The sequence below is a fragment of the Triticum urartu genome, chromosome 5 (genome assembly GCF_003073215.2).
Source record: "Triticum urartu cultivar G1812 chromosome 5, Tu2.1, whole genome shotgun sequence".
In the NCBI taxonomy this organism is placed as follows: Eukaryota; Viridiplantae; Streptophyta; class Magnoliopsida; order Poales; family Poaceae; genus Triticum; species Triticum urartu.
In genome coordinates, this window is record NC_053026.1 from 597,486,368 (window position 1) to 597,557,907 (window position 71,540).

Here is a 71,540-nt window from a genome sequence, read left to right on the forward strand (position 1 = left end):
AATCATAGCCTCCATCATCCTTTCCTCACTGGGATAATGCTCTAATAATGATGATCATCACACTTCTTTTTACTTACAACTCAAGAATTACAACTCAATACTTAGAACAAAATATGACTATGTGAATGTCTCCGGCGGTGTACCGGGATACGCAATGAATCAAGAGTGACATGTACGAAAAAATTATGAACGGTGGCTTTGCCACAAATACGATGTCAACTACATGATCATGCAAAGCAATATGACAATGATGAAGCGTGTCATAGCAAACGGAACGGTGGAAAGTTGCATGGGATTATATCTCGGAATGGCTATGGAAATGCCATAATAGGAAGGTATAGTGGCTGTTTTGAAGAAGGTTTATGGTACCGGCGAAAGTTGCGCGGTACTAGGGAGGCTAGCAATTGTGGAATGGTGAGGGTGCGTATAATCCATGGACTCAGCATTAGTCATAAAGAACTCACATACTTATTGCAAAAAACTATTAGTTATCGAAACAAAGTACTACGCGCATGCTCCTAGGGGGACAGATTGGTAGGAAAAGACCATCGCTCGTCCCCGACCGCCACTCATAAGGAAGGCAATCAATAAATAAATCATGCTCCAACTTCATCACATAACGGTTCACCATACGTGCATGCTACGGGAATCACAAACTTCAGCACAAGTATTTCTCAAATTCACAACTACTCAACTAGCATGACTCTAATATCACCATCTCCATATCTCAAAACAATCATCAAGTATCAAACTTTTCTTATTATTCAATGCACTTATATGAAAGTTTTTATTACACCTAAAAGAAAATTGCCATGTTGTTCTAAAGGACTCTCAAAATAATATAAGTGAAGCATGAGAGATCAATTATTTCTATAAAATAGAACCACCATCGTGCTCTAAAAGATATAAGTGAAGCACTAGAGCAAAAAACTGTATAGCTCAAAAGATATAAGTGAAGCACATAGAGTATTCTAATAAATTTCAATTCATGTGTGTCTCTCTCAAAAGGTGTGTATAGAAAGGATGATTGTGGTAAACTAAAAAGCAAAGACTCAAATCATACAAGACGCTCCAAGCAAAACACATATCATGTGTCGAATAAAAATATAGCTCCAAGTAAAGTTACCGATGAACGAAGACAAAAGAGAAGATGCCTTCCGGGGCATCCCCAAGCTTAGGCTTTTTGGTGTCCTTGTATTTTACCTTGGGGTGCCGTGGGCATCCCCAAGCTTAGGCTCTTGACACTCCTTGTTCCATATTCCATCAAATCTTTACCCAAAACTTGAAAACTTCACAACACAAAACTTAACAAGAGAATCTCGTGAGCTCCGTTAGCGAAAGAAACCAAAACACCACTTCAAGGTACTGTAATGAACTCATTATTTATTTATATTGGTGTTAAACCTACTGTATTCCAACTTCTCTATGGTTTATAAACTCTTTTACTAGCCATAGATTCATTAAAATAAGCAAACAACACACGAAAAACAGAATCTGTCAAAAACAGAACAGTCTGTAGTAATCTGTAACTAACACAAACTTACGGAACCCCAAAAATTCTAAAATAAATTGCTAGACGTGAAGTATTTATCTATTAATCATCTAGCACTCTCCAATAAAAATGGCAGCAATTCTCGTGAGCGCTAAAGTTTCTGTTTTTTACAGCTAGATCAAAAAGACTTTCCCCAAGTCTTCCCAACGGTTCTACTTGGCACAAACATTAATTAAACACAAAAAACACAACCAAAACAGAGGCTACATAAATTTTTCATTACTAAACAGGAGCAAAAAGCAAGGAATAAAAATAAAATTGGGTTGCCTCCCAACAAGCGCTATCGTTTAACGCCCCTAGCTAGGCATAAAAGCAAAGATAGATCTAGATATTGCCATCTTTGGTAGGCAATCCATAAGTGGCTCTCATAATAGATTCATATGGTAATTTAACTTTGTTTCTAGGGAAGTGTCAAATGCCTTTCCTTAATGTAAACTGGAATTTAATATTCCCTTCCTTCATATCAATAATTGCACCAATCGTTCTAAGGAAAGGTCTACCAAGAATAATAGGACATGAAGGATTGCAATCTATACCAAGAACAATGAAATCTACGGGCACATAATTCCTATTTGAAACAATAAGAACATTATTAATCTTTCCCATAGGTTTTTAATAGTGGAATCCGCAAGGTGCAAGTTTAAAGAACAATCATCAAATTCACGAAAACCTAGCAAATCACACAAAGTTTTTGGAATCGTGGAAACACTAGCACCGAAATCACACAAAGCATGGCATTCATGATCTTTAATTTTAATTTTAATTGTAGGTTCCCACTCATCATAAAGTTTCCTAGGGATAGAAACTCCCAACTCAAGTTTTTCTTCATAAGATTGCATCAAAGCATCAACGATATGTTTAGTGAAAGCTTTATTTTGACTATAAGAATGAGGAGAATTTAGCACGGATTGCAACAGAGAAATACAATCTATCAAAGAGAAATTATCATAATTAAATTCCTTGAAATCCAAGATAGTGGGTTCGTTGCTATCTAAAGTTTTAACCTCTTCAATCCCACTTTTAACAATTTTTGCATCAAGATCTAAAAACTCCAAATTTTTGGGATGCCTTCTAACTAAAGTTGACTCATCTCCAGTCCCATCATTATCAAGATTCATATTGCAAAACAAAGATTTAATAGGGGACACATCAATAACTTTTAGATCTTCATCTTTATTATCTAACTCTTCTGGTTTAGCGGCCATATTATTAACTAAAGTGGCCTGCTTATCAGAAATTTGGGCAATTAATTTTTCAAGATGACCAAACTAAGATTTCAAACCATAAAATTCCTTAGACATATCATCGAGCTCTTTATTCATGAAACCGATAAAACCTTTTTGTTCTTTAAGCTCGTTTCTAAACAAATTATTATGCTCAAACTGCAAGGACATAAAACTTCTGATGTTGTTTTCGATTTCTTCAAACCTTCTAAGGTGAGGATCAACAACTTTTGGTAAAGCCATAAGGGCAACAAGCAACAAGAGGCAAGCGAAAAAGAGGCGGACGGAAAAGAGGGAGCGAATAAAACGGCAAGGGTGAAGTGGGGGAGAGGAAAACAAGAGGCAAATGGCAAATAATGTAATGCGAAGGATAAGAGTTGTGATGGGTACTTGGTATGTCTTGACTTGGCATAGATCTCTCCGGTAACGGCGCCAAAAATCCTTCTTGCTACCTCTTGAGCACTGCGTTGGTTTTCCCTTGAAGAGGAAAGGATGGTGCAGTAAAGCAGCGTAAGTATTTCCTTCAATTTTTTAGAACCAAGGTATCAATCCAATAGGAGATCACGCGTGAGTCACCTCGTACCTACACACACAAATAAGAACCTCGCAACCAACACGATAAAAGGGTTGCAAATCCCTTCACGTCCACTTGCAAGAGTGAGACCTGATAGAGATGATAATAATAAGATAAATATTTTTGGTATTTTTATGATATAGATTGAAAGTAAAAGATAGCAAAATAAAGTAGATTGGAAACTTGTATGATGGAAAATAGACCCGAGAGCCATAGGTTTCACTAGTGTCTTCTCTCAACATAGCATAAGTATTACAGTGGGTGAACAAATTACTATCGAGCAATTGATAGAAAAGTGAATAATTATGAGAATATCTAGGCATGATCATGTATATAGACATCACGTCCGAGACAAGTAGACCGAAATGATTCTGCATCTACTACTATTACTCCACACATCGACCGCTATCAGCATGCATCTAAAGTATTAAGTTCATAAAAACAGAGTAACGCCTTAAGCAAGATGACATGATGTAGAGGGATAAACTCATGCAATATGATGTAAACCCCATCTTTTTATCCACGATGGCAACAATACAATACGTGTCATTTCCCTTCCTTTCACTGGGATCGAGCACCGCAAGATTGAACCCAAAGCTAAGCACTTCTCCCATTGCAAGAAAGATCAATCTAGTAGGCCAAACCAAACTGATAATTCGAAGAGACTTGCAAAGATAAATCAATCATACATACAAGAATTCAGAGAAGATTCAAATATTGTCCATAGATAATCTGGATCATAAACCCACAATTCATCGGATCTCGACAAACACACCGCAAAAAGAAGAGTTACATCGAATAGATCTCCAAGAGAATCGAGGAGAACTTTGTATTGAGATCCAGAGAGAGAAAGAAAGAAGAAGCCATTTAGCTACTAGCTATGGACTCGAAGGTCTGAAGTAAACTACTCACACATCATCGGAGGGGCCATGGAGTTGATGTAGAGGCCCTCCGTGATCAATGCCCCCTCCGGCGAAGCTCCGGAAAAGGCCCCAAGATGGGATCTCTTGGGTACAGAAGGTTGTGGCGGTGGAATTATGTTTTCATGGTGCTCCTGGATGTTTGCGGGGTATATGGATATATATATATATAGGAGGAAGAAGTAGGTCGGTGGAGCAACGAGGGGCCCACGAGGGTGGAGGGCGAGCCCAGGGGGGTGGGCGCGCCCCCTACCTCGTGGCCTCCTCGATTGTTTCTTGAAGTCCACTCCAAGTCTCCTGGATCACGTTTGTTCCAAAAATAATGCTCCCGAAGGTTTCATTCTGTTTGGACTCCGTTTGATATTCCTTTTCGGCGAAACACTAAAATAGGCAAAAAAAACAGCAATTTAGGCTGGGCCTCCGGTTAATAGGTTAGTCCCAAAAATAATATAAAAGTGTAAAAATAAGCCCATTAACATCCAAAATAGATAATATAATAGCATGGAACAATCAAAAAATATAGATACGTTGGAGACGTATCATCGCGCGATCATGACGAATACTATCCCCAAGCCCTCACTGCGGAGCAGAGGGAAGAACTACATAGCCGCAATGTCCAGGCGCTCCAGACCCCCATCGTTGGGGAGACCTCCGAGGCTCGGGCCTTGGAGGCTGCGCGCTTAGCCACCTTGGCTGAGCGTATGCGTCTGGAGAACCTCCAGCGGTCACTCGACGAATGCGCCCGTCAGTAGATCCCTAGATCTAGTCGACGGCCACGACAACTGTTTTCGCCTGAACCTCAGGTATACCGTACTCCGATTCAAAATGTCACAGCAGCAGCCCGCACAGCAGAGTCGATTCAGCCATCACATTCGACCCAATCATCTCCACGGTCGATGGGCCGGACGGAGTGCTCCCCCGACATCGCTTCCTAATCCTAGATGGGGACAGAGGGTAGATGCGGTGGAGGCTGCACGACGGCGGCGGAGGTGGCACAACGGCGACGGAGGGGGCGGCACGGCTAGATTTGATTCAGGTTATAGTGAGTTTCAGTTTTGCGGCCCCACTCGTTAGCACGTAACGGTCAAAATGTGGACTCGGCCCTACGCGGCCCCACTCGTCAGAGTTAACGGTCAAGCCATTGACCCAACGGCAACGTCCGCTGTGACCAGTTCTAAGGGTTTCGGGCAAGGGAGTGGGGAAAAGTGAGCAAAAGTTAAGAGCGTGGGGATGAATGGGTAGAACTAACGAACCAGGGGCACAGAAATAAATATCCCTAAAAACTTTCATGAAGATCATTGAACAAAGTAAACTTGACCTTTTGTAATAGTTTTGAGATATGATGATAGTGATATGTGTGTCATGTTGATGAGTGATTATGGTTTACTAAGAATATTGTTGTTAAGGTTTGTGATCCCTATGCAAGCACGAAAGTCAATAGTTATGCAATGAAATTACATATCCTACTTGTGTTGCACTATTCGGTGTTAGTTATGCTTAATGCTCGCTTATGTGATTTTTCGTTTCTTGGTTGGTTGCTCCTCAATCTTTTGCTAGCCTTCACTTGTACTAAGTAGGAATACTACATGTGCATCCAAAACCCTTTAAACCAGTTTTTCTACATGAGTCCACCATACCTACCTATATGCGGTGTTTCCGTGTCGTTCTAAGCAAATTTGTATGTGCAATTTCTAATTTTCACAATAAATTTCCTTTTTGTGTGCTCGTACCGCTCATGAAGCGGCAAGGTGTGGCCAATATTTTCCATGCTAGGTCTGTTATTCTCAAGATGGTGTTTATTCACTTGTCATTGCACGAGAGTACGGCAAAGGTATTAGGGATGCCCAGTCCCGAAATGAAAAATGAATTTACTTTATGTTGTCAAATAATAAATTCCTTGGAAAGTGTTGGTATGGACGGTACCCGTGGATACGGCTAGCCATGGAATGTGAAGGCATGGTGGAAAAAGGAATAAACTTTATTTTTTGTTTGGGAACCGCCTATGATATATCTAGCATGGAAAGTGTTGGGAATTACTCGGTCATTTTCGTTGACGGGAAAAGTATGTCACCCAAAATGTGTATCTCTATTTTTCCGCTTTAAGCTCTCGCACCTCTACAAATCCCTACTTCCCTCCGTGAAGGGCCTTTCTATTTACTTTATGCAATTTTTATTTTTATTTGAGTCTCCATCTTCTCTTATAAAGAACCAACTAAGGGGCACTATGATCGTACTTGAGCATTGGTTGTAGCAAATATGCGAGTGTGTTTCATGAATGGATCAATGATTGAGCATGATGGGCTAGGGATAACTGGCTTTAGCATTGATATTTTGAAAGACTTGGTTGCTTGTTGATATGCTTGAGTATTGAAATCTTCATGTCAACACTAGACTATTGCTTTGAATCATATAAAAGTCCATATGTCCATGCTACAAAAGAAAATAATATGTGATGAACATGTTAGGCAGCATTCCACATCAAAAATTATGTTTTTATCATTTAATGCTATGGGAAATCTAGTGGGTTCACCACCTAGCATTATTAATGACACAAATTTGACTCTCGAGCCTGTTATGCAAAGATTAGATGCTATTGAAAAGAAGATGATTACTGAGGAACAAATTGAAAATTTGGATAAAAGAATGCATAATCTTGCTAATAAATTTGGGTCAAAAGCGGGAGAGGTTTTTAAGCTACTAAAGGAAAAGGAAACCATAATCAATGAAAGAATTGAAGAAAGCCCCTCTTGGATTGATAAGTTGGAAGAAAATTTTAGTAACTTAAGCACCGCTTTTTCTTCCATTAAAACTATTGAAAAAACTCCCGTAAAAATTTGCAAGTTTACTCAAGCCATTAAGAATAAGGGTGCTGCTTCTAATAACAACAAGGGAGATCTTAGAATGATTAGTGTTCACCCCAATTTTCTTGAAGTGATAAAAGATCCTACTTGCAAGAATGAATTTTTCGATCTCGTTCCTAGGAGTATTGTTACTGAAAATTTATATGCTAAATCTTTGAGGAATGTTGGTTGTGTGATTGAGGAATTGGGAACTAAAGATGACAACACTTGAATCTATACAATAAGCCTAGCTAGGGGCGTAAAACAATAGCGCTTGTTGGGAGGCAACCCAATGAATAAATTTTGTTTTTATCCTTTTCTTTCTGTTCTTGAGTGTTTGCACAATTATACTACTGTTATGATTGTGTTTTTTATGTTTTAATTAGTGTTTGTGCCAAGCAAAGCCTTTGGGATCATGTTGGATGAAAGTTGATTTGATCTTGTTGAAAAACGGAAACTGTGCGCGCCAGTCAGAAAATTATTAAAACATACAGAAGTGCGATAAAATCCTGATTTTTGTACACAAGATTGATATACAAATTCCCACATTTTCCTAGTTTTTCAGAATTTTTGGAGTTACAGAAGTGTTCGAAGTTTTCAGATTGCTACAAACTATTCTATTTTGGACATATTCTGTTTTCTTTGCGTTGTGTGCTTATTTTGATGAATCTATGGACTTTATCGGGGGTATAAGCCATAGCAAAGTTGGAATACAGTAGATATAATGCAAAAATAAAATATGAATGGGTTTGCAACAGTACTTAGAGTAGTGATTTGCTTTGTTATACTAACGGATCTCACGAAGGTTTTGTTGAGTTTTGTGTGACTAAAGTTTTCAGGTTTGGGGTGAGACCATGATGGGTGAAGGAATAAAGAGTAAGAAGAGCCTAAGCTTGGGGATGCCCCGAGTGGCATCCCCTCTTTCTTCTAACAACCATCGGTATTTTACTTGGAGCTATATTTTTATTCGTCACATATCATGAGTTTTGCTTGGACCGTCTTGTATTATATGAGTCTTTGCTTGTTTTACTTTTTAGTTTGTGTCATCTATCCTTGCTGGACACACCTATTTGAGAGAGACAAAGTTATGCTATGATTTGTTAGAATTGCTCTATATGCTTCACTTAAATTTTTTAAGCTATGGAATTGCTCTAGTGCTTCCCTTATATCTTTTTTAGCACGGTGTGCTTCAATATTTTTGAAGAAATGCTCTCATGCTTCACTTAGATTTATTTGAGAGTTAGTAAAAAATTTAAGAAATTCTCTCAGGCTTCACTTATATTATTTTGAGAGAAGAAAATTTTTATGCTCATGTTCTTCACTTAGATTTGTTTGAGCTTATCAAAAGCAACATATGAAATTAGTCCCAAAGTGATAGATATTCAAGAGGGATATGATAAAAACTTTCATGGAGATCATTGGACAAAATAAACTTGATTCTTTGTAACAGTTTTGAGATATGACGATAGTGATATGTGTGTCATGTTGAGGGATGTGTAAGAATATTGGTGTTAAGGTTTGTGATTCCCTATGCAAGCACGAAAGTCAATAGTTATGCAATGAAATTACATCCTACTTGTGTTGCATTATTCGGTGTTAGTTATACTTAATGCTCGCTTATGTGATTTTTCGTTTCTTGGTTGGTTGCTCCTCAATCTTTTGCTAGCATTCACTTGTACTAAGTAGGAATACTACATGTGCATCCAAAACCCTTTAAACCAGTTTTGCCACATGAGTCCACCATACCTACCTATATGTGGTGTTTCTGTGCTGTTCTATGCAAATTTGTGGTGTTTCCACCATACCTACCTATATGTGTTGGTATGGACGGTACCCGTGGATACGGCTAGCCGTGGAATGTGAAAGTATGGTAGAAAAAGGAATAAACTTTATTTTCTATTTGGGAACCTCCTATGATATACCTAGCATGGGAAGTGTTGGGAATCATTTTTGTTGACAGGAAAAGTATGCCACCCAAAATGTTTTGTCACTATTTTTCCGCTTTGAGCTCTCGCACCTCTACAAATACCTACTTCCCTCCGCGAAGGGCCTTTCTATTTACTTTATGCAATTTTTATTTTTATTTGAGTCTCCGTGTTCTCTTATAAAGCACCAACTAAGGGGCACTATGATCGTACTTGAGCATTGGGTGTAGCAAATATGCGAGTGTCTTTCATGAATGGATCGATGGTTGAGCATGATGGGTTAGGGATAACTTGCTTTAGCATCGATATTTTGAAAGACTTGGTTGCTTGTTGATATGCTTGAGTATTGAAATCTTCATGTCAAAACTAGACTATTGCTTTGAATCATATAAAAGTCCATATGTCCATGCTACAAAAGAAAAGACTATGTGATGAACATGTTAGGCAACATTCCACATAAAAAAATTCTGTTTTTATCATTTACCTACTTGAGGACGAGCAGGAATTAAGCTTGGGGATGCTGATACGTCTCCAACATATCTACAATTTTTGATTGTTCCATGTTGTTATATTATCATTCCTGTATGTTTTACAATCATTTTATGGCAACTTTATATCATTTTTTGGGGCTAACCTATTGACATAGTGCCCGGTGCCAGTTGCTGTTCTTTTGCTTGTTTTTTACTTTGCAAAAAATCAATACCAAACGGAGTCCAACCGCATATAAACTTTTTGGAGATTTTTTCTGGACCAGAAGACACAAGATGGGCCAAAGAAGTACCAGAGGGGTGCCCCGAGGGGGTACAACCCACCCGGGCACGCCCTGGTGGGTTGTGCCCACCTCAGTGGCCTCCCGCACCGCCTCTTCGCCCTATAAATACCCAAATATTCCAGAAACCCTAGGGGAGTCGACGAAACACAATTCCAGTCGCGCAAGTTCAAGAACCACGAGATCCAATCTAGACACCATCACAGAGCGGTTCATCATCCTCATTGGTGCCTCTCTGATGATGCGTGAGTAGTTCATTGTAGACCTACAGGTCTGTAGTTAGTACCTACATGGCTTCCTCTCTGTCTTTTGATTCTCAATACAATGTTCTTTTGGAGATCTATTTGATGTAACTCCTTTTGCAGTGTGTTTGTTGGGATCTGATGAACTCGGAGTTTATGATCATATCTATTTTATCCATGAAAGTTATTTGAGTTTTGATCTCTTATATGCATGATTACTTATAGGCTCGTATTTCTTCTTCGAATCTTTGGTTTAGTTAGGACAACTAGATTGATTTTTCTTGCCATGGGAAGAGGTGCTTTGTGATGGGTTCGATCGAGCGGTGTTCTTTCCCAGTGACAGAAGGGGTAGCAAGACACGTATTGATCGTTGCTATTAAGGATAACAAGATGTGGTCTATTCCTACATGAATAGATCTTGTCTACATCATGTCATCGTTCTTATTGCATTACTCCATTTATCCACGAACTTAATACACTAGATGCATGATGGATAGCAGTCGATGTGTGGAGTAATAGTAGTAGATGCAGTCATGAGACGGTCTACTAATCTTGGACGTGATGCCTATATAATGATCATTGCCTGGATATCGTCATAATTATTTAAAGTTTTATCAATTGCCCAACAGTAATTTGTTTACCCGTCGTATGCTATTTTCTCGAGGGAAGCCACCAGTGAAATCTACGGCCCCCGGGTCTATTCTTTATCATATTTGCTTTGAGATATATTTTTATTTGCTTTTGTTTTCAGATCTATAATTCTAAAACCCCGAAAATACCTTGCTGCACTTTTTATTTTTTATTTTTTTATCGAGAGGTTTATTTATCCAAAATCATAAAAACCAATCTATCTTTTACCCAAGAGGGATTGACAACCCCTCTTACGCGCTGGGTTGCAAGTATTTGTTCTTTGTGTGCAGGTACCATTTACGTAGTGTTGCTTGGTTCTCCTACTGGTTCGATAACCTTGGTTTCATCACTGGGGGAAATACCTACCGTAGCGTGCTACATCACCCCTTCCTCTTCGGGGAAAATCTGACGCGGACACGAGCCATCACTATGCTGCATCATCCTCTCCTCTTTGGGGAAATATCAATGCAGATACAAGCAATAAGGTCTTTGCAAAGTCTCCTCAAGGGGGACCATGTTCGTGGATTAACAAATGTGAGTTTTGCCAAAGACCGTGCTTGCAGTGCTTGTATTGAAGGAAAGCTTCATGAAACGGCTCACTGACCCACGACTATCTACTCGAAGAGGCCCTTGAAACTCCTTCACATGGATCTCTTTGGTCCTCCATCCTTTGATAGTCTTGGGGGAAGAAAATGTTGCTTGGTGATTGTAGATGATTACTCAAGATACACATGGGGTGTACTTCTTCAAGAGGAAGAGTGAAACTCAACAAACCGTCATCGACTTTGCTAATGAAGCTCAACGTCAACATGAAGCAAAGATGTTGATGATTAGAAGTGACAACGACACGAGTTCAAGAACTACACATTGGATGAGTTTCTTAGTGATGAGGGAATCAAGCACCAATATGCCGCACCCTATACCCTTCAAAAAAATGGTGTGGCAGAGAGGAAGAACTGAACATTGATGGATGCAACAAGGACCATGATGGCAGAATTCAAATCTCCGTACAACTTTTGGGCTGAAGCCATCAACACCGCATGTAATGCACCCAATCGGCTCTACCTCCGCAAAGGCTTGAACAAGACTCCATATGCTATACTTACGGGTAACAAGCCCAACCTCAAGTACTTCTGGGTGTTCGGTTGTAAGTGTTTCATTCTCAAGAAAGGTGTTCATTCTGGTGATTACCGTAGTTTGATGAGTTCATGTATTCACTATGTGTTAATGCTTTGTTTCAGTTCTCTATTAAAAGGATGCCTTAATATCCCTTAGTTTCCTTATGGACCCTGCTACCGCGGGAGGGTAGGACAAAAGATGTCATGCAAGTTCTTATCATAAGCACGTATGACTATATACGGAATACATGCCTACACGACATTGATGAATTGGAACTAGTTTTGTGTCGTCCTAGGTTATAATTGTTACATGATGAATGTTATCCAAAGTTATCATCGATCCAATGCCTACGAGCTTTTCACATATTGTTTCTTGCTAAGTTACTATTATTGCTACTACTGTCACAATCACTACAAAACTATTGCTGCTACCGTTACTGTTACCATTATTGTTATTGCTATCAAAATTACCATATTATTGTGCTACTGATCACTCTGCTGCAGATATTTAGTCTTCAGTTGTGGTTGAATTGACAACTCAACTGCTAATACTTGCAAATATTCTTTGGCTCCCTTGTGCCAGATCAATAAATTTGGGTTGAATACTCTACCCTCGAAAAGTGTTGCGATCTCATATACTTGTGGGTTATCAGACCCGAGCGACCCGACTTGAGATTCCATGACGGTTGGACAGAGGGCGCGTGATTGCTACAGTCGACACATGTCCATGACAGGTGGACCGTCCATTCACTCGTGGTCGTCATTGGGCGGCGTGATACATCTCCAACGTATCTATAATTTTGATTGTTTCATGATACTGTATTATCAATCTTGTATGCTTTATATGCCATTTTTATTGTTTTTATGGACTAACCTATTAACTCAGCGCCCAATGCCAGCTCCTGTTTTCTGCATGTTTTTGGTTTTCCAGAAAATCATACCAAACTAAGTCCAAACATGATGAAACTTTTTAATGTTTTTTCTAAACAAAAAGAGACCCTAGAAGCTTCAGGAGGAGGCCAGAAGACTCATGACGGAGCCATGATGAGTGAATTTTATGCATACTTTTTAGAGTATATCATAGTGCCAAAACCCCTCATATCATATCCATCTAGCACTTATTCGTGTCCCCCACGCATAGTTTTTGATATTTACTTGTTTTACCAAGTTCGTTGCACACTTTTTATTTTGGGATTTCTATTTATGTGCCTCATTGCTTAGTCCTCCTTGATTTTACCCAAGCACACTTCTTTTGCTCACTTTTCCCCTCCACCGCACCACCCACCCTTACCAATGCCCAAATGGTGGTTTGGTGTTGGTCAAGGAAGTTGACTGTTAGCCGGCGCTGTTACTGACGCGTGGGGCACACCATGCCAGGTGTCACTCTCACAATCGGTCGTGTGCGTGCTCGCATGCATGAGTGGTCACATCATGGTCACATCAGCGCTTTCACACACAGGGAGTACGCACCATGTGATTTCCCATGCGAGGAGTCGCGTCACCGGCGTGCCCAACATGCATCTATTAATGCATTTTATAGCCGTGTGGGGCCCACCGATGTTCACCCACTCCAGTCACAATCCCCTCCTCTCCCCTCGCCGCCCCACACACTACTAGGGAAAAGCCTATACACAGAATTTTACCAGTAGTGTTGTACAAAATCAAGCGCTGCTGCTACTTAGTAGCAGCGCACGTAAATAAACCGCGCTACTGCTATGACTTTAGCAGTAGCGCGTACTAGCAAAAAGCGCTGCTGCTACGTTTGAGCTGGGCGCACATGGCTAGCCCAACCTAGCAGTAGCGCGTATAATGGCCCAGCGCTATTGCTAATCTCCTTAGCTGCAGCGCGCTTACGTGTAAAGCGCTGCTGCTAACGAAAATAAAATAAAGTGAAAAACAAGTAGAAAAGTAAATGAAAATGAAAGAAATAGAAAAAGGAGAAAGGGAAAAAATAAAATGTAAAGAAAAAAGGGAAAAAGGAGAAAGGAATAGCAGTAGCGGGTTTCAGTAAACGCGCTATAGCTAACTTAGCTATAGCGCGTTTTCGGAAACGCGCTACCGTTAGGTTTCACTTAAACAGCGGTTTCCCCCCACCCCGCCCCCCGGCCACCAATTCTTCCCCAAATCGTCCCTCGCCCTCGCCGTCGTCTCCTCACCGCTGCCGCCCGAGGCCGCCCTCAGCCTCACCGCCGCCGCCCGAGGCCGCCCTCAGCCTCACCGCCGCCGCCCGAGGCCGCCCTCAACCTCACAGCCGCCGCCCAAGGCCGCCCTCAACCTCACAGCCGCCGCCCAAGGCCGCCCTCCACGTCACCGTCGGCGCCCTCCACCTCACCGCCGCCCGAGCCCGCCCAGGACCGCCCTTGCCCGTGCCCGAGCCCGCCCTCTCCGCCCCTACCTCCGTCACCGAGCACCTCCCCGCCATCGTCTATCCCCTCTCTGTAAGTCCCCCACCCCTCCCCCTCACTCATCTCTCTCTGTATTTTAGAGAAAAAATTAGATGTTAATTAGATGTTTTTCAGTTAGGGCACTAGAGTTTTGCTAGGTTAATTAGGTTAGTAGTGCTGCTAGTAGTATTGGTATAGTAGGTTAATTAGGTGATGTTAAATGAATAACCTAAATGAATGAAATTAGTAGTTGACTGAATTTTTTTTCCTTTCATCATTATAGAGCACTAAAGTTAACTGAATTTTGTTCTATTAGTAGTTAAATGAATTTTCTTCTACACTGTTTGCAGGGAATGATGCTTAGTGGCCTATGTTTTGCCGGAATGTTGATTCATTTCTTTTCCGGCAAATTTCAGGTTCTGGATTTGTCCACTTTTTAGCAAAGCTCATGCCAAAATTTTCCATGAATTTCGGCATGACTTGTGCTACAAACTAGGACATATCGAGTGCCCGTGATTTGCCGCACCAGGAAGGAGTCAACATTCCTGCAAAACAATAGGCCTTTTTATGTCATTATTCATTTTATTAGGTCTAGAATTAATTGACTAGATTTAATCATAGGAAACATGGCTAGCAACGATGAAGGACAGGGTTCTGGTGATTGCGACGACGCCTACCGGGTGGCAGACGATTTTTTTAGCCTTACCGATGATCAACCGATGTTATTGCTGGGCCCATCGATGGCATCGGGGACTGAGACCGACACGCAGACCGGTGCTAAGACTGAGACCGGCGCTCAGACTCAGACCGGCATCGAGACCGGCGCTGAGACTGAGACCGACGCTACCTCGGGGAGCGGAGCCGGTGTAGAACCGAAAGCAAAGAGGCAACGGGTTCCTAACAAACTCAGGACTACTAGAGTGGTGGTCAAGGAGGTGGACGACGGCAATTTTGAGCCAACGGTGCTCGAGGAAGCGCGTCGATGCTACGGCAATCAAATAGGCTGCATCGTACGGACAACCGCCACCATCAACGATGAGAAACTACAGAAGATAGAAAATATGAGGAGCTCCCTCCTAAAGAAGTTTCACCAGATATTCTTGTTCCCGGGCCGGAATGAGAAGGATTATAAAGATCCAGATGAGGACCCGGCAATGAAGAAGATAAACAAACACGCCATGACCAAGTTTAGCGACGCGTTGGCCGCCTGGAAAAATCGAGTGAAAGCAAGGATCATCGACAAGAAGGAACCCTACTCCGAGATTGTAAAGGATAATCCGACACTCACGAAAGAGCAGTTTCAAATATTCAAGGAGGCTTGCGAGGCCGAAGATGCGAAAGAGGGATACGAACTCATGTTCTCAAAGTGATAGCTCTTCTCGCGTATATCATTGTTTAGATGGATGACGATATATTTGCATATCATTCGAGACTTGTATCACTATTTTCGAGATGATGACGAGATACCACTTTGTGTTGGATGATGATTATGATGATGACATGATTTGATGAGACTAATTGTATGTATATGCTATGATTACATTTGTATGTGTATGATATGCTAAAGATTATTGTATAAAGCCTATTCAAATACAAAACAAATACAAAACAAATATGCAGGAAAAAAACTAATAAATAAACTAGTAGTAGCGAGGGGGGAAATTTAGCAGTAGCGCCGCATTGTCAGTAGCGCGTCCCAGCAAACAGCGCTGCAGATAATATCAGTAGCGCCCTTTCCCAAAGAGCGCTACAGCTATTCATGTATAGCAGTAGTGTGGGACAACCGACGCTACTGCTATACGTTAGTTGTAGCGCCTTATTAGTAGCGCCGGTGCCCGCGCTACTGAGAGGCCCAAAACCCTCGCTGCTGGTAGGCTTTTCCCTAGTAGTGACAACCCTCTCCACCATGCACCTCCACCAAACCGTAGTCGCCTCCCCTTCCGCAGCCGCAACAATGGCCAAACACGATGGCCTGGCGAGCTGGTTCCACCACAAGGAATCTGACCATTTGAGTTACGCTTAGTTCATGAAAATTTTGCCTCATGATTGTAAATCTATATTAATGGAACAAAAACTATTTTTTCCTCGCAAAAAAATGAATAGAGATGGTGATGATTAGACGCTGACCAAATTAAGGCTTCAAAGTGCACATGACAATTAACTTTCTCTTTCCTCCTCCACTTTAGCCTTAATTTCCTTCTCCTCCCGTCAGTGCCGCCGCCGGTCTGCACCATCTCTGATGGCCTCTAGGCCAAGGAGATGCGGAGGATCTCGACCCCCGCCGGCGGGAGGGACCCCCGTTCTTGTTCTTGTTAGATTCAATATCTTGGTTTGGGCTATGTGGCGGCGTTCCAATGGTGCATCTAGCATCTTCAGTGGACGTGTGCAGGTGTGTCTCCATCCCGCGGGATTCAGTCAGTGCCGGTCTTCGGCGGATCTGTTTGGATCTGGTCTTCGTTCATCTTCGTTTGGGTATTTACATGTTTGACCCTTCTGTTCAATAACTTTCTTCATTGGCAATGGTTGCTGCTCTGGTGCGTTGGTCCTATGGGGTCTTAGTACGACAACTTCCTAACGGTTTACTACAACAAGGTTTGCGTGGCTCCGCTGAGAGAGGGGCAATGACGGCGACACTCCTTCGGCTTGTTCGAGTGCTTGTAGTCGTCGCTAGGTGGTCCCCGGATCTGGTTGTAATTTGTGTTACCTTTTTAGTGTTTTTTGTATCGTCAAGATTGAAGATGAATAGTTTGGAACTTTCTTCCAAAAAAAAGTAGTATGAAAAGGGGGATAGATTAGAGAAATGAAATATAAATAATATGAATATACTTATTAACCATGTGATCTCTCAACTAAAGTAAATAATTTGATGAGATTAAACAATGCACAACTTGCTAGAAAAATAGAAATGTTTTCCCTTTTTCCTTCTAAAAATACAAATCTTAAATAAACACAAAACACAAATAAAATAATGCAAGTGCTTAGTAATGAGCCTTCACTGTTCTAATCTTCACACCGAGGAAACATAAGAAATACACTATGTGAGACGAAAGAACAATTCACAAAGATGGAGCACACATAAATGGTGGTTCACATTATTAACCAACTAACCTGCACACTCACGCATATATTTCACGCATTATTGAAGAGCAATGAACAATAAATCTCTGAACATAATTACCACCATGTTACAATCGTCAGGGAAATCCTCTTGATGCAGGGTTAAGCAACTAACATCATAAACCCATCCCCTTATCAGAAAGACATCAGCAACTGAGACTCGTGTCACAGAACAAATTACTCAAACAAGCAAGGAATAACAAAATAACAAAAACACAACTAAAGAAAGAAACTTATTATCACGTGAGTATAAGGACATAGTAAGATATCATCATTTGTGTATATGCATTTGATCGAGAGATGATACCTCTTGGACAACTAAAATGCATCTCGTCCTGCTGTAACCACATCAGAATTTTCCAAGTTTCTGACATATTGGAAGGTCCTAACTTATTATCTCATCCAATTACGCAAATATAGATTTGTATGTTTGGTAAAGAAGAAGACCGGAGAAGAAAATATATCACTAAAAATTCTAGATGTAGAAAAACAGAGTAGCTCGGCGTTCAGAAACCTATGTTAGAATCGCATCTTCCAACATATCATTATAGGCTCATGAATCATATGGTATGGTCCCATAATGGCGGCATAAATTATGCCCTTGGGGGTAATAATGTTTTCAATAATAAAATGTCATTTCTGGGCAACACATTTTTCCTAATTTTAGTTACATGATGTCATGTCAAGATGGATTGCACACTACACTGATTCAGTTCAGCAACTTAAGCTTGAAGTTTTCATACCAGAACCACTGCACCTGTCTATACACACGGGAGAAACATACCCCAATGGACTAAATAGCCAAAGGAAGGATACTGAAATAACTGAATTGCATAGACTTAGATCTGACCTCTCGGGCTAGGAAACAATGGCACGCATCTATGGCTGACCTAACTGCCACCCTCTGGCAGATTCAACCACCATGCAGTATCAGTCATGGCCAAAATTGAAACAGTGTCCGACTATAATTGTTGAACAACACAAAAGGAGATGTGTAGACATGGAAAATAAGATGTATCTCCGTGACGTGACTACCAGGTTAGAATTGTCCATCGTTGATAAGAGCATTAACAACAAAAATAGTCTGCATGTTCGATTATGGGAGTCATACTATCAACAGATATTTTTGCATTTGTGCAAAGTAATTTCTTCAGATGTCTTCTTTAGCAATGCATGACAATACAATCTATGCAAAATTAGTACATTGGAAAATAAGATGTATTAATGCATGATAATACAATCTTGCTAAGAAAAAAATGGAGGCACAGTACTTACCTTCAGTGGATGGTAGCATTGTCTTCTTCAAAGGGATTTTGACGCAATCTGCTAGAGTAAATCAAAACAGTAAAAGGTAAATTTGCTACTTTAAGTTATTTTTGTGATCTAGGGTTTACCTTGTAATACTCTTTGACTGGCAGTATCTCTTCTCGTCGCAGCAGATCATGGAGCAGTTGTCGAAAACCACACGACGCTTTCCTTCTCCTGGCTGATGCGTGTGGTGGTCAATTAAGTTGAAGGTGATGGTAGGACGAGGGAGCGAAGGCCACGAAAATCTATAGCCGAGGAGAAGAAGAGGACGGATCGGGTGATATTCTGTAGCCGGGGAGAAAATGAGGACGCATCTATGGTAGGACGGGGAGGGTATTAATTGTGAGAAAAAATGGTGGGTAAGGCAGACATGGGAGAGGAGGAGGCAAATTAAGGTGCCGATGCATTCTCTCCGTTAATGAAGAATTGGAGAAGGTGAAGAGGAAGAGGGGCAGTTGTGGAGAAGAAAGGACGCAGAGGAGGCGCTGCAAAAGCAAGCGATGCGATGCGGGAACCCTAATGGGTACAACATACGGGCTTCCAACATTGAAAGTCCGAGCAGCCCATACAGGCTTCCAAACATTGAAAGGCCGAGAAGCCGCTTCGTACAGCCCAACCACTAGTACAGAGGTGGAGACACGCAAAAAAAGTCAGGCATCGAGGGATGACGTGCGGGATGGCGCCAGGAAAAGAGAATGACGTGGCCTTGCGAGAGAGCAGAAATATAACTTAGTAAATGACATGGCACATTATTGAGGTGGACAGTGTGCATGATGAGAGAATAGGAAATAGTGAGGAGCAACTTCTTAAGAAGGATAGATTTGATTTTTTTTCTATACATTTCGTACATGTGGACACAATCTGTATTTAGCGCGGATGATGAATCTAGCTAGTGCTCTACGTACAGTTCTATATGGCGCTGAGCTGCCTGACGTTGATCGGGAAGATGAAGGGCGCGGATCCGTCGAAGGCGGTGGCGGTGAGCTTCTGCGCGGTGGCCTCCGTGGGGTGGTAGAAGTCCCAGAAGACGTGGTCCGACCTGTTGGCGCAGTAGCTGCTGAGCGGGGTGCAGGCGATCTTGGCGTTCATGTCCCCGAGGCCGCAGCACGCCGCCTTGGCCTCAACGAACCCGTACTCCGCCGGCTGGTTGATGTACCGGAGCAGCGCGGCGGAGGAGTCGAAGAGCGCGTAGTGCAGGTCCGTGTTCTTGGCGGCCATGCCGCTCAGCACGCCCTCGGCAGCTTTGTTGTACTGCACAGCCATGGCGTTTCCCACGGCGTTGCAGACCTTGGCGGAGCTCATCTCCCGCAGCGACGGGGTGCAGCCCACGGGGCCCGTGCCGAGGAACAGCACCTTGCGCGCGCCGAGGTTGTAGAGGCTCTGCAGCTGGCCGGAGAGGGACTGGATGAGCGCGGCGACGTACTGCTGCTGCTGGGAGGGTGTGGCGGCGTTGTTGGCCTTGGCGTAGTGGATGATGTCGTTGCTGCCGATGGTGATGGCGAAGATGGACCTGGCCAGGTGGGTCGCCGCCTTGGCCTGCCCGAGGCTGCGCGCCAGGGAGGAGTACACGCCGGAGTAGTACTCGATCTGCTTGTCCAAGGTGATGCACTGGTTCTTGTTCGTGGCGTTGGAGACTCCTGCGCCGCCGGAGGCGAAGCTGACGCCGTTCACGTAGTTGGCGTTGCTGCTGGAGGACAGTGCCAGGTACGGTGGCGAGGTCGCCAGCCCGAGCTTGTCGGCTGCATGCATCAACATCAAACTCACAATCAGCATACATCAACATCAAAAGTAGCTGCAGTCCTCCGGATTAGAACCGTGAGAACGTACACTACTACACGTACGTCGGTATGGTCCCTCGATAGGGAGATGTTGCATGGGAACAACTTTGACTTCACTCACCAATTGCTAGCTCGGGACAACTACGTTGCATTCTTTGGTTGGGTTGAAAGACATGGCCAAGATAACAACGTACGTCTACAAGAATGCATAATTTCTTATGGCCGCCAAATCTCTAGGTATATGTGCAGTGAAGTTGAAGTTCTCTATCAGTCAATGCCTTCTCCAACTGGCCAAGTCACAGTTGCTACAACTTGGATATATTCATATATAGTAAAAAATGCCTTCTCAAGTCAAATTGTGAGTGAGGAATATGGACCGCCTAAAATACTAAATTATCTTGCCCGTGAATGCAGCGTAGCTGCTGGGATTAGTGCAGATTTCTTCCTCTTCTTCTTCCTTTTTTTTTTGCATAAGCAGAAGAACTTGCGGATCGAACCTATATCATTTATGTAATCTATAAATCTGGTAACGGTTTTGTTAACAACCGTAGTAACTAACCTAGCTCGGGCCGTCGCAACAAGCAAAGAAAGAATGGATGGTAAAATGGGTATGCAACGCACCGAGGAAGTCTGCAGAGTTCTTGCCGTTGCTGAAGCGGCCGGTGGCCTTCCCGCCCGCGTAGTCCATGCCGTTGTGCGAGAAGTCCGCCTTGAGCAGCGTCAGCAGGTGGTTGTTATTCCCGACGTCCGCCAGCGAGTCCCCGAACACATACACCGCCGGCACGGACCCCGCCGTCGCCACCGCGGCCATGAGAACCATGATAACCAGGGAGCAACAAGCGACTACACTGGCAACCGCCATTGCTAGGTAGCTCAGACGAACAAACAAGTGTTACTCCGAGCAGCTAACGCGGTTTGTGTTTTGCACTCGTACTACTCCTTATCTTCTCACACTAGACAATGAGTTGAGTTCAGGAGGTTCGGCTGACGGCAATTTATATAGGCCGCACAGGATCGAGTGGAAGCAAGCGTTCAACCACGGGAGGGATAAAACATTCTTTTTTTCTGAAATGGAGGATAAAACATTCTGCTTCTACATGTGTGTACTGAAAAAGAGCGCGCGCGGCAGAGGAGTGCGTACGTTTGTTCCAGCGTGTGTATGTGCTCTGTGGTGTGGAGAAGACGGCAGGGCGATCACATAAACAAACGGCCAAAATGACGAACGATCGTATGGGACGGGTCTCCGTCCGGTTCCCTTTCCATGGTCTGGCGTGCCCGCGCCTCTCTCTGTCTCTCCCGGGTGTAAGTGTTCACATGTACTGTACTATGATAGCACTGTTTTTTGAAAGATGGATGGTTTTTGTTTATGATCCGCGTAAGCGGCGCGTCTCTCTCTCGGGTAAGTGTTCACATGAACGAAACGGATGAGGGGTGCCCTGAAATTCCGTAGGCGTCATCGACTGGTGCTAGCTCGGCGAGTGCCACATGTTCATAAGTGTTCACATGTATGATTTTCATTTCAAAGGCATATGATTTTTATTTATAATCAGCGTACGCGGCATGTCTTTCTCCGTCGAGGGTAAGTGTCCACATGAACGAAATGAAGAAGGACGAATTGCACAAAAGGACAAAAAAAAGAAGAGAAAGAAACAAAAGAGTGCCATGAGGCCGGTTTCCTAGGTGTCATCAAGTGGTGTCAACTCCCCGGGTGTCACCACTTCCTTGTGTGCTTTTTGGGGTCGCTGGGTCAGGTGCGTTTTCGTCGGTGTTTTTTTGTTCACTATGTCGCATGGTTTGCTCTTGCATGTCGTGTTTTTCTAGTGTGGGTGGCACTCTAGTAGGGGTTTCTGGTATCTCTCGTGGATTTCTATTTTGGGTATGGTTGTCATCACTAGAGTTTCTAATGGCTGATGGCTCTTAATCATTCCTTGAGGTGCGTCAACTGCTCCTACTGTATTTCTCTATTGCCGATAGAGCTAACATGGATAGGGTTTTTGTTGTCTGGCATGCTGACATCATATTTGTGAGGGGCATGTTGATTCGTGTGGTATCGTTCTTTTGGGCACAATGGAGCAGACTAAACTTTAAGATCACCCAACAAGCGAGAGCTGAGAACAGGGGTCTCCTTAAGAGAGTTTTGTTGAGAGTCACTGATGTTTCCTAGGTTCCATCTTGATCATCAACCCCATCCACCCCGGCTAGCGACTGCTAGTCGGGGCAGGGCGGGGGGGGGGGGGGGGGGGGGGGGGGGGGGGGGGGGGGGGGGGGCTGGAGAGGCCCTCGTGTAGCATGTATGTATTAGATGTGTTTTTAGATTGGGTCTTGCCTCCATGGCATTTGGCGCTATGCCGAGGAGTTCGCTGCCGCCGTGTTGGAGCATCGGCTAGTGGCTTGCAACGGTGGTGATTTTGTCTATACTGGCTAGTTGCCAGCTGCCAACAACTTCGAGAATAAGCTCGGTTGGTTCTCTAACCTGTAAGTGTTCCTTTTGTTTCTTCCTCTATTGGCATGGTTGCAATGGTGGTGAAGAAGCAACTGAAGGAAATATGCCCTAGAGGCAATAATAAAGTTATTATTTATTTCATTATATCATGATAAATGTTAATTATTCATGCTAGAATTGTATTAACCGGAAACATAATACATGTGTGAATACATAGACAAACAGAGTGTCACTAGTATGCATCTACTTGACTAGCTCGTTGATCAAAGATGGTTATGTTTCCTAGCCATAGACATGAGTTGTCATTTGATTAACGGGATCACATCATTAGGAGAATGATGTGATTGACTTGACCCATTTCATAAGCTTAGCACTTGATCGTTTAGTCTGTTGTTATTGCTTTCTTCATAACTTATACATGTTCCTATGACTATGAGATTATGCAACTCCCGTTTACCGGAGGAACACTTTGTGTGCTACCAAACGTCACAACATAACTGGGTGATTATAAAGGTGCTCTACAGCTGTCTCCGAAGGTACTTATTGGGTTGGCGTATTTCGAGATTAGGATTTATCACTCCAACTGTCGGAGATGTATCTCTGGGCCCTCTCGGTAATGCACATCACTTAAGCCTTGCAAGCATTGCAACTAATGAGTTAGTTGCAGGATGATGTATTACAGAACGAGTAAAGAGACTTGCCGGTAACGAGATTGAACTAGGTATTGAGATACCGACGATCGAATCTCGGGCAAGTAACATACCGATGACAAAGGGAACAACGTATGTTGTTATGCGGTCTGACCGATAAAGATCTTTGTAGAAAATGTAGGAGCCAATATGAGCATCCAGGTTCCGCTATTGGTTATTGACCAGAGACATGTCTCGGTCATGTCTACATTGTTCTCGAACCCGTAGGGTCCGCACGCTTAACGTTACGATGACAGTTTCATTATGAGTTTATATATTTTGATGTACCGAAGGTTGTTCGGAGTCCCGGATATGATCACGGACATGACAAGGAGTCTCGAAATGGTCGATACATGAAGATTGATATATTGGAAGCCTATGTTTAGACATCGGAAGTGTTCCGGGTGAAATCGACATTTTACCGGAGTACCGGGAGGTTACCGGAACCCCCCGGTAACCTAATGGGCCTTAATGGGCCTAGTGGAGGAAGTGGAGAGGAGGCCAAGGGGCAGCCGCGCGCCCCTTCCCCCCCAGTCCGAATTGGACAAGGAGGGGGTCGGCGCTCCCCCTTTCCCTTTCCCTCTCTCTCCTCCCCCCCCCAAGTCCTAGTCCAACATGGAAAGGGGGGGAGTCCTACTCCCAGGAGGAGTAGGACTCCTCTTGGCGCGCCCCTTGCCTGGCCGCACCTCCTCCCCCTTGCTCCTTTATATACAGGGGCAGGGGGCACCCCCGAGACAACAATTGTTCATTGATCTCTTAGTCGTGTGCGGTGCCCCCTCCACCATAGTCCTCGATAATATTGTAGTGGTGCTTAGGCGAAGCCCTGCGACAGTAGAACATCAAGATTGTCACCACGTCGTCGTGCTGACGGAACTCTTCCCCGACATTCTGCTGGATCGGAGTCCGGGGATCGTCATCGAGCTGAACGTGTGCTAGAACTCGGAGGTGCCGTAGTTTCGGTGCTTGATCGGTCGGGCCGTGAAGACGTACGACTACATCAACCACGTTGTGCTAACGCTTCCGCTTTCGGTCTACGAGGGTACGTAGACAACACTCTCCTCTCTCGTTGCTATGCATCACCATGATCTTGCGTGTGCGTAGGAAAATTTTGAAATTACTACGTTCCCCAACAGCAACAACGGGAAGATGAATATACAGGTTGGTCTGTGCTCATCACGGAAGGCTTTCATGGAGAAGCCACGACACATCCAGCCATAGACAATTGTCAGATGTCTTCGTCAAGCTTCTGTATCTGCTGGCCAAGTGGTGATCGTCCTTCCTCCTCCCGGCCATGGAGCCAAATGGGTGGCAGTGCATATTCTCCACCAAGTCTATGGTGAGGTGCCATGGAGGCTCAGCTGCACCAAGTGGTGTCATCTTCAGCGACGGCGATATTGTGCTCGTGCGTGAGATCCTAAGCCCTCGATTGTGGTTTCCGTCAGCATATTGGGGTGCTCTTTGCATAAGCCAGGGACCAATTTTCTATTTCTTTCAGGTCTTGATACAAGTTGGCTTGTCTTTATGTTTCCTATTAAATCAGCATCAGGGTCCTTCTTGACCCATCTATTGAATAAACTAAGCTATAAAGTATCCTTACAACCACAATTGCATGGATTATCATAGCATGTTTCGCGGAGGTATTCCCACGTATTTTGTCGGGCATGAGGATCTAACGTTAGGCATTCCCTATTACCATAACGGGCGTGCTGCAACCTAGCTAGGGTTCATAGAGAGATCGAAACTAGACAAAGATTAAAACCGTTAAAATGACGAGTAATTGTTATTGAATTCAAATAATATTCTTGTATAGTTGTTACATTCTCTAGTTTGTATCCAAGACCGAAGTTTTTTTGGAAAGGAGGATTACCCTTGGCCTCTGCATCAGAACGATGCACATCGGACCGAAGTTTGGGATCCCACATTTCTATCTTTGCCGGTTCCCCTTGTTTCCCACCCTTCGCGTGAGGTTCGTGTGTCTTTGGCGACGACATCCAGTGGCGGGATAAATGTCCATGTCTTTATCTCGCCATGGAGCCGTCATCGCGTTATGCTCCGGAAAGCTCGTGGTTCTCACATCTCACGTGTTTTATACTTTTGTTTCTTTTCATCACCGTTTGGCTACAAAAAGTGTCATTCAACGACCCGACTTCGTGAAAGGCGCCTCTCAAGACGCTATGTGGTCAACGACCTTATGTGTTCATCTCTTAGAGCTTGGGACTCCTGATGCACCTCAAAATCTACGAGGTTAGTCCACCTCGTGGATATGTAATTTGGTCATCAGGGAGCGCATAGAGAAATACCAAGATGTGAACTATCGTAGGTCGAGAGTTAACTCAAACAATAATCTTAATGTGATTTTAAGTTTATGAGTGATCTTTCTCTTATTGAACTTAGTGATCATTGTTAGTACACTTCAATTTCGGCTATTCATATGTGCATTTTACTTTCTTTATTACCTAATAAATTATTCATTCATTTATTTTAAGGACGGCAAGGCGGTTCCTAAAACAAGACAATATAAACAAAAAATGAAGTTGAAAAACAAGGCAAACATGGAGGAGAAATGGAGGGCCCAGTGTTCATTGGGCCGGACCGGGGGCCTCGCAGCCCGCTACCACCCAAAGAAAAAAGTAAGTGAAATACACGGCCGCCCCGCCTCAGCGTCACTCTCCCCGACTCTGGCAGCGAGCGACGCGCGGCAACGGAAAAATCCAGAGGCGCGAAACTCGAAACTTCTCCCGCCGCGCGCCCCTCGTTTTGTTTCGCACCCCCCGTCCTTCCATTCCATCTCCGAGATCTGCCGTTCCGATCCCCTCCCACCTCCGACTCCTCGTGAGAATCCTCCCCGGCGAAGCCAAGCGGAGCGGAGATCCCTAGGCCGGCGCCATGGACACGGAGCCCTTCGACGAGGCGGACCTCCTCGCCCTCCCGGCCTCCCCCGTCGCCTCCCCTCCCCGCCGCCTCAAGCGCCTCAAGAAATCCTTCCAGACCGCCGCTGCCGCCGTCTCCCCCCATAAATCTCCGCCGCCGCAGCCGCCGGCGGAGGAGGAAACCCTGGCCCCGCACCTCGGGTCTCCCCCACCTCCTCCGAACCACTCCCCACCGCCTTCAGAGGAGGAGGCCGTGGCCCCGCGCCTAGGATCTCCTCCTCCCCCGACGACGAACCCCTCTCCCCCGCCGCCTCCGCCGGCCCCAGACGCGGAGGCGGTGGCCCCGGCGCCGTCCTCGCCTCCCGTCCCCGTCTCCTCGCCGCTACCGCCGGCCGACACCGCCGAGGACGACGATGAGGAGGGGGATGACGGGCTCGACCCGCTCTTCTCGGAGTCCGCCGGGGGCGGGGGTTGGGACCCGCTGGGTCTGCCGACGGGAGAGGACGACGACGACGAGGAGGAGATGCTGGCGGGAGGAGGGCTCATCGAGGAGCTGCGGAGGGAGAAGGAGAAGTCCTCCGCCAAGAAGCGGCTCAACATGGACGAGGGTGAAGAGAGGGTCGAAATGGCTGTCGAGCCAGAGCGCGAGGTCGCTGTGACGGGGAAGAGGAGCAAGAGGAAGAAGAAGGATGCGGATGCGGAAGGGAAGGGGAAGAAGAAGAAGAAGGCGGAGGATGGGGAGGGGAAGAAGAGGAAGAAGGACAAGGTGCCCAAGGAGTCGGCCGCATCCAAGAAACGGGCCGAGAAGGTAACATTTCGATAATTTTGTTTCCTTTCCTTCAGTTTGCTTGATTGCATCTGTGGGCTGATGTGTGTCCTGTGGGCTGATGTGCGCAGGAGAGGAGGGCTCAGCTTGAATCGATCCATGCCGAGTCGCAGAGGCTGCTACGAGGTATATATCCTGACAGTGTGCATGGTTGGAAGCAGATGGTGTTAGATTTGTGCATATCTAACTGTTTCTTGTTGATTTTGTTCTCTGCAGAGACAAGAAAGGCGTCATTTAAGCCAATTGCAGAGCCAGTGTACAAACCCATCTCGTCAGTCCTGGAGAAGATCCGTCTTCGGAAGCTGGAGATTCAGAAAATGTCAGTTGTCTGATTGCTTTTCTGAGGTTATGCAAATATCACAATGACTATCCGCTGATGTTATTTTTCTCCACTACGGTTTGCAGGTCAAATACTCCTGTCGAAGAGGAAGAGGAAGAGGAAGAGGAAGAGGAAGAGGAAGAGGAAGAAGAAGAAGACGAAGGCGAAGAAGAAGATGCCTCTTCAGAGCCCGAAAGCGATCCCGCTGAAAAGCCAGCCATACCCGAGGTTAAGGAAGCGGGTTCAGATGACAAAAATTTGAAGAATGTGAGTCTTCATCCAGATAGCTTGATTTGAGCTCAGTATATTGTCTATAAAACTAAAAGGCTGTGAATCGTTGTAGGATGATGCTGACAAGGAGGTTGGAGCAAATGCTGGTGACCTGAGTGACCACACCAGTCTCCCTGAGGATGAGGTGATCACTGCTTTCACTCGGCTAGTATGCTGTTTGGTGTTTGCACTGTACTGATGCTGTGTCTTGTTTGCAGGATGCTGTGATTAGCGACAAGGATCTTAATAAATGTGGTAACAAATCTCCAAACAAGGTCAGCGCCCCTTCCCTAATTCTGTAATCATCTGCAGCTGCTGTTGTACCCATAAGAGCATGCCTCGATATTGTGTTATTTGCGTTGAAGTTTCTATCTCAACTTGAGTGTCACAATGTCAATGAAAGCATTGGTTTGATTATACATATCGATGCAAAACATGCTTTGTGCTTTACTGTTGTTGAATCAATGGTTGCTGGATTATCAAATGGTTGGTACTATCTACTATGGTTAGTCAGTTATTGGTTGCCCAGGATTATCATAGATTCAAAATTATCTCACAGCGAAGTAAGAAAAGAATATTATGTAAACTCAATGGTTGACAATTCTCATAAAGTAGAAAACGATTACTAGACATATAATGCATCTATGATTTGAAAGTTTAAGAGCTTAATTATATTTTTGTTTAATGATTTGCTTGTTGGATTATTGGTTCTACCAGGAACTTGTTGACAATTCTCAAGATAAACATGAAGACAATACCCAACCAAGCGATGACTCCATTGATGCTGTAGATGAAGAAGTCCATCTGCCTCCCTCTTCAAGCCCTACCAAGAATACAGATGATAGGTAAGCATATCACACCCTCCTCAGTCGATGATACTAACACCTGTTAGCATTTACAAATGTACTTATCTTGTGTAAAGAAAATTCACCCCCTTGCCCCTTTAAAAACTTATTTATGCACATGCAATTTATTAATTATTATGTATGGTCTGCATAAGATTATAAAAGCTTGTTTTGGTTGTAGCACCGCATATTATCTCTTCCTGTAGCCTTGACATGTGAATCGCTAAATAACAGAACCATGTAAACTTCAATGATTATATTTTGTCAATTAAAACCTGTTTGACATCCTTCTTCTATCCATCATCTGTTAGCAATGGCCTGGTGCATTTGCATGGAATTTGCCTGATTTTTCATATGTATATTGATGCACTATACTACTGGCTATTAAACATTTTGTTGAATTATCTGTCTGGCTCAGTTCTTCAGAAGATGAAGAAGAGGAAGAAGATAATGACAAGGAGAACATATATCCAGGCATTCAGAAAAATGATGTAAATACCCATCAACAACCTCGACGAACTCTTGCAAGTGATTCATGTCCAGATGCTGCTGTCCTGAAAGACTTTCTAGACGTTGAAGCTGAGGAAGAGGACGACAGTGATGATGACATGTCGAGGTTTAAGGACAACGAAGAAGATGATGGCAATGATGAAAATGAAGTACTTACTGCTCTGATTGCTGCTGGATTTGAAGAAGAAGAAGTAGATCATGAGAAACGTAATGCACTCCACCAAAAGTGGCTTCAGGATCAAGATGCTGCTGAAACAAATAATTTCATTCAAAGATTAAAATATGGTCATCAGGAGCAGAAAGTGTTGATGGAGGAAGACGAAGATGATATCGAAGACTGTGAGGATGAATCAGAAAATGAAAGGTCACATGACTTGACTCCAACTATTGTGCGGCAGAATTCTGAGAAGGCAAAACAAATGATTGCCAAAATGTTCACAGATGAGAATGACACTTATGAACACTCTGATGATGAGGAAATAGAGGAGCATTTGGCCCGTCAACGTATTTCAAAGCGAGAAGTAAGCGCTGACACTTTTTGAATACCGAGTGTCTTCAGTTATGCTTGATATTTCATTTTTAAAGTGCTACAGTTCCTCCCTTGCTGTGCTAGTACAGAACTTTTATCCACCCTATGTGCTTTAGCAAAATAATTTGAGTGTCTTAATTCTTTGTTAGGTTCATAGTACTTCGTTCATATCTCCATTGGAAGATGACAGTTCAAGGGAAATGTTTAGCCTTATAAAGAAGCTCAATATTGCTCCTCAACCCCCCAAGAGGAGGGGCAAGCAAGCCACATGTAAGGATTCCCAAAATTTCAATACATGTCTATGATTGAGAACATGGCTGGTCATCTACTAATTACTATTTTTTGTTGATGTTTTCAGCAAATCTTGAAATGCTTATGGTCGGAAGTAACAGCAACTCATCATCAAAGGTAAATGCTTACTGACACTTGTTTCTGTTTGCTGTCGTACTTCTCACCTGGATGTTGATAAGCTGAAAGTTTGTGACATGAATTGACTTCATATGGCAAATCATCGCCTATGTTGCTCCAAATTGAAAATTCACCTAGTAAAACCTGGACTTAAACATGCACTATCCCTCTCATTGTTTTGTTAGAGAACGTTTTGTGGTTCTCTTCCATTGCAACTTGCAAGGCATTGCTGAGATTTTCTTTTTTTGACGGGAGATTTTCTCATAAACTGGTTTCCCCCCTCATGTTTGTCTCTTGACAGTATTGTATATTCTTTGCAGTCTTCTTTTCTCGGCCGAACAACGAGTGGTCCAATCTCATCTTCTCATAGATCAACTTACAAAGGCTACATTTTCGGTCGCGATGACAGCAACAGCAACAGCAAGAGCTGCTTTGCAGCCTCTGAGAGTAACTCGGATGTGGTAAGCTCGATGAAAACTTGCCTCTGATCTTGTCATAATTCCAATGCGCTCAGAGGCAGAGTCGCACATTCCCTGTATTCAGAAACATTCTCATGTGGCCCCTCATTCCATTATACAGCAGGACCAGGTGAACCCCAGCCAAGCCAAGAAAGCGAAGTTCAGCAGTTCACAGACAAAGCCAGCCGCATCAGGCACAAGCTCCGAGGGTGGCTCGACTTCAGGCGCCTCTCTGTTCGAGCTCCTGCGCAGGTCAACTTCCGCCGCCGAGAAGCAAGAGCACAAGCGCCCCGAAAGCTTCGGCATCATCACGGAGAGTCAAGCTGTGCACCAGTTCTCGGCGTTCAAGCTGTCAAGGAAGTTCTCCAAGATAGGAGCAAGGAACTGACTCACATAGCCTCCCTTGACCTACTCACAATTGCTCCCTTGCACCTGTTTACGTCAAAAGGCAAATCACTTTTTTCGCGGTATTTTCAGATGTACCTGTCTGTGCTCTGGAAAAATGCACATTGGATATAAACTCTGTATCACTTTAGGTTCAAGATAAATGTGCGTCTGTGTTTGCTGTATATCGGTTTTTCTTAAGGCTGCTGTATACAGTATCAGTTGGTTGTCTCTGAGTGCATGCGCATGACTCTTTTTTTAGGGAATGGCTCCTTTTTTGTTGATCTCCTGACCCCCAAAGTATGGGCCTGTCTGTTTTAATGGGCCGGACCAGGCTTGAATGGCCCAACGCTCCTTACCGTGCCACCCACCGGTTGGTCAACGGCGGCCCAGTCTTACCAGCCGCTCCCGCACGCGTAGAAAATTCTAGGGTTCAAATCAAATCGACCTTGTCCTCCTCGCCCTATCCTCTCGCTTCCCCCGTCCAATCCCCACCTCAGCAAGCAAACCCTAATCGACTGCCACGGAGGAGGCAGGATCGAAGGTGCGCGACCGAGCGGGAGCTGGCCGTACCTGAGATCCGAGCCACCGGAGCTCAAAATTCCCCCCGCCGCCGCCGCCGTCGCTCTCGCGGTAAGAAGATCATCCGTCCATTCCATTCAATTTGCATTTGAATTCGACGCTGCCGGTGGCCGGAACCCCGCGTTCCTCCCCGAATCGAGAAATTTTCGAAATATTTGCGTTCTGAGCTCCGGATTTTTGTTTCTCTCCCATGGCAGCCGCGGCAGGAGGGTGATGAGATCTTCGGGAGCGGGCCTCGCTCGGTCATAAGATGCTAGCCGGCGGCGTTGGCAGCAACAGAGGCGGCAGCTCCCATCTCTCCTCCCCCTCCTCCCAGAGGGACCTCCGCGGAGGCCGGAGCTTCCTCTTCGGGAACACCTGGTTCATGCTCTCCGCCTACCCGGCGCGCCTGCTGCACACCGCCGACCGCCGCGCGCCCGCCGCCGCCTTCGTCGCCGCCGCCATCCACCGGACGCCCCGCGTCGTGCGCGCGCACGGCGGCACGGGACAGGGCCTGCTGCAGCGGGGCATCGTCATGGCCGCCTGCGGCTACGCCTTCGGGCGGGCCGACCTGGGCGCCGCCGCCAAGCGCCAGCTGGAGAAGGACTCCTCGTCCGTGGCTGCCCACGCCTCGCGCATCGTCGCCATGGGGTCAGCTGGGACGGCGGCGAGGCCCGACGTCTCGTTCAAGTACCGGGGTTTGGAGTACTGTAAGAAGGTCGGCGTGAGCTTGAGATGCCGCGAGCAGTGGGGGATGGCTAGGACGTTCTGGACCAGTGCGGTTGGGCCGGGCAGGCAGCTCAGCTTCTCGGTTGACCCTTGGGCTCGGGATTTCAGCACGTCGTGTGCGGCGCCTTACTCTGCTGGAGCTACAGAGAGTCAACTGACTCTGGATGAGGCATTACAGGAGAAGCAGACGGATAACTCCACCGTTGCCTCTGATGGGTATGTATCCTGATTCCTGTTGCATGTGCCATTATGAATTCGAAATGACTGTTTCCCTTGGAATTTCTGTTAAATTGATCTAAAACAGATAACAGATATGAACACGCATTTAATTTCCATGAAATGTTCGATTCCTTTAGAATTTCATGCACTGTTGTGTTTGTTGCCTTCATATCTTGTCAAAAGAAGAGTATTTGTATGTAACCCATGAGGAATGCCTGAGTCTTGATATAGGTCCATACTATGCATGAATGCTTCTATTAGTCACCCAAAATGTTGTGTTCCATGCTTACCCTTGTCTATATGCAAGTGCTAACATGCAAGCAAGCATTTTCTCAATCAAGAAAGTTAAGTTCGAAATGGGACTAATGTGATTATTTCATGACAAGGCCACAAGGGATATAAGTTTGAGTTTTGCTTCGGTACCCCCCCCCCCCCCCACCCCACCCCCACCCTCACCCTCACCCCTTCCCTCCCTTAAAAGTTTGCACCAATCTTAAAGTTGCTTAAAAAGCCTATCCCCGTATTAGCTTGCAGTTCAAACATATTGAATAAATTGATTTAGATACAAAAGACTTCATTATTCCTTTTTTGGATAACAGCAACAGGACGGCACAAAATTTAGACATTGAACATGAACCAACTATTTGCGGCCAATTTCCTACACACTAGTTCATTGCATCTTAAGGAAATTTGCTCTCATGTTGTTTCCAGTGTCACATTAGAAGCATTTACATTTCTGCTCTTATCTTCTGATAGCAACTGTTCTATTGCATTTTTTGCACCTGTTGTTGGTTGGCTGAAAACTTTTTCTACAGGAAGTCACCTGCTCCTGAAAAACTGAAGCTGGTCTCAGGTTCTTGTTACCTGCCTCATCCTGCTAAGGAGGCGACTGGCGGCGAAGATGGTCACTTCATTTGCATTGATGAACAGGCGATTGGTGTGGCAGATGGTGTTGGTGGTTGGGCAGATCACGGTGTTGATGCTGGACTATATGCGAAAGAACTAATGAGTAAATCAATGAGTGCTATCAAGGATGAACCAGAAGGTGCAATTGACCCATCAAGAGTTCTGGAGAAAGCTTTTACAGGCACCAAAGCAAGGGGATCATCAACTGCTTGCATCATCACTCTTAAAGAACAGGTTAGCCAGATTTTCTGACTTTACTTAATCGTTGTTCATTGTAGTCTCCTTCCGTTGCCAGTTGATTTATTGTGCTGAGTAAACACAAATTGTTACTATGTAGTTTCTTTGGACCATGTACTCCCTCCGTTACTAAATATTTGTCTTTCTAGAGATTTCAACAAGTGACTACATACGGAGCAAAATGAGTGAATCTACACTCTAAAATATGTCTATATACATCCGTATGTGGTAGTCCATTTGAAATCTCTAAAAAGACAAATATTTAGGAACGGAGGGAGTATAACACATTAAGGCGCCTCCCACATGATCGGAAGAAAAAGGGGTCGTTGATGTAGTAAAACGAGGATAGCTGAAATTGCACTTTTGGTGCTACATTCTTGGATCTCTATGGTGCTGTGGTATTCTCGTCCATGAGTATAAAAGTAACTGTATTGATAAATCTCGTATTCATCTGTTTGGTCATGTCTGAGCACTTTCAATTCAACAGAACTAGAAGTTCCTGATTCATATTTCTGGAAAGGAACACATTTACTTTGCAGTCCTTTTTTCTAGTTTAGTGATGCTTACTATCATGCTATTTAAACTTGCAGGGTCTTCATGCTGTAAATCTTGGGGACAGTGGCTTCATAGTGGTCAGAGATGGCCGCACTGTTCTCAAATCACCTTCACAGCAGCATGATTTTAATTTTACTTATCAGCTCGAGAGTGGGGGTGGCAGTGATCTTCCAAGTTCTGCCGACGTGAGTACATCCTGACTTTGCAGTGATCTTCCTTTATCTTTGAATCCTTGCTTGGAGAACTCTGATACAACATCAACATATTAACTCAGAAGTCTTCTCTGGAGTATTAAGTTTATAGCATCGAAATATTTTATAGCATGACGCCCTGTACTCACTTATGTAGGTATTTCACTACTCGGTTGCTTCTGGTGATGTTATCATTGCCGGCACGGATGGGCTTTTCGACAACCTGTACGACAACGAAATCACTGCCGTCGTTGTCGAGGCCCTCAGGAGTGGCCTCGGTGCCCAGGGCACAGCTCAGAAAATCGCCGCCCTTGCTCGGGAGAGAGCAGAGGATAAGCACAGGCAGTCACCCTTTGCAGCCGCTGCTCAGGAGGCTGGGTACAGGTACTATGGAGGGAAGCTCGACGACATCACGGTCGTGGTGTCATACGTGATGAGCGCAGCAGCTGTTTAATGCGATGATGCTTCTATTTTCTGTTGTAATGTACATAACCTTTGCCCCAAACTCATGGGAGCTCCTACGCCCCGGGGAGTAGATTCCTAGGCTGGTTTATTCGAGTGTTGGGGATCTCCTGACACCTTAATGTTTTAGAGTATTGAGATTGCGCTTTGGCTCGGGAAATTGTGGCGAAAAACCATGTCTGCCCCCCTTCTCATTTAGCACTACATGAGATGCTTCTTGTAAACCCATCCTTGGTGGAAGGAGAACCACCACCTGCTGGCAAAGTTTTGTTGTATTCATATATTCGGTGCTACTTAGTTGCTAAACATGTTTGCCTTATCGTGCTGCTGAGAGATAGGCTGTTGTGAGTTCTTGCTGTGCGTTAGCTCACCAAACTGCTGCGAGCAATTCCCTTAAAAAGGTGTTGTGAACAATTGAATCAAAATAATGTATCAAGGCAATTTTATTTACATGCTGTCGCACGGTGTTTGTGCCGTCACTTTCGAGATCTCGAAGTGGACAGTTTTGCTGGCATAGCGAAGCTTTGCTGTTTCTGCCGTGCCGCATTAGTTGAGACTTGGAAAGCATTGTTTCTTTTGCGAGAATTAAGATAGCGTCGCAAAGATAACTTCGCTATGCAGCAAGTGTTTCGGAGCGGATTTACGGCAAAAGGTTTGAGTAGAGAAGGGCGTGTGATATTCGTAAGTAAGTTGCTTCACATTTCTCTTTAAGCTGGACTGGGTTCTGATCTGAAGCATGCCGTAACGGTCATCTTCAGGTCAGGTACTGGTCTGAGTTCTGACCTGAAGCGCCGTTAACCGTAGTCCTCAGGTCAGGTACTGGCCCGAGTTCTGATCTGAAGCGCCGTTAACCGTAGTCCTGATGTTACCGGTCGCCCTCAGGTCAGGTCTGAACCGTTAAGGGTCGTTGTCACCCTTCAGGTTAGGTCCGTCTGTTGAGAGTCGTCGTCAGGGTCAGGCGTTCTGGGCCAGCTCTTTGCTGCTTCTAGCATTCAGCGCCGATTTGAGCATGCCGTTTACGCCAGATACCTGCCTCTGCACTTTTCTTCTGTATTTGTAGTCATCATGCAATATGGCAAATCTGGCCAACTTCTTCAAAGAAAAACAGATTTTTGTTGCTCGTTGTGGGGTTCAGACGAAGGACCTGAATGTGAGAACAACATTTGCATGCATGGTAGGCCAGGGACCTGAATGTGAGAACAACATTTGCATGCATGGAGGTCGGTAACAGGACCAGTTGCCATCACCGAAGTTCTCACTTTCTTGATCAGAGAACACACTGCCTGAAACTGCTTTTGGCTCCCGCTCGCTGTGCAACAGATGAACCAGACAAAGGACTGGAATGCAAAACCAGTTTACATCCTGCAAGCCTTGCCAGGGACTAAGATTTAATTTGAATTAATTGGCAGGGGCCGCGCGAACGCGTACCCCCTCTATCACACATTATGACGTTCATTCTCCCACTTAGGGAGATGATGGGCCAACGCACCCACCAAGTGCAATGCGGGCCATTGACCCAGGCCACGAGCCTTCTTGATCGCTCGTCGACCCTGTCCAGGTAACACTTTATCATTGCCCTCAAGTACAAGTAATTTATGACAAATTTTCTTTCCCATGGTTCGGGTGGGCACGGATATGGATGGCAGGACAGGAGTGAAGATCCCTCAGCTAAGGGCTAGACCGGACGTTTCAAGGAGAACGTAGCACCTCGCCCTCCTCTTAGGCCAACTCCACCGCGCGACCCCAAACGGACGTCTGTTTTGTCCGGATTCTGTCCGTTTGGGTAGCGATTTGGGGTCGTGTCCGGGCGTGTCCTGGGATGCGGTGGCCGTGCGCCCACCGCGCGGACGCATCCTTTTACCCTATCCTGTCCGTCAGGACCAAAAATGCCCAAATTTTCATCAAAACTAGTTTACAACCTAAATATTTGTCTGAAAATTAAAATAGTTTTACAACCCAATTGAAATTGTCTTTAATAAAATATTTTTACAACCAAATCGAAATTGTCTTGACTAAACATACAATGGACCAATACATCTATTGGTTGCCAATGTGATCCCACACGTGCTCAACCAAGTCATTTTGAAGATTCAAATGAGAGTGCCAATCACGCATCTCATGATGGAATTGAGCAAACTGTTCAAATGTGGCCGGGTCTTGGTGCAGGGGCTCAATATTTTCACCTTGATAGTCAAAATCCTTGGTCGAAGATACTCTCATCACGCTCGTCCTCGACGATCATGTTGTGCATGATCATACAAGCAGTCATCACCTCCCAAAGCTTCCTTTCATCCCATGACAGTGCAGGGTTTCGAACGATACCCCACCGGGATTGAAGCACACCAAAAGCACGTTCCACATCCTTTCTAACACTCTTGCATTTGGGCAAATCTCTTTCTCTTCTCACCTTGGGGTTTCGAGATTGTCTTCACAAAAGTTGACCACTGAGAATATATACCATCTGCTAGATAGTATCCCTTGTTGTAATGGTGGCCGTTGATCTCAAAGTTGACAGGTGGGGAGTGGCCTTCTGCAAGCCTCGCGAAGACTGGAGAACGCTGCAGCACGTTGATATCATTGTGAGAACCTGCCATGCCGAAGAAAGAATGCCATATCCAAAGATCTTGTGATGCCACCGCTTCTAATATGACAGTGCACGCCTTGACATGCCCTTTGTACTGGCCCTGCCAAGCAAATGGACAGTTCTTCCACTCCCATTGCATACAATCTATGCTGCCAAGCATGCTTGGAAAGCCTCTAGCTGCGTTGGTCGCCAACAATCTCTCTGTATCAACGGCAGTTGGCTGCCTCAAGTACTCTGGGCCAAACACCTCGATCACAGCCTGGCAAAACTTGTACATTGACATCAGACATGTTGTCTCACTCATACGCACATACTCATCCACCAGATCGCCTGGAATTCCATATGCAAGCATGCGGATGGCCGCGGTGCATTTCTGGTAAGAGGAGAATCCAAGCTTGCCAAGGGTATCCGTCTTGCACTCGAAGTATGGGTCATGAGCAACCACTCCCTCTCGGATACGATTGAACACATGCCTTGCCATTCGAAAACGGCGACAGAATTTATCCGGCTTGAAGAGCAGGGTGTTGGCAAAGTAATCGGCATAGAGCAGGGCGTGCCCTCTCTCCCTGTTGCGGTTCAGGTTGGGAGCACGACCAGGGAGTGACCCCCTGTACCGAGGAAGCTGCCGTTGAATGTGGTCGTGAACGACCAGTGCAGCCACCACAATATCTTCATCATCCGACGACGAATCGTCCGATGAACAAAGAAAGTGATGGAAGAAAAACTCGTCTCCACTGTCCATACCTTTGTGGGCAAAATGCCGAACACCTTGCGGGCGTGGTGGCGAAGATCACCTCGACGCAGCAGGGGTGGTTGCCGTCCGGCTACTGGCCGCTGTGGAGCTCTCGTCGGGAGCTGCCGAGGACGCCGTGCTGCGTCGCCGACGGTCCTGTCCCCTCTGCGACCGGCAAAGACGTCGACGGCCAAACCTCCGATCGACGGCCAAAACTACGGCCACAGCACGGGCGTGGTGGCGGCCATGTCGAGAAGTGGTTTGGTAGGGACGGCCGGAGGCTGCGCGGTGAGGAGGCGGCCGGAGAATAGCAGCGGCGCCGGCGGCGGGGCAGGGCGAGAGAGAGGGTGGAAGCGTTGGGAGCGGAGGGACTGCTAGTGTCCCTGACAGGCGGGCCAGGGGGGTCAAGGGCGTGCGTCCAAAATGTCCGCGCACGTCCGTTTCACCCCAAACCGAGCGCAAGTTTGGACCGGAATGGGTCAAAAACGGACGAAATCCGGACATTTGTTCGTTTGAGACCGTGCGCTGGGCTGCGCTATTCGTTCGTTTTACCCTAAACGAACGGGGTCGGACAAAATAGGGTCGCGCGGTGGAGGTGGTCTCCCTTGATTCCCCTCGGCTAGGCGAGGTGGTACTAAAAACTGAAGAGCAGCGGCCGCGGGCGTGAAGGGAGTCACGGGGAGACGCGCGATTAGCTAGCTTCAGAATTTAGTGGGCTCACGTTTGACCTATCAGGCCCTACATACAGCAGCAAGACGTGGGCCTTGAGAGAGTACCAGTTTTGTGCTCTTGCTGTGCAATCGTGTTGCTCACCACTAAAAAAAAAGAACAAAGTGTAATCGTGTTGCTCTCTCCTCTACGAAGAATGAGCCATGGCAATTGTTTCCTCTCTAAAAGGAAACAGGTACATGACAATTCAACAAAAAAATCAGGAAAATTATAAATAAACTCATGTGCATTTAAAGTTTCTTCATTCGTTTCTTTTGGAAGAGTTTCCTCTCAGTTCTCTGTGTGGAAGTTTTTTTTGTTGTTATGGTGAAAACGAAATATGTTTAGCTTTTAGTGGTAGTTGAGGTGTGTGATGGTGCTTTCCTTCAATAGCTAAATCTACCATGCTAAAAAAACATACACATACCGGTAAACATGTACTCCCGCCGTCTCATAATGTAGTGCATGTAGATTTTTAAAAAAATCAAACCTCACAAACTTTGACCAAGTTTTCATTTACATCTAAAATGCCAAACACAACATATATAATTAGATTCATCATAAGATGCAGTTTCATATTTTATATTTTTGATATTGCAAAGTTTGACTTTTTTAAAATCTATATGCACTACATTATGAAACGGAGGGAGGCCTACAATATTGAGTCTGTGTCCAAGGTAGTCATATTCCAGATCACGTTGAGTTGCTCACCACTAAAAAAATTCCGGAGGCCGACATAAGCCAATCGGCTTCCTCGAGGCCGATGCCGTATTATTTTTAAAATAAATCTAAACAGCGCAATAATTCTTAAATTTACTAAAAATAGTGCATTATTTAAAAAAAATAGCCTAGTATGAGTTGTTCAGATGGGGTATTCTTCCTTTTCTTTCCGGCCTATTTTTAATCTGATTTGATGCAAAGTAAACTAACGCAATAAATAGTGTATATTCTCTCCGGTTGGGGATCAGTAGACCTCCCATCTTCTGTACAACGTAACGGCAATCCAAAGTTTGCAATACCTCTACGAATACATGGTTTTTGCACAATGTGTGGGCTATTTGTACTCGACATGCGCACACCTCGGCATTGAGAGCGTTGTATGATGATTTCACGCTCCTGATCTGGCCGATTTCTCGGTCTCCGTGAGTATGTATCCTGATGACCATTGAGCTTTTTTTTTAAGGAAGAGAGTTCTAAATTTCTTTGCCTTCAATTTGTAGTTAATAGTATGCTTGCTCATTTTCGTGATCCATATTCTGATCCTCCAGTTTGTTACTTCACTTCGTTATTGACATTGTAACCACAAACTGCTAGGGAACTCTTATCCTTCTTCAGGACAGGTTATGAGTAAGCATGTGGCAACAATAATTGGAAATAGATATTTTAGAACTTGCAATGGCACCCACAGCAGCATTACGGAGGGATATACGACCAAATAAATATCTCTAGGAAAAATGTTGTACAAGGAAAACATAGGTGTGTGTTAATATCCATGGAATCGAGAGTCGCATGCCGAAGTTGACATTTTTTATGTAAAAGGAAGCACCTGGTAGATGTGGATAGGACAGATGCAATTTTGTGCTTCAATTCACTTTTCAATCAAAAGTATTTTGTTTCTACTCTTTTTTTCTGCTCTTCTTGTTACTCAATATTATCATGTAAGTAGCTTTAGTTTTGCAATGTTGGTCCGAAGTTGATCGCTAGAAGTAGCACTGGTGTATATGATATTAATCAAATGACTTTTTAGGTTGGTGGTGCATGGCGAGGTCGGGACACGTTTCTAAATCCTCTGGCCACCCGCCACTTTCATTTCCAAGTAAAATAATGATATTGTGCGGACCACAAAAATATTTTGACATAAAAAGGGAAGATTGACAATGATTTAAAGAAGCAAGTGATATAACACAAATCTCTATCTCTCCATATACTACTTAAAAATAACGTAAGGTTCCTATTTCGCTTCATGGGCAACGAACAAGTTCTTGATGGTCAAGTTTCGGATGTGATTAACATCCACCAAGATACTCTGCATCTGACGCTTTAGTCAGTCATGATGCTTACCCTGTTTCTGATGCAGGGCCTCAAGAAGCTCTCGATCATTGAGGACACGGAAACGCTTCCGAGGCCTTTGGGCAACCGTACTTGTTGTGGCTTCAGTGTTGGCACGATGTGGCACTCCCATATTCCCAGCAAGAGGATAAGTGGGGGTTGCAACATTAAGAACAAGAATTCCCTCCATTGGTTGCGAGAAGCTATGGTGTTCAGCATTTTGAAGATGTATAGGCTGCTTGGCTGGCTCGGGATAGATGTCTTCAATGGACAGATCAACCTCAGGCAGAAATACAAGATGGTTGCGCGCTGAGGGCTGATAGTCAATAGTAGAATGGAGCTTGATCAGCCGCATCACCCATGGAGCATAAAACTTGAGGCCAAACATATCAATCCCTGATGTAGCAAGTTGTCTGATGAAGAAGTCCTGGGTATTGAATCTGATGCCATGGATGATATAGAATACCAAAGTCTTCATGGCTCCTTCTAGTTTGGCTTCAGAAGAGTGTCCCTTGATTGGCCAGAGAGTACGCCTCAGAATATGATAAACAGTGCGAGGCAAGTACTCGAGGTCCTTGACAAAGAACTCTTTGGGGTATTCAGCATCAGAAGGCAATGGCTTCATCATACTTAGCATCTCACTCATATTTGGCTCGGGCCTTTGGAAGATACTCTGCAGTTCATCGCGATGACGCTGACAACCAGGCTCGTAGAACTCCCCTGGAGTGGGCAGGGAAGTAAGCTCGATGATGTCTTGAGCTTTGGTTTCATGATGCACATCACCTGTCATCCACTCAAGAATCCATGTCTTCGGATCCCTCTTGTAGCCGCGAATATGAAGTGTTTCATAGAACTACAACAAAAGCTCTTCATCCAGTGCTCCTTGTCTGTCACGAAAGGTAGAAGACCAACATCTCTGAAGCAGTCAAGTGCTTCTTCAAGATAGGGCAGCCCAGCAATAGCTTCACAGTCAAGACGCATGTGTGGAAAGATCCGCTCTTGATTGTATAGAATGCAGGAGTAACAGCTGCACTGCTGATGGCTCCTAAAGCGACTGGAAGAGATCTTTGACTTCGAATATGGATTCTTGGCACTGTCAAAGAAGGTGTTGTGGGCTCTGAAGCTGTGCACATTGAAAGAACCTATTGTGGTGGAAGCACCTGGAAGCCTTGGCAGCTGTGGCTTGGGCTTCTGAACATGTGGTCTCTGCTCCACATGATAGTCATATTGTGGTCCGGGAGCAGAGGGTGGAACCATGACAGGCCATCTAACGGTGACAAGCTGCCCATGATCATAGGCCTATTCATATGGTGTGAGGTCTTGGAGGTGGAACATTGGCTTCAGCTCCCACATTGACTTCGAGCTCCTTATGAGCTTCAGGCACCACATTGTCTTCAGCCATGACAATGTCATTGGCTTCAGCATCGTTGTTTGTGGCAGCCCCAATGTTTTCAACCTCCGTTTGTTCAATAATAGGAGGGTCGGGCACAGTCACATTCTCCTCGAGAATGACTGGATCAACAGCAGGGGGTGTGGTAACTCTTTCTTCTTCTCTTTCTCCTTGATCTTCATCGGCTGATGCAGCCGGAATGTCTTCAGCAGCTTTAGCTTCATACTCGGAGACATTCGCGGTAGGGGTGGCTTCAGGAAACACTTGACATGCTACTGAGCTTTGGTGCACTTCCCTTTCCAGAATGCTCGACATGGTGACCTGTGGCCTGGGGCCTTTGCGAAGCCTGCGGAAAGCGGGCGACGCCTGTGGTGATGGAGAGGTCTGCACCATGTAATTGTCGTCGTCAAGCACCGGAGTGGTGACTTGAAGTGGTGGAGTTCTGGGTGTCTCTTCATGGACGGGGGTGTCTTGCTGAGGGCGATCGGCCCATGAATCATCCTGAGCTATTGGCGTCAAGGGACGACCAATGCTGATGAGTTCACTGTTCGCAAGAACAGGCGATGATACCGACTGGTGCTCAAGTTGAGGAAGGACTACACCATATTCAACATTGTCATCACGACCAATGTCTTCAGTTGTGGTGGGGTCAACAGCTGGAACTTCTTCATCTTCAGGAGCCTCTGTGGAAGCAAGCTCGTGGATTGTAAGGCGACGCTCTTGGTTGGTGGAGGCCGAACGGGCAACCAAAATGGGCTCAACAACAAGGGGCTCAGAGGCCGCATCACGCTCTTTCTTTGAAGACTTTGTCTTTAATTTCTTCTTGGATGGGGCCTCATCAGAGGTGTTATTGTGCTTGCGTTCCTGGCATTAGCTTCAGCTGCCCTTGTCTTCTTCAGTTCTGAGGCTGCTGAGGGGACCTTAGGCTTCGAGCCTGTCATGTTGGCAGGGAAGACAATGCGAGGTTCTTCCTGCCTTGATGCTTCAGTTCGGGCCACAGCAGACTTCTTCGTTGGCTTGGCAGCCATCCCGGGGTCGATGCCAGGGTGCCCAAGAGCTTTGCGCTTTTCAGCTTCATTGTGGGCTTGAACACATTTCTCTGCGAAATACTTCATGCGCTCTCGTGAGCCTTTGGCTTCTTCTCTCTTCTTGTGAAACTCTTCCTTGAGATTATGCATCATCTCTTTGAAGATTTGAACATCTGCCACACTGAGCTTGGCCATGTTTTTCTTGAAGTGTGCCTTCTCATAGTCAATCTTGTTCTTCAACTCGACGATTTTCTGAGCCACGACCAGTTCATTGGCAATGGCTCCATGGAAAGTGATGCTGATGTCCACAGGCAGCTGAAGATCATCAATACTGATGCTCTGGTCATCGAACCACTCATCGATGAAGTTGTTCAGAATGTCAACATCAAAGAGGGGCAGATCGTTGAAGATCTCCGCCTCTTGCTTGCCCTTGATTAGCTGCTCAAGGGCATCATCACCAAGATCTTCATCACTGGACAAATCAATGGTGTCTTCCTCGTTCCTTAGAACGGCAACATGAGTCAATTCATGCCTAGAAATCTTCTTGGGCTTCTTGGTTTTATTGGTCTTCTTGACCTTCTTGGAGACACGAGACAGGCCTTCAGACTGCACACTGGCTTCAGGAGGTGCAGTGGCCAACGACTTCAGTGTCGAAGCTTTTGGTGCGGCAGAGGGCTTCGAAGCTTTTGTCTTCTTCGTCTTCTGCTTCGGTGGTGCTGGCGCATCTTCAGAGTCTGCGCCGTCAGCAGATTGCTCCACCGTAGCCCTCTGAGCAGTGATGTGTGAGAGAAGGCCATCGAAGTTGGCGAAGGGGCCGATGACATTTGTATTAGCATCGCGTGTGATGTCAGCCCTTGGAGCAGATGGACCAGGGTTGAAGTTGAGTCCCAGCTCCTTCTTGTTCTTGGTAGCTGATGCTACCTCTTGAGCATTGCGTTGGTTTTCCCTTGAAAAGGAAAGGGTGATGCAGCAGAGCAGTGTAAGTATTTCCCTCAGTTTTTGAGAACTAAGGTATCAATCCAGTAGGAGGCCACGCACGAGTCCCTCACACCTACACAAACAAATAAACTCCTCGCAACCAACGCAATAAAGGGGTTATCAATCCCTTCACGGTCACCTACGAGAGTGAGATCTGATAGATATGATAAGATAATATTTTTTTTATTTTTATGATAAAGAGAAATAAAGATGCAAGTAAAATAAATGGAAAAGGAAATAACTAAGTATTGGAAGATTAATATGATGGAAAATAGACCCGGGGGCCATAGGTTTCACTAGAGGCTTCTCTCGAGAGCATAAGTATTACGGTGGGTGAACAAATTACTGTTGAGCAATTGACAGAATTGAGCATAGTTATGAGAATATCTAGGTATGATCATGTATATAGGCATCACGTCCAAGACAAGTAGACCGACTCCTGCCTGCATCTACTACTATTACTCCACACATCGACCGCTATCCAGCATGCATCTAGAGTATTAAGTTCAAGATAACAGAGTAACGCTTTAAGCAAGATGACATGATGTAGAGGGATAAACTCATGCAATATGATATAAACCCCATCTTGTTATCCTCGATGGCAACAATACAATACGTGCCTTGCTGCCCTTACTGTCACTGGGAAAGGACACCGCAAGATTGAACCCAAAGCTAAGTACTTCTCCCATTGCAAGAAAGATCAATCTAGTAGGCCAAACCAAACTGATAATTCGAAGAGATTTGCAAAGATAAGCAATCATACATAAAAGAATTCAGAGAAGATTCAAATATTGTTCATAGATAAACTTGATCATAAACCCACAATTCATTGGCCTCAACAAACACACCGCAAAAGAAGATTACATCGAATATATCTCCACAAGAGAGGGGGAGAACTTTGTATTGAGATCCAAAAATAGAGAATAAGCCATCTAGCTAATAACTATGGACCCGTAGGTCTGAAGTAAACTACTCACACTTCATTGGAGGGGCTATGGTGTTGATGTAGAAGCCCTCCGTGATCGATACCCCCTCCGGCGGAGCTTCGGAAAAGGCCCCAAGATGGGATCTTGTGGATACAGAAAGTTACGGTGGTGGAATTAGGGTTTTGGCTCCGTATCTGGTAGTTTGGGGGTATGTAGGTATATATAGGAGGAAGGAGTACGTCAGTGGAGCAACATGGGCCCCATGAGGGTGGAGGGCGCGCCTGGGGGGTAGGCGCGCCCCCCTACCTCGTGCCTTACTGGTTGATTGCTTGACGTAGGGTCCAAGTCCTCTGGATCATGTTTGTTCCGAAAATCATGTTCCCGAAGGTTTCATTCCGTTTGATATTCTTTTTCTGCGAAACCCTAAAATAGACAAAAAAAGCAATTCTGGGCTAGGCCTCCGGTTAATAGGTTAGTCCCCAAAATAATATAAAAGTGTATAATAAAGCCCAATAATGTCCAAAACAGGATATAATATAGCATGGAACAATAAAAAATTATAGATACGTTGGAGACGTATCAAGCATCCCCAAGCTTAATTCTTGCTCGTCCTCGAGTAGGTAAATGATAAAAACAGAATTTTTGATGTGGAATGCTACTTGGCATAATTTCAATGTAATTCTCTTAATTGTGGTATGAATATTCAGGTCCGAAAGATTCAAGACAAAAGTTCAATATTGACATAGAAATAATAATACTTCGAGCATACTAACTAAGCAATTATGTCTCTTCAAAATAACATGGCCAAAGAAAGTTATCCCTACAAAATCATATAGTCTGGCTATGCTCCATCTTCACCACACAAAGTATTTAAATCATGCACAACCCCGATGACAAGCCAAGCAATTGTTTCATACTTTTGGTGTTCTCAAACTTTTTCAATCTTCACGCAATACATGAGCATGAGCCATGGACATAGCACTATATGTGGAATAGAATGGTGGTTGTGGAGAAGAAAAAAAGGGAGAAGATAGTCTCACATCAACTAGGCATATCAACGGGCTATGGAGATGCCCAATAATAGATATCAATGTGAGTGAGTAGGGATTGCCATGCAACGGATGCACTAGAGCTATAAGTATATGAAAGCTGAACAAAAAGAACTAAGTGGGTGTGCATCCAACTTGCTTGCTCATGAAGACCTAGGGCATTTTGAGGAAGCCCATCGTTGGAATATACAAGCCAAGTTCTATAATGAAAAATTCTCACTAGTGTATGAAAGTGATAGCATAGGATACTCTCTATCATGAAGATCATGGTGCTACTTTGAAGCACAAGTGTGGAAAAAAGGATAGTAGTATTGCCCCTTTTTATTTATTTATCCCTTTTTTTCTTGGGCCTTCCCTTTTTTTAATTTTGCCTTTCTCTTTTTTTATTGGGACAATACTCTATGAATGATGATCATCACACTTCTATTTATTTACAACTCAATGATTACAACTCGATACTAGAACAAAGTATGACTCTATATGAATGCCTCCGGCGGTATACCGGGATAGCAATGATGCATGAGTGACTTATATGAAAGAATTATGAACGGTGGCTTTGCCACAACTAAAATGTCAACTACATGATCATGCGAAGCAATATGACAATGATGGAGCGTGTCATAGTAAACGGAACGGTGGAAAGTTGCATGGCAATATATCTCAGAATGGCTATGGAAATGCCATGATAGGTAGGTATGGTGGCTGTTTTGAGGAAGGTATATGGTGGGTGTCGGTGTCAAAACCAGCGGATCGCGGGTAGGGGGTCCCGAACTGTGTGTCTAAGGCAGATGGTAAGAGGAGGCAGGGGACACGATGTTTTACCCAGGTTCGGGCCCTCTTGATGGAGGTAAAACCCTATGTCCTGCTTGATTATTCTTGATAATATGGGTAGTACAAGAGTTGATCTACCACGAGATCGGAGAGGCTAAACCCTAGAAGCTAGCCTATGGTATGATTGTCTATTGTCCTACGGACTAAAACCCTCCGGTTTATATAGACACCGGAGGGGGCTAGGGTTACACAAGGCCGGTTACAAAGAAGGAGATATACATATCCGTATTGCCTAGCTTGCCTTCCACGCCAAGTAGAGTCCCATCCGGACACGGGACGAAGTCTTCAATCTCGTATCTTCATAGTCCATTAGTCCGGCCAAAGGATATAATCCGGCTGTCCGGATACCCCCTAATCCAGGACTCCCTCAGTAGCCTCCGAATCAGGCTTCAATGATGATGAGTCCGGCGCACAGTGTTGTCTTTGGCATTGCAAGGCGGGTTCTTCTCCAAATTTCGAACATTTGTTAAGCAGCGTCCGGCCCCATAAATGTTGGACCTCATGGCTTCTGTGCCCCATAAGGGCTATCTCCCACGCGTCGAATGAATACGAGGCGCCAGGGCGTTTTTACATTCGCCCCCTAGCCAGATAAATAAATTGTCTATTAAAGGGATGGGGATTCTTAGACCTAATCCATATCATCCTCCCCCAGCGAGAATCCATCGGAGTGCGCTTCGGAAAAATGCACTCCAACATGGCCGACCTCCGCAGCTCCTCCTCCCGCCCCCGTAGCCCTAAGCCCGGTGATTGGGAGAGGTGTTCAGTCCCACACAGTCGATTAGTCGAACTGCAGACTAAGGGATTTCTCCCTCCAGTGTATATGGTTCCCGTCTGAGCCGGGCTCGCCACCTACAATGGCGGGGAGCAAGCGGAGAGCTTCCCCAGCCCCTCTACGGGGGAGCGGGTATGCCTTGTTCCTTATTTATTAAGGGGACTCGAATTTCCAATTCATCCGTTCCTCCGCGGGCTCCTGGAGTTTTACGGCCTCCAACTGCATAATTTCACCCATGCTTCTATATTACACATCGCCGTCTATGTTGCCCTTTGCGAGTTATTCCTGGGCTGCGAGGCTCATTTCGAGCTGTGGAAAAGGTTATTTTGCCTCGTCCCCCGCACACAGAAGGGGTCACTTTATCAAGTGGGCGGAGCCGAAATATGGCGCATCGCCGAAACCGGATACCTGTCCGGTACTCCAAAGAAGACCTCCGAAGACTGGCCTTCGGAATGGTTTTATATGGAGGACGTCCCCCTTCCGGACCCTGTTCGGCGGGGTCTTCCTAAGTTCAACAATGCTCCTCTGAAGAAACGCCGAAGTTGGCGCCCACGGAGCCCCCAGGAGGAAGACAGCGGAGAAGTCCTTTACCTGATGAACCGGATTAAAGCGCTGGCTCAATCAGGATTGACAGTAATCGAGGTTATGTCAATATGCATAATGCGGGGAGTGCATCCACTTCAATATCGAGGGCACCCCCTATGGTGTTTTAACGGGGAAGATGATGCCACTCGTTGCGAGCGTAAGGGTCCGGACAACGCTGCCGCTTTAGAAAAAAGTTTGTCCGATTTGTTCAAGGGAGAGGAAGAGGAGTTCGTCCGCATCAAGCCACGGGATGGATTCTCTATGTACAACCCTCCAAGCTGGGTGAGTTATATCTTCCTACTCCCATTCTTCCCGCATTCTTTGTCGTAGGTATTCACCTTGCCATTGTGCGACAGGAACTGCGAAAAGCCATAAGGGAGGTCAACAACCCATCCCCACAACCAGAGGACCCTGACCGGGCCCTTGGTCCTGGACTCGAAGAAGATCCGGACATATTCGTGGAGCTGATAGACCGGCCGTTCTATCAATTAAGCTGTGATGACGCCATGGTGGCCATTACGACCGACTATCCCGGACTGCTTCCTGCGTCGCACGTAAGAAAAACCAAAAATCCCAACTCCAAAAACTAGGATCCCCTTTTAGACACTTCACCTACCATACACATATGGTGTTTTACAGGGAAGGCCTTCGGGACGCCGTGCCGAACCCGCAGCAACTCGCCAACAAGAGGCACCGAGGCCGGGCAGGCCAAAAAGGAAGGCGGTTGGGAAGGAGACGCCGGCGCAGCGGTATGACAAAAACCCCGCTCCGTGGTTGTCGTCTTTCTCAAAACGTAATGACGTCCATGTTTCTTTAACAGAAAAAACGCTCGCCGGAATGTGTCTGGTGAGGCTGCCGATCATGCTTCCACCAGTTGGGCTCCAGGACCGGACATAGAGGCGGAAGCCGACATGGGGGGACGCCGAATACTCCTCCTACAGAGGATGCGGATAGACTATCTGCTACAAATTCAGAAGTGGAGAGCGCCATGAATCATAGGCGTCGCCGAGCCGTACTCCGTGACGCTTGCTTTTCCCCAGAGGCATTTGATGCCTTCAATTCTGGAGATGCGTACCTCCATGCTGCTCAAAATGGTCTAGCCAGAGCCACGGACCAGTATGTAAGGGATGTACGGGTAAGAAAATCTGACGATTATATATATCAGTAGCCCTTGAGACTTGAAACAGTTAGCATAACTGATTTAAGGATCATCTATTGTGTAGGTTCTTACAGAGAAGAATGCTCGACTGTCACAAGAGCTGGAAGAATGCAAGACCCAACTTCGGGCCACCGTTGCCGCATTGAAGGAACCTAAAAAGTTCCCAGCAGGTAACATTTGTTTCAAAGAATGATAGGTACCATATAGCGTGCGGTGTGGCTGCAGATCTAACAATAGATATTGCAGATGAATCCGGAGAGAATCCGGAAGACCAGCATGTCGTACGACAGTTAAAGGCTAGCGAACGCGTGCTGACTGAGGTCAGGCAGGAGAAAAACAATCTCCAAGATGCCAATACCAAGCTGAGCGTGGAACTGAAAGATGTTCGAGCCCAGCTTGCGGACTCCGAGAAGGAGAATAAGCGGATTCGACACGGCATTTTCAGTAAGTGCTTGAACGAACCCTTAAAAAGGGGCCGGCGGAGAAGCCGGCTAACAGAGTTACGTCTGCAGGTATTGTTGGAAATATGCCCTAGAGGCAATAATAAAATGGTTATTATTATATTTCCTTGTTCATGATAATTGTCTATTGTTCATGCTATAATTGTGTTATCCGGAAATTGTAATACATGTGTGAATACATAGACCACAACATGTCCCTAGTGAGCCTCTAGTTGACTAGCTCGTTGATCAATAGATGGTTACGATTTACTGACCATGGACATTGGATGTCATTGATAACGGGATCACATCATTAGGAGAATGATGTGATGGACAAGACCCAATCCTAAGCATAGCACAAGATCGTGTAGTTCGTTTGCTAGAGCTTTTCTGAGTGTCAAGTATCATTTCCTTAGACCATGAGATTGTGCAACTCCCGGATACCGTAGGAGTGCTTTGGGTGTACCAAACGTCACAACGTAACTGGGTGGCTATAAAGGTGCACTACAGGTATCTCTGAAAGTGTCTGTTGGGTTGGCATGAATCGAGACTGGGATTTGTCACTCCGTATGACAGAGAGGTATCTCTGGGCCCACTCAGTAATGCATCATCATAATGAGCTCAGTGTGACTAAGTAGTTGGTCACGGGATTATGCATTACGGAACGAGTAAAGTGACTTGCCGGTAACGAGATTGAACGAGGTATTGGGATACCGACGATCGAATCTCGGGCAAGTAACGTACCGATTGACAAAGGGAATTGTATACGGGATTGCTTGAATCCTCGACATCGTGGTTCATCCGATGAGATCATCGTGGAACATGTGGGAGTCAACATGGGTATCCAGATCCCGCTGTTGGTTATTGGCCGGAGAGTTGTCTTGGTCATGTCTGCATGGTTCCCGAACCCGTAGGGTCTTCACACTTAAGGGTCGATGACGCTAGGGTTATTAGGAAGACTTGTATGTGATTACCGAATGTTGTTCGGAGTCCCGGATGAGATCCCGGACGTCACGAGGAGTTCCGGAATGGTCCAGAGGTGAAGATTTATATGTAGGAAGTTGTCATACGATCACCGGAAAGGTTCGGGGGCATATTGGTATTGTACTGGGGCCACCGGAGGGGTTTCGGGGGTCCACCGGGAGGGGCCACCTCTCTCGAAGGGCCTAATGGGCTGTAGAGGAAAGGGAACCAGCCCTACATGGGTTGGGCGCATCCCCCCTTGGGCCCATGCGCCTAGGGTTGGGGGGGGGGGAACCCTAAGGGGGGCGCCCCCCTTTCTTGGGGGGCAAGCCCCCGCCCCTTGGCCGCCACCCCCCTCTACATCTCATCTAGAGGGGGCCGGACCCCTTCCTCCTTCCCCTATATATAGAGGGGCAAGGGGAGGGCTGCACACACCATCCAAGGCGCAGCCCCTCCCCTCCCCAACACCTCTCCTCCTTCGTAAGAGCTTGGTGAAGCCCTGCCGGAGTACCGCTGCTTCACCACCACCACACCATCGTGCTTCTGTTGGAGCCCTCTTCCTCAACCTCTCCCTCCTCCTTGCTGGATCAAGGCGCGGAAGACGTCATCGCTCCGTACGTGTGTTGAACGCGGAGGTGCCGTCCGTTCGGCGCTAGGATCTTCGGTGATTTGGATCACGACGAGTACGACTCCATCATCTCCGTTCTCTTGAACGCTTCCGCTCGCGATCTACAAGGGTATGTAGATGCACTCCTCTCCCTCTCGTTGCTAGATAACTCCGTAGATTGATCTTGGTGATGCGTAGAAAATTTTAAATTTCTGCTACGATCCCCAACAGTGACATCATGAGCTAGGTCTATGCGTAGTTTCTATGCACGACTAGAACACAAGTTGTGGGCGTCGGTTTTGTCAATTTACTTGCCGTTACTAGTCTTATCTTGATTCGGCATCATCGTGGGATGAAGCGGCCCAGACCGACCTTACACGTACGCTTACATGAGACCGGTTCCACCGACTGACATGCACTAGTTGCATAAGGTGGCTAGCGGGTGTCTGTCTCTCCCACTTTAGTCGGATCGGATTCGATGAAAAGGGTCCTTATGAATGGTAAATAGAAATTGGCATATCACGTTGTGGTTTTGGCGTAGGTAAGAAACGTTCTTGCTAGAAACCTAGCAGCCACGTAAAAACTTGCAACAACAATTAGAGGACATCTAACTTGTTTTTGCAGCATATGGTGATGTGATATGGCCAAAAGGATGTGATGAATGATATATGTGATGTATGATATTGATCATGTTCTTGTAATAGGAATCACGACTGCATGTCGATGAATATGACAACCGGCAGGAGCCGTAGGAGTTGTCTTAATTTATTTATGACCTACGTGTCAACTTATACGCCATGTAATTACTTTACTTTATCGCTAACCGTTAGCCATAGTAGTAGAAGTAATAGTTGACGAGACAACTTCATGAAGACACGATGATGGAGATCATGATGATGGAGATCATGGTGTCATGCCGGTGACGATGATGATCATGGCGCCACGAAGATGGAGATCAAAAGGAGCAAAATGATATTGGCCATATCATGTCACTATTTGATTGCATGTGATGTTTATCATGTTTTACATCTCAGTTGCTTAGAACGACGGTAGCATAAATAAGATGATCCCTCGCAATAATTTCAAGAAAGTGTTCCCCCTAACTGTGCACCGTTGCTAAGGTCCGTTGTTCCGAAGCACCACGTGATGATCGGGTGTGATAGGTTCTAATGTTCGCATACAACAGGTGTAAGCCAGATTTACACACGCAAAACACTTAGGTTGACTTGACGAGCCTAGCATGTACAGACATGGCCTCAGAACACGGAAGACCGAAAGGTCGAACATGAGTCGTATAGAAGATACGATCAACATGAAGATGTTCACCGATGATGACTAGTCCATCTCACGTGATGATCGGACACGGCCTAGTTGAATCGGATCATGTATCACTTAGATGACTAGAGGGATATCTATCTGAGTGGGAGTTCATTAAATAATTTGATTAGATGAACTTAATTATCATAAACTTAGTCTAAAATCTTTACAATATGTCTTGTAGATCAAATGGCCCACGCTAATGTTGTCCTCAACTTCAACGCGTTCCTAGAGAAAACCAAGCTGAAAGACGATGGTAGCAACTATACGGACTGGGTCCGGAACTTGAGGATCATCCTCATAGCTGCCAAGAAAGCATATGTCCTTGAAGCACCGCTAGGTGAAGCACCACCCCCAGCAAACCAAGACGTTATGAACGCTTGGCAGTCCCATGCTGATGATTACTCCCTGGTTCAGTGCGGCATGCTTTACAACTTAGAACCGGGGCTCCAGAAGCGTTTTGAGGAACACGGAGCATATGAGATGTTCCAAGAGCTGAAAATGGTTTTCCAAGCTCATTCCCGGGTCGAGAGATATGAAGTCTCTGACAAGTTCTACAGTTGTAAGATGGAGGAGAACAGTTTCGTCAACGAGCACATACTCAAAATGTCTGGGTTGCACAACCGCTTGTCTCAGCTGGGAGTTAATCTCCCGGATGATGCGGTCGTTGATAGAATCCTTCAGTCGCTCCCACCTAGCTACAAAAGCTTTGTGATGAACTTCAATATGCAGGGGATGGAAAAGACCATTCTTGAGGTATATTCAATGCTGAAATCAGTGGAGGTGGAAATCAAAAAGGAACATCAAGTGTTGATGATGAATAAAACCACTAAGTTCAAGAAAGGCAAGGGTAAAAAGAACTTCAAGAAGGACGGCAAGGGAGTTGCCGCGCCCGGTAAGCAAGCTGCCAGGAAGAAGCCAAAGAATGGACCCAAGCCCAAGACTGAGTGTTTTTATTGCAAGGGAAGTGGTCACTGGAAGCGGAACTGCCCCAAGTACTTAGCGAACAAGAAGGCCGGCAACACGAAAGGTATATGTGATATACATGTTATTGATGTGTACCTTACCAGTACTCGTAGTAGCTCCTGGGTATTTGATACCGGTGCGGTTGCTCATATTTGTAACTCAAAACAGGAGCTGCGGAATAAGCGGAGACTGGCGAAGGACGAGGTGACGATGCGCGTCGGGAATGGTTCCAAGGTCGATGTGATCGCCGTCGGCACGCTACCTCTACATTTACCTACGGGATTAGTTTTAAACCTCAATAATTGTTATTTAGTGCCAGCTTTGAGCATGAACATTGTATTAGGATCTCGTTTAATATGAGATGGCTACTCATTTAAATCCGAGAATAATGGTTGTTCTATGTATATGAGAGATATGTTTTATGGTCATGCTCCGCTGGTCAATGGTTTATTCTGATTTAATCTCGAATGTGATGTTACACATATTCATAGTGTGAATACCAAAAGATGTAAGGTTGATAATGATAGTCCCACATACTTGTGGCACTGCCGCCTTGATCACATTGGTGTCAAACGCATGAAGAAACTCCATGCAGATGGACTTTTGGAGTCTCTTGATTATGAATCATTTGACACGTGCGAACCATGCCTCATGGGCAAAATGACCAAGACTCCGTTCTCCGGAACAATGGAGCGAGCAACCAACTTATTGGCAATCATACATACTGATGTGTGCGGTCCAATGAGTGTTGAGGCTCGCGGTGGCTATCGTTATGTTCTCACCCTCACTGATGACTTCAGTATATATGGGTATGTCTACTTAATGAAACACAAGTCTGAGACCTTTGAAAAGTTCAAGGAATTTCAGAGTGAGGTTGAGAATCAACGTGACAGGAAAATCAAGTTCTTGCGATCAGATCGTGGGGGAGAATATTTGAGTCACGAATTTGGCACACACTTAAGGAAATGTGGAATAGTTTCACAATTCACGCCGCCTGGAACACCTCAACGTAATGATGTGTCCAAACGTCGTAATCGCACTCTTTTGGATATGGTGCGATCTATGATGTCTCTTACCGATCTACCGCTGTCATTTTGGGGCTATGCTTTAGAGACTGCCGCATTCACTTTAAATAGGGCTCCGTCGAAATCCGTTGAGACGACACCGTATGAATTATGGTTTGGAAAGAAACCTAAGCTGCCGTTTCTAAAAGTTTGGGGATGCGATGCTTATGTGAAGAAACTTCAACTTGAAAAGCTCGAACCCGAATCGAAAAAATGCGTCTTCATAGGATACCCTAAAGAAACTATTGGGTATACCTTCTACCTCAGATCTGAAGGCAAGATCTTCGTTGCCAAGAATGGATCCTTTCTAGAGAAAGAGTTTCTCTCGAAAGAAGTAAGTGGGAGGAAAGTAGAACTTGATGAAGTATTGCCTCTTGAACCGGAAAGTGGCGCAGCTCAGGAAAATGTTCCTGAGGTGCCTGCACCGACTAGAGAGGAAGTTAATGATAATGATCATGAAACTTCAGATCAAGTTGCTACTGAACTTCGTAGGTCCACAAGGACACGTTCCGCACCAGAGTGGTACAGCAACCCTGTCCTGGAAATCATGTTGTTGGGCAATGGTGAACCTTCAAACTATGAAGAAGCAATGGCGGGCCCAGATTCGCTAGAAGCCATGAAATCTGAGATAGGATCCATGTATGAAAACGAAGTATGGACTTTGACTGACTTGCCCGATGATCGGCGAGCATAGAAAATAAATGGATCTTTAAGAAGAAGACAGACGCGGATGGTAATGTGACCATCTATAAGGCTCGGCTTGTCGCTAAGGGTCATCGACAAGTTCAAGGGGTTGACTACGATGAGACTTTCTCACCCGTAGCGAAGCTGAAGTCCGTCCGAATCATGTTAGCAATTGCCGCATTCTATGATTATGAGATATGGCAAATGGACGTCAAAACGACATTCCTTAATGGTTTCCTTAAGGAAGAATTGTATATGATGCAGCCGGAAGGTTTTGTCGATCCTAAGAATGCTGACAAGGCGTGCAAGCTCCAACGCTCAATCTATGGGCTGTTGCAAGCATCTCGGAGTTGGAACATTCGATTTGATGAGATGATCAAAGCGTTTGGGTTTACGCAGACTTATGGAGAAGCCTGTGTTTACAAGAAAGTGAGTGGGAGCTCTGTAGCATTTCTCATATTATATGTGGATGACATACTATTGATGGGAAATGATATAGAATTCTTGGAAAGCATAAAGGCCTACTTGAACAAGTGTTTTTCCATGAAGGATCTTGGAAAAGCTGCTTATATATTAGGCATCAAGATCTATAGAGATAGATCGAGATGCCTCATTTGTCTTTTACAGAGTACGTACCTTGACAAGATATTGAAGAAGTTCAATATGGATCAGTCAAAGAAGGGGTTCTTGCCTGTGTTGCAAGGTACGAGATTGAGCATGGCTCAATGCCCGACCACGACAGAAGATAGAGAAAAGATGAATGTCGTCCCCTATGCCTCGGCCATAGGGTCTATTATGTATGCCATGCTGTGTACCAGACCTGATGTAAACCTTGCCGTAAGTTTGGTAGGAAGGTACCAAAGTAATCCCGACATGGAACACTGGACAACGGTCAAGAATATCCTGAAGTACCTGAAAAGGACTAAGGATATGTTTCTCGTTTATGGAGGTGACGAAGAGCTCGTCGTAAAGGGTTACGTCGATGCTAGCTTCAACACAGATCTAGATGACTCCAAGTCACAAACCGAATACGTGTATATTTTGAATGGTGGGGCAGTCAGCTGGTGCAGTTGCAAGCAAAGCGTCGTGGCGGGATCTACATGTGAAGCGGAGTACATGGCAGCCTTGGAGGCAGCACAAGAAGCAATCTGGGTGAAGAAGTTCATTACTGACCTAGGAGTTATTCCCAATGCGTCGGGCCTGATGACTCTCTTCTGTGACAACACTGGAGCTATTGCCCTTGCCAAGGAGCCCAGGTTTCACAGAAAGACCAGGCATATCAAGCGTCGCTTCAACTCCATTCATGAAAATGTTCAAAATGGAGACATAGATATTTGTAAAGTGCATACGGACCTGAATGTCACAGATCCATTGACTAAACCTCTCCCTCGAGCAAAACATGATCAACACCAGAACTCTATGGGTGTTCGATTCATCACAACGTAACTAGATTACTGACTCTAGTGCAAGTGGGAGACTGTTGGAAATATGCCCTAGAGGCAATAATAAAATGGTTATTATTATATTTCCTTGTTCATGATAATTTTCTATTGTTCATGCTATAATTGTGTTATCCGGAAATCGTAATACATGTGTGAATACATAGACCACAACATGTCCCTAGTGAGCCTCTAGCTGACTAGCTCGTTGATCAATAGATGGTTATGATTTCCTGACCATGGACATTGGATGTCATTGATAACGGGATCACATCATTAGGAGAATGATGTGATGGACAAGACCCAATCCTAAGCATAGCACAAGATCGTGTAGTTCGTCTGCTAGAGCTTTTCTAAATGTCAAGTATCATTTCCTTAGACCATGAGATTGTGCAACTCCCAGATACCGTAGGAGTGCTTTGGGTGTACCAAACGTCACAACGTAACTGGGTGGCTATAAAGGTGCACTACAGGTATCTCCGAAAGTGTCTGTTGGGTTGGCATGAATCGAAACTGGGATTTGTCACTCCATATGACGGAGAGGTATCTCTGGGCCCACTCGGTAATGCATCATCATAATGAGCTCAGTGTGACTAAGTAGTTGGTCATGGGATCATGCATTACGGAATGAGTAAAGTGACTTGCCGGTAACGAGATTGAACGAGGTATTGGGATACCGACGATCGAATCTCGGGCAAGTAACGTACCGATTGACAAAGGGAATTGTATACGGGATTGCTTGAATCCTCGACATCGTGGTTCATCCGATGAGATCATCGTGGAACATGTGGGAGTCAACATGGGTATCCAGATCCCGCTGTTGGTTATTGGCCGGAGAGTTGTCTCAGTCATGTCTGCATGGTTCCCGAACCCGTAGGGTCTACAGACTTAAGGTTCGATGACGCTAGGGTTATTAGGAAGACTTGCATGTGATTACCGAATGTTGTTCGGAGTCCCGGATGAGATCCCGGACATCACGAGGAGTTCCGGAATGGTCCGGAGGTGAAGATTTATATGTAGGAAGTTGTCATACGATCACCGGAAAGGTTCGGGGGCATATCGGTATTGTACCGGGGCCACCGGAGGGGTTCTGGGGGTCCACCGGGAGGGGCCACCTCCCTCGGAGGGCCTAATGGGCTGTAGAGGAAAGGGAACCAGCCCTACATGGGCTGGGCGCATCCCCCCTTTGGGCCCATGCGCCTAGGGTTGGGGGGGAAACCCTAAGGGGGGCGCCCCCTTGCTTGGGGGGCAAGCCCCCTCCCCTTGGCCGCCGCCCCCCTCTAGATCTCATCTAGAGGGGGTCGGCCCCCTTCCTCCTTCCCCTATATATAGAGGGGCAAGGGGAGGGATGCACACACCATCCAAGGCACAGCCCCTCCCCTCCCCAACACCTTTCCTCCTCCGTAAGAGCTTGGCGAAGCCCTGCCGGAGTAATGCTGCTTCACCACCACCACGCCGTCGTGCTGCTGTTGGAGCCCTCTTCCTCAACCTCTCCCTCCTCCTTGCTGGATCAAGGCGCGGGAGACGTCATCACTCCGTACGTGTGTTGAACGCGGCGGTGCCGTCTGTTCGGCGCTAGGATCTTCGGTGATTTGGATCACGACGAGTACGACTCCATCATCCCCGTTATCTTGAACGCTTCCGCTCGCGATCTACAAGGGTATGTAGATGCACTCCTCTCCCTCTCGTTGCTAGATGACTCCGTAGATTGATCTTGGTGATGCATAGAAAATTTTAAATTTCTGCTACGATCCCCAACAGGTATGCTGACTGGTCGTCCCGCGGAGGAGATGCCCGGGTCTACAGGTGATCTTCTATCCGAGCTCTCACAACTGGACGAACAAGTTCGACAGGTGATGCAAGGTGTTGCCCAGGCCTTGTGGCCATCAGTCCCCCTACCAGAAGGCATTGGAGAGCTTGCGGAGAAGCTCAAGGGAGCGAGGCGGTGCTTTCGATTATGGAAGATATCGGCCTGCCGTCAAGGTTCCAGGGAGGCCTGGGCCATGGTGAAGACGCGGTATACCAAGGCTGACCCAAACCACATGGCCGAGGTCGGACCTGTGGGGCCCTATGGGAAAGAGATCCCCGTTAGCTTAGTCTATGGGCAAGTAGAATTAGCCGCAAAGTATTTCCAACAGGATTGTAGGCTAGACCGCCTGTTGGATGGTATAGAAGAGGAATTTAGTCAGTCTACATGACTATGTAATTAAAGTGACATGTATAATGCCTTCTACCCGGATTGTAAATCATTTGTCATGGCGGACCTTTTCGCTTCAACCTCGGGACCCGATAGTCCGGAGTGTGTTCGAATACCCGCTCAGTTATATAAGAACCGGGGTATGCATGGAGACCAGGCGTAGGGGTCATTAGTGCTTGAACAGACAAGTACCCAACTAGTTATGTTATATTACATGGGTATTAAGAAACATCTTCCAGGGAGAATAGTTTCGTTAGGGGTTCCTTTCCCTGGGTACGCATGCCCTAAAGTGCATGTCCAGACTACGATAGGAGACACAGGCAAAAACCTCTAGGGGCATATATGGGAAATAAATAAAAATCATATTTTGTTCGCCGACCGAATATTCCCTTAAGAACGCTAGCTTTCGACTTCACCCAGTATGAGGTACACATCCGGCTGACCCGACAGTAACAATCGCAGAGGTGCTCCCCTTATGCCCTAGCCGAATTAACGGGAACGTATGGCATAAATACAAGAGCCAGGCAACCCATCTTGGCCAAAACTTAAGTCATATCGATGCATATAATGGCGAAGAAAAGGTACATGTGGAAGAATAACACATGTGCGGGGCATGAAGCCCAGATAGATAATTAAGCTTCTGTGTAAGAAGCCCCCAGGTATATAATGAGCGCGGTTAGCGCGTCTATAGTGTGCAAGCGAGGCACAAGTTGGCCCTTGAAGGCCTTGAGGAAGAATAAAAAGAAAGAAAGAGAAAAAATACAGATAATGTATATGCGAAAAAATGGACAGAGGAAGGAGACGAACATAGAGTCCGGCGCTAGGCGTAGAATCTTCGGAGCCTGGCTGCGTTCCATGGGTTCGGCTCAAGTTGATTATTCGATGCATCCCGCAGACGGTACGCTCCACCGGTCAGAACCTGGTCAATATGAACGGACCTTCCCAGTTGGGCTCGAGCTTGGTCTTTTTCTTCTCCGGCAGGCGTAGAACTAACTCGCCAACGTTATAAGTTTTGGCCCGTACTTCTCTGCTTTGGTATCTGCAAGCCTGTTGCTGATAGAATGCGGAACGGGCTTTTGCCACGTCGCGCTCCTCCTCCAGGGTGTCCACACTGTCCTGCCGATCGAGCTCGGCTTCTCTTTCTTCGTACATGCGCACTCGAGGTGAGTCATGAATTATCTCGCAGGGCAGAACTGCCTCTGCGCCGTACACCATAAAGAAGGGTGTATATCCGGTAGTACGATTCGGCGTGGTCCGCAGCCCCCCAGAGTACATAGTCGAGCTCCTCTACCAGTGCGTGTTAGACTCCTTTAAGGACCGCACTAATCTGGGTTTAATGCCGCTCATGATAAGACCATTTGCTCGCTCGACTTGGCCGTTGGTTTGTGGGTGATAGACGGAAGCATAATCGAGCTTGATACCCATGTTGCTGCACCAGAGTTTTACCTCGTCGACCGTGAAGTTCGTGCCGTTGTTAGTGATGATGCTGTGGGGGACGCCATAACGGTGTACAACCCCGGATATAAAGTCTATCACCGGTCCGGATTTGGCCGTTTTAACAGGTTTGGCTTCTATCCATTTGGTGAATTTATCCACCATGACCAGTAAGTATTTTTTCTTATGGGTTCCCCCTTTAAGGGGTCCAACCATGTCAAGCCCCCAGACCGCGAAAGGCCAGGTAATGGGGATTGTTTGGAGGGCGGTGGGTGGCATATGGCTTTGGTTTGCAAAAAGCTGGCAACCGGCGCAGCGCTGGACCAAGTCCTGTGCGTCTGCCCGGGCCGTCGGCCAATAAAAACCTGTATGGAAGGCCTTGCTTACAAGGGCCCGGGCTGCGGCGTGGTGGCCGCCGAGTCCGGCGTGAATTTCTGCCAAAAGCTTCTGCCCTTCCTCTTCGGAGATGCACCTTTGAAGGACTCCGGTAGTGCTTTTTTTATACATCTCTCCCTCGTGGACCCTATAGGCTTTAGATCACCGCACTATGCAGCGTGCCTCATTTTGGTCCTCGGGAAGTTCCTGCCTAGCTAGGTAGGCCAAGAATGGTTCTGTCCACGGGGCAATGATGGCCATTATGACGTGGGCTGAAGGTGTTATTTCGGTGGCAGAGCCTCCAATTATGTCAGAGTGTTCGGTATCAGGCATTGTGTCCGGGTCCGGACTATTGTTACCAGTGTCCCCTTCCCATACCACGGATGGCTTAAACGACCTCTCTAAAAAGATGTTGGGGGGGACCGCATCACTTTTTGGGCGAGGATATCCGCCGCCTGATTGTTTTCCTGAGCCACATGGTGAAATTCGAGCCCCTCGAACCGAGCTGACATCTTTAGGACGGCATTTCGATAGGCCGCCATCTTTGGATCCTTGGCATCGAAGTCTCCATTTATTTGGGATATTGCGAGGTTCAAACCCCCACGCACCTCTAGGCGTTGAATGCCCATGGAAACTGCCATCCAAAGACCATGTAGCAGGGCTTCATATTCGGCTGCGTTGTTGGAGTTTGTATACAGTATCTGCAGTACATATTGAACTGTATCTCCGGTTGGGAACGTCAGGACGACGCCGGCCCCCAGACCAGCCAGCATTTTGGGGCCGTCGAAGTACATGATCCAATTGGAATATGTGCTGTACTCTTTAGGGAGTTCGGCTTCCGTCCATTCGGCGACAAAGTCGGCCAGTACTTGCGATTTAATGGCTTGCCGTGGTTTGTATGTTATGTCGAACGGGAGGAGCTCAATGGCCCATTTAGCAATCCGGCCCGTGGTGTCACGGTTGTTTATAATATCATTAAGTGGCACTTCCAAGGCTACTGTAATCGAACACTCTTGAAAGTAGTGTCGCAGCTTCCGGGATGCTATGAATACTGCATAGGCTATCTTTTGATAATGTGGGTACTGTGATTTTCATGGAGTGGATAATATACCGGCTTTTAAAGAGGGAATTTATGTCCGTCCACTTCTCGTTCGACGACGAGCACTGCGCTTACAACCTGATGAGTTGCCGCAATGTATAACAACATTGGTTCGCCAATGTTTGGCACAGCCAAGATTGGGTTGGTTGCCAGTATGACCTTTATTTCTTCCAATCCGGCTGTGGCCACGTCCGTCCACTCAAAGTGTTCGGTGCACCGAAGGAGGCGATAAAGGGGTAATGCCTTTTCTCCTAAGTGGGAGATAAAGCGGCTTAGAGCCGCCACACATCTAGTTAATTTCTGGATTTGTTTGAGGTCTGTTGGGGTAGCCAACTGTGACAAAGCTCGGATTTTGGCCAGATTAGCTTCAATTCCTCTACTGGAGACAATGAAGCCCAGGAGCTTTCCGGCTGGTACGCCGAAAACACATTTTTCCGGATTGAGCTTGATGTCGTATGTTCGGAGGTTGTTGAATGTGAGCCTCAAGTCGTCTATTAGAGAGTCGACGTGTTTAGTTTTGACGACCACATCATCTACGTGTGCCTCTACTGTTTTGCCGATCTGTTTCTCCAGACATGTCTGAATCATGCGTTGATATGTTGCACTGGTGTTTTTGATCCCAAAAGGCATTGTGTTGAAACAGAAGGGGCCGTATGGTGTGATAAATTCCGTTGCGGCTTGGTCGGACTCCGCCATCTTGATTTGGTGGTAGCCGGAGTATGCGTCGAGGAAACACAATGACTCGTGTCTTGCAGTGGCGTCGATAATTTGATCAATGCGGGGGAGGGGGAAGGGATCCTTTGGGCAAGCCTTGTTGAGGTCCTTGAAATCAACGCATAGGCGCCAGGATTTGTCCTTCTTTGGTACCATCACCAGGTTTGCTAGCCAGTCCGGGTGTTTTATTTCTCTAATGAATCCGGCCTCCAATAACTTGGCTAGTTCCTCTCCCATAGCTTGTCTCTTAGGTTCAGAGAAACGCCAAAGAGCCTGCTTGACCGGCTTGAATCCCTTTAGGATATTGAGGCTGTGCTCGGCCAGCCTGCGTGGGATTCCTGGCATGTCTGGGGGGTGCCAGGCGAATATGTCCCAATTCTCACGCAGGAACTCTCCTAGTGCGACGTCCACATCGGGGTTTAACTGTGCCCCGATGGAGGCTATTTTTGTAGGGTCCATTGGGTGGACTTGGAATTTGACTATTTCATCCGCTGGTTTAAAAGAGGTGGACTTGGATCTCTTGTCAAGTATCGCGTCGTCCCTGTCCACTATGGAGCGTAGCGCAGTTAATTCCTCGGTCGAAAGGGCTTCGGATAATGCCTCGAGGGCTAACGCGGCTGTTTTGTTTTCGGCGCGGAGTGCTGTGTCCGGTTCACTAGCGAGAGTGATGATTCCGTTGGGCCCGGGAATTTTGAGCTTCATGTACCCATAATGGGGTATGGCTTGGAAGATCGTGAACGCCTCCCGTCTAAAAGGGCGTGGTATCCACTACTGAACGGGGCCACTTGGAATGTAATTTCTTCGGACCTATAGTTCTCCGGTGTGCAGAATACCACATCTAGTGTGATTTTCCCAGCACAGCATGCTTCCCGACTGGGGATGATTCCTCTGAAGGTTGTGCTGCTTTGCTCAATGCGGCTCCAGTCTATTTCCATTTTTTGAAGAGTTTCTTCATAGATGAGATTTAATCCACTGCCGCCGTCCATGAGTACTTTCGTGAGTCGAAAGCCGTCCATGATTGGACTGAGGACCAGTGCAGCTGGTGCTCGGGCTGTTCGGAATTTAGGTTCGTCACTGGCATTGAAGGTAATAGCCGTGTCACTCCATGGATTCATTGCTGCCACGTGGCAAATTTCGGCGAGGCTGCGGAGTGTTCGCTTGCGCATATTATTTGATGCGAAGGTTTCAAAGACTGTTAATACCGTATTTTTATCCACGGGATGGTGCTCTGTGGCATTTGGGATGAGAAGATCCTCACCACTTTTGGCCACCTGCCGGAGTATCCAACATGCTCTAAGGCTGTGTGTTGTTATGGTATCCGCTGTACTATGAATTTTGCAGGGTCCGTTAAGCCATCCCTCCAATACGGTTCCATGCCCTGTAGAGGGTTTTTGTTTCTTTGTAACTAACTCGGGTGTCTTATGATAGTCCACCCTTTTATTTCGGACTGGGTGTGTATTCCGAGCCGGATTCCCAAAATTTCGTTTCGGTTTTCCAGGCGCTTTCCATCGCACAGTACTTTCGTACTATGGACGCCAAGTCAGCAAAGCATGATATTTCATGGCGACTTAAGGCGTTAAGGATTCCCTTGTCCGTGCAATTATTGCAGAAGAATAAGACTGCGTCTTCCTCGCGACAGTTCTTAACCTTGTTCATCACAAGGAGGAATATGGCCCAATAGTGATGTACTGTTTCATGGGGCTCTTTCCTGATGTGGGAAAGATCATTTATGTCTGGGCGGGTGGATGGATTTGAGTCCGAACCCCTACACGATCTGAGACCCAGGGGCCGAGGAGTTTCCAATCTTGGAAGTTCGGATTCCAGAGTGTTGCTCGATGAGTCTGGCCCGCTGCCTAACTCTAGGTTCAGGGCTTGGGTGATGTCCTCCCGTAAACGGGTATCCGGCTCGGAGAGCTCAGGAATCTGGACATAGTTAGTCCTCAGGGTAGAGGAAAAATCGCCGCATTGTTCCTCCACCACCGCAATATGATGGGTGACCGGTGGAGAATTAATCTCCCTCTGATCGGGTTTAAGCCCAATCCGATCATAGTCTATAGCGACTCCCAAGGCGGCGATATGATCCAAGAGCTTGTTTAGGGAAGAGAGCTCTATTGGACCCATCTGCTCGGCGAATTCCGAGCCGACGTGGAGTCTGTTTTTGATGACCCGAGAAGTCATTGCCGGTGCAGCGGCCGAACTGGCGGTCATGACGAAACTGCCAAGCCGGAGAGTTTGGCCGACAACCAGGGCTACTCCGACAGTGATGTTGTTTTTAACAACGAGACGAGGCATCCTTCCTTACGGCGACAGCACAGTGGAACTCTCAATGAAAGCACCAATGTCGGTGTCAAAACCGGCGGATCTTGGGTAGGGGGTCCCGAACTATGCGTCTAAGGCGGATGGTAACAGGAGGCAGGGGACACGATGTTTTACCCAGGTTCGGGCCCTCTTGATGGAGGTAAAACCCTACGTCCTGCTTGATTATTCTTGATAATATGGGTAGTACAAGAGTTGATCTACCACGAGATCGGAGAGGCTAAACCCTAGAAGCTAGCCTATGGTATGCTTGTCTATTGTCCTACGGACTAAAACCCTCCGGTTTATATAGACACCGGAGGGGGCTAGGGTTACACAAGGTCGGTTGCAAACGAGGAGATATACATATCCGTATTGCCTAGCTTGCCTTCCATGCCAAGTAGAGTCCCATCCGGACACGGGACGAAGTCTTCAATCTCATATCTTCATAGTCCATCAGTCCGGCCAAAGGATATAATCCGGCTGTCCGGATACCCCCTAATCTAGGACTCCCTCGGTGGGTTTATGATACCGGCGAAAGGTGCGCGGTATTAGAGAGGCTTGCAATGGTGGAAGGGTGAGAGTGCGTATAATCCATGGACTCAACATTAGTCATAAAGAACTCACATACTTATTGCAAAAATCTATTAGTTATCGAAGCAAAGTACTACGTGCATGCTCCTAGGGGGATAGATTGGTAGGAAAAGACCATCGCTCGTCCCCGACCGCCACTCATAAGGAGGACAATCAATAAATACATCATGCTCCGACTTCTTAACGTAACGGTTCACCATACGTGCATGCTACGGGAATCACAAAATTCAACACAAGAATTTCTCAAATTCACAACTACTCAACTAGCACGACTCTAATATCACCATCTCCATATCTCAAAACAATTATCAAGTTTCAAACTTCTCATAGTATTCAACACACTCATAAGAATTTTTTTTATTAATCTTGAATGCCTAAAATAATTAAAGAAAATTACCATGCTGTTTTGTAGGACTCTAAAAATCATCTAAGTGAAGCATTAGAGAACAAAAGTTTCTAAAAAACAAATCCACCATCGTGCTCTAAAAGATATAAGTGAAGCACTAGAGCAAAAACTATATAACTCAAAAGATATAAGTGAAGCACATAGAGTATTCTAACAATTTCCGCATCATGTGTCTCTCTCTCAAAAAAAAGTGTGTGCAGAAAGGATGATTGTGGAAAACTAACAAATAAAGACTCAAATGATACAAGACGCTCCAAGCAAAACACATACCATGTGGTAAATAAAAATATAGCTCCAAGTAAAGTTACCGATAGAAGTAGACGAAAGAGGGGATGCCTTCCGGGGCATCCCCAAGCTTTGGATTTTAGGTGTCCTTAGATTATATTGGGGTGCCATGGGAATCCCCAAGCTTAGGCTCTTGCCACTCCTTGTTCCATAATCCATCAAATCTTTTACCCAAAACTTGAAAACTTCACAACACAAAACTTAAAGTAGAAAATCTCGTGAGCTCCATTAGCGAAAGAAAACAAAACACCACTTCAAGGTACTGTAATTAAACCATTATTTATTTATTTATATTGGTGTTAAACCTAATGTATTACAACTTCTCTATGGTTTATAAACTATTTTACTAGCCATAGATTCATCAAAATAAGCTAACAACACACGAAAAACAGAATCTGTCAAAAACAGAACAGTCTGTAGTAATCTGCAGCTAACGCAAGTTATGGAACCCCAAAAATTCTAAAATAAATTTCTGGACGTGAGTAATTTATCTATTAATCATCTGCAAAAAGAATTAACTAAATATCACTTTCCAAATAAAAATGGCAGCAGTTATCGTGAGCGCTAAAGTTTCTGTTTTTTACAGCAAGATTAAAAAGACTTTCCCCAAGTCTTCCCAACGGTTCTACTTGGCACAAACACTAATTAAACACAAAAAAAACAACCAAAACAGAGGATAGATAAATTATTTATTACTAAACAGGAGCAAAAAGCAAGGAATAAAAATAAAATTGGGTTGCCTCCCAACAAGCGCTATCGTTTAACGCCCCTAGCTAGGCATGAAAGCAAGGATAGATCTAGGTATTTTTAGTTGGTAATTCTTTAATGAGACATCTATCACCCTTAGGAGTTTCTTTATTTTTATTAATTATCACACTTCTAGGCACACAATCGAAAAAATCATTAGTAGCAAACGGTTCCTTAATGATAGCAAAAAGATTGGGATGAATACTTATAGATTTGAGATCCGTAGTTTCCTTGCTAGAGGATTCACCCTTATTTTTAGGAACATACATAAGCTTGGCAATTTTAGTTGGAGGACTAGGAGTATTATTTACGGAAGAAAAAGCGGTTCCCAAGTTGGTAATGGTACCCTCAAGTTTATCGATTCTAGTGGAATCCTGATTTATTGTTTCATTAACTATGGGTTCCTTCTCCTTAATATTTTTTAAAGTGACTCCTACTTTAGATCCATATTGAGTAATCTGGTTGTGGATCTTTTTATCCAGATTTTCAATTAACTCTACGGTAGCAACTTTATTTTCAATAACTTCAAGTTTTTGCATTACATGCTCCAAACTTAACATAGTTCCATTAACCAAAAGAGGGGGTGAGCCAAGCAAATCTGTCATAGCATTATAAGAATCAAAAGTGTGGCTACCTAAGAAATTCCCTCCGGTAATGGTATCAAGGACATATTTATGCCAAGGCATAACGCCTGCATAAAAATTGCAGAGAAGAATGGAAGTAGATTGCCTCCTAGTAGATCTATTTTGAGCATTGCAAATTCTATACCAAGCATCTTTTAGATTTTCTCCTCCCTTTGCTTAAAATTAAGAACTTCATTTTCGGGAGACAACGGAGAAGATAGAGAACTAGCCATAACGACAAGCAAGCAATTCGACACACAAGCAAACAAGAAACAGGCAAAAAGAGGCTAATAGAGAAAGAGAGGGAGGATGGAGAGAGAGAGGGCGAATAAAACGGCAAGGGTGAAGTGGGGGGAGAGGAAAACGAGAGGCAAATGGCAAATAATGTAATGAGGGAGATAAGGGTTTGTGATGGTTACTTGGTATGTTGACTTTTGCATAGACTCCCCGACAACGGCGCCAGAAATCCTTCTTGCTACCTCTTGAGCACTGCGTTGGTTTTCCCTTGAAGAGGAAAGGGTGATGCAGCAGAGCAGCGTAAGTATTTCCCTCAGTTTTTGAGAACCAAGGTATCAATCTAGTAGGAGGCCATGCATGAGTCCCTCGCACCTACACAAAGAAATAAACTCCTCGCAACCAACGCGATAAAGGGGTTGTCAATCCCTTCACGGTCACCTACGAGAGTGAGATCTGATAGATATGATAAGATAATATTTTTGGTATTTTTATGATAAAGAGAAATAAAGATGCAAGTAAATAAATGGAAAAGGAAATAACTAAGTATTGGAAGATTAATATGATGGAAAATAGACCCGGGGGCCATAGGTTTCACTAGAGGCTTCTCTCGAGAGCATAAGTATTACGGTGGGTGAACAAATTACTGTTGAGCAATTGACAGAATTGAGCATAGTTATGAGAATATCTAGGTATGATCATGTATATAGGCATCACGTCCAAGACAAGTAGACCGACTCCTGCCTGCATCTACTACTATTACTCCACACATCGACCGCTATCCAGCATGCATCTAGAGTATTAAGTTCAAGAGAACAGAGTAACGCTTTAAGCAAGATGACATGATGTAGAGGGATAAACTCATGCAATATGATATAAACCCCATCTTGTTATCCTCGATGGTAACAATACAATACGTGCCTTTCTGCCCTTACTGTCACTGGGAAAGGACACCGCAAGATTGAACCCAAAGCTAAGCACTTCTCCCATTGCAAGAAAGATCAATCTAGTAGGCCAAACCAAACTGATAATTCGAAGAGACTTGCAAAGATAACCAATCATACATAAAAGAATTCATAGAAGATTCAAATATTGTTCATAGATAAACTTGATCATAAACCCACAATTCATCGGTCTCAACAAACACACCGCAAAAGAAGATTACATCAAATAGATCTCCACAAGAGAGGGGGAGAACTTTGTATTGAGATCCAAAAAGAGAGAAGAAGCCATCTAGCTAATAACTATGGATCCGTAGGTCTAAAGTAAACTACTCACACTTCATCGGAGGGGCTATGGTGTTGATGTAGAAGCCCTCCGTGATCAATACCCCCTCCGGCGGAGCTCCGGAAAAGGCCCCAAGATGGGATCTCATGGATACAGAAAGTTACAGCGGTGGAATTAGGGTTTTGGCTCCGTATCCGGTAGTTTGGAGGTACGTAGGTATATATAGGAGGAAGGAGTACGTCAGTGGAGCAACATGGGCCCCATGAGGGTGGAGGGCGCGCCTGGGGGGTAGGCGCGCCCCCCTACCTCGTGCCTTACTGGTTGATTGCTTGACGTAGGGTCCAAGTCCTCTGGATCATGTTTGTTCCGAAAATCACGTTCCCGAAGGTTTCATTCCATTTTGACTCCGTTTGATATTCTTTTTCTGTGAAACCCTAAAATAGGCAAAAACATCAATTCTGGGCTGGGCCTCTGGTTAATAGGTTAGTCCCAAAAATAATATAAAAGTGTATAATAAAGCCCAATAATGTCCAAAACAAGATATAATATAGCATGGAACAATAAAAAATTATAGATACGTTGGAGACGTATCAGCTGACTCCTTGGCAAACTGATAGTTGCGCTTGAACAGATTGTCTTCACGACACCATAACAAGGATGATGGGTCGGCAGTGTCAGGCTTCGGTCCTCGGACCATGCATGGGTAGAAGCCTTGAGCAATGGCTTCAGGCTTCGACTTTGGCTGCAGATTCCTATACAAGATATCTCCCCATGGGTGCTTGATGGCATTCTTCTCTGCGTATTCAGGGGTCACAAAGTTGTACTCGAACCATTCTTCTGCCCAATATCTTCGAATCCATTGGATTCGGGTTTTGCACTGGCCGTAGCTTTCCTCTGGATCTGACTTGTACAATTCAAACAGATCTGGAGGTAAATGCTTAGCGGTATTTCCACGCCGCTGCCTGCCACCTTTCCTGGCAGATTTCTCAGTGGCCATTATATTCAGACTGAATGGCTTCAGAATAGTGAATGGCTTCTTTCTGCTGGTCAGACAAGAGCTGGCTTCAGGGGAGTGTATATGCTGCTGTAAGAACTCTGCAAATGAGTGCATACTATGAGAACCAAGGGATTCTCCCACGTACATGTACCTATGACAGCATTAAGGTGCGAGGGAAGGGGAAGAGGTCATATGTATTCTCAGAAGATTTTGAAGATAAATCGGTTTGAAGACATTAACCTCATAGCACGAAGACATTCACTTATTTGAAGAGAGACGGTTCCAGATTTGTACAAATCCATGAATAAGTACAATTGAGGAATCTAACTAGTTATGAAGCATAAGTGAATATTCTTAGTATGATATGAGATGCAGATAAGGATGGATCCATATTTGGAAGTGAAGAAACCACTTTTGGTTGAAGTGGATGGATTTGACAGATCGAAAAGGCAGTAAAAAATAAAATTTAATTACCACGGATGAATTGCTAGACGAGGTAGAGATAGAGGCCGAGCAGTTCAATCACCCGTGCCCTAACTTGGCGACGGAAGACACCTACGATGGAAACGGAGAGGACGAGGTCCACGGTCGGTGTGAGGACGGCGTTGAAGACATCGCGATAGCTAAGCGCTTCGTCTCCGGCGTCGACTCGAGCTAGTGGAGGCGCTACGGTTTGTGTGAGGTGGCGAGGTGGAAGAAGAGATAATGACCACGGTGAGTGGGTATTTCTAAGGACAGGTACGACACAGCGCAATTATGCAGGTGCCCCTGGCAGTTCACATCTGAAGGACATGTGGCCTACATGCAACTTATTGGAAGTTGTTCCATGTTCCCACACACACCTGGATTGTCGGGTGGTCGTTCTGGCTTCTTTGGTATTCAGGCAAAAAGGATATGGCAATTAAAACAGATTTAAATGTTTGTCTCTTTGTCTTCTGCTGACAAGGACTCAGAAAAGACAATCGATAGGTTTCAATAGAATGCATATTATTTGGACAGATAGAGTTTGAGATAGAAGCACCGAGGGAGTTAGGGTCCGATCACATTCACTTAGACCAAGAAAAGATTCAATTATGAAGACATAGCTATAAGTGAATGCTGTAGAGGACAGAACACGAATATATATAATCAGACCAACTCAACATTGCGAATGTTGAAGACAATCCAAATGCGAAGACTATGCAATTATGACTCCACATGAAACACTTCAAAAAGATTTTGGTGGTGGCGTTACCCACCGTATAGGAAGT

At 45.5% G+C, this 71,540-nt stretch overlaps 3 protein-coding genes and 1 non-coding gene across 4 annotated transcripts; 2 read left to right on the plus strand and 2 right to left on the minus strand.

The window, feature by feature from the left end:
- Window positions 1-19,373: 19,373 nt before the first annotated feature.
- Window positions 19,374-21,357, minus strand: LOC125511074 (GDSL esterase/lipase At5g55050-like). Its single transcript, XM_048676352.1, has 2 exons — window positions 21,002-21,357; window positions 19,374-20,341 (listed from the first exon to the last, which is right to left on the minus strand). The coding sequence occupies exons 1-2, from the start codon at window positions 21,240-21,242 to the stop codon at window positions 19,512-19,514; spliced, it is 1,071 nt and encodes a 356-aa protein (XP_048532309.1). The 5' UTR covers window positions 21,243-21,357; the 3' UTR covers window positions 19,374-19,511.
- A 4,833-nt stretch (window positions 21,358-26,190) lies between these two features.
- Window positions 26,191-31,116, plus strand: LOC125511075 (FK506-binding protein 5). The gene is made up of 12 exons (XM_048676353.1): window positions 26,191-27,190; window positions 27,280-27,334; window positions 27,425-27,527; window positions 27,614-27,794; window positions 27,871-27,942; window positions 28,016-28,072; window positions 28,515-28,642; window positions 29,061-29,673; window positions 29,831-29,951; window positions 30,040-30,089; window positions 30,410-30,550; window positions 30,669-31,116. The coding sequence occupies exons 1-12, from the start codon at window positions 26,399-26,401 to the stop codon at window positions 30,933-30,935; spliced, it is 2,580 nt and encodes an 859-aa protein (XP_048532310.1). The 5' UTR covers window positions 26,191-26,398; the 3' UTR covers window positions 30,936-31,116.
- A 222-nt stretch (window positions 31,117-31,338) lies between these two features.
- LOC125511076 (probable protein phosphatase 2C 80) lies at window positions 31,339-35,097 on the plus strand. The gene is made up of 5 exons (XM_048676354.1): window positions 31,339-31,564; window positions 31,711-32,437; window positions 33,256-33,580; window positions 34,174-34,323; window positions 34,487-35,097. Exons 2-5 carry the CDS (start codon window positions 31,764-31,766, stop codon window positions 34,781-34,783), a joined length of 1,446 nt encoding a protein of 481 aa, XP_048532311.1. The 5' UTR covers window positions 31,339-31,564; window positions 31,711-31,763; the 3' UTR covers window positions 34,784-35,097.
- A 1,099-nt stretch (window positions 35,098-36,196) lies between these two features.
- On the minus strand, window positions 36,197-36,357 carry LOC125511933. The gene has a single exon (XR_007285200.1). It is a non-coding gene; the product is annotated as a U1 spliceosomal RNA (small nuclear RNA).
- Between the last annotated feature and the right edge of the window lie 35,183 nt (window positions 36,358-71,540).

What these genes read in the sequence shown, in the direction of transcription:
- LOC125511074 (XM_048676352.1), bottom strand. Translation starts at nt 21,242, where the DNA reads ATGGCGGTTGCCAGTGTAGTCGCTTGTTGCTCCCTGGTTATCATGGTT. An exon ending in GAACTCTGCAGACTTCCTCG is followed by an intron (nt 20,342 to 21,001) that starts GTGCGTTGCATA and finishes TGATGCATGCAG; the next exon opens with CCGACAAGCTCGGGCTGGCG.
- LOC125511076 (XM_048676354.1), top strand. Translation starts at nt 31,764, where the DNA reads ATGCTAGCCGGCGGCGTTGGCAGCAACAGAGGCGGCAGCTCCCATCTC. An exon ending in TCCACCGTTGCCTCTGATGG is followed by an intron (nt 32,438 to 33,255) that starts GTATGTATCCTG and finishes CTTTTTCTACAG; the next exon opens with GAAGTCACCTGCTCCTGAAA. An exon ending in ATCTTCCAAGTTCTGCCGAC is followed by an intron (nt 34,324 to 34,486) that starts GTGAGTACATCC and finishes TCACTTATGTAG; the next exon opens with GTATTTCACTACTCGGTTGC.
- LOC125511075 (XM_048676353.1), top strand. Translation starts at nt 26,399, where the DNA reads ATGGACACGGAGCCCTTCGACGAGGCGGACCTCCTCGCCCTCCCGGCC. An exon ending in CCAAGAAACGGGCCGAGAAG is followed by an intron (nt 27,191 to 27,279) that starts GTAACATTTCGA and finishes TGATGTGCGCAG; the next exon opens with GAGAGGAGGGCTCAGCTTGA. An exon ending in ACCAAGAATACAGATGATAG is followed by an intron (nt 28,643 to 29,060) that starts GTAAGCATATCA and finishes TGTCTGGCTCAG; the next exon opens with TTCTTCAGAAGATGAAGAAG.